The sequence below is a fragment of the Candoia aspera genome, chromosome 6 (genome assembly GCF_035149785.1).
Source record: "Candoia aspera isolate rCanAsp1 chromosome 6, rCanAsp1.hap2, whole genome shotgun sequence".
Classification (NCBI taxonomy): Eukaryota; Metazoa; Chordata; class Lepidosauria; order Squamata; family Boidae; genus Candoia; species Candoia aspera.
This window is the reverse complement of record NC_086158.1, coordinates 32,341,234-32,404,647: the sequence shown is the minus strand read 5'-3', so window position 1 is coordinate 32,404,647 and position 63,414 is coordinate 32,341,234. Positions and strand designations below refer to the sequence as shown.

Sequence of the window (63,414 nt, the reverse complement as noted above, 5' to 3'; positions counted from 1 at the left end):
ACATTGTCAAACCTGAGAACTGTTTGTAATCACCCCTAATTTAAATATTAAGTTGGATCACTGGAACTTTATTGTATTTCTGTTGGTATGTTTTTAATGTAAGGTAGGCATTTAATGAAAACCATTTTGAGGTACAATATACATTTTAAAAAATGCTCCTACCAGAACTTTTCATTTACCTTGCAAACCAGCTGTGGAGTTGAAGAACTGAACTAGGAAAAGATTGCTCCTGAACAGTGCAGGAAAGTGACGTGTTACCGGATGGAGAAAAATATGTTTTTCTTTGCTGACTGAGCAGTTGCATCCATAGCTAACCAGGGAAAGAAGGGAGTGATTTAAAAGTTTTACTGTAGAATGGGATGAGCAAAATTATATACGCCTTTGAAGTTACTGGACAAGCCGTTCCCACATGTTTACTGAGTCAGCCAGGAGCAGGAAGGCCTCTGAACTGTATTTAGTTCTCCCAAGGAAATTTATATACTGGTCTTCCCTCAAGCCCTTTCAGAGGAAAAAAAAACTGTCATTTTAAAATCCAGGCCTCAAAAGGTAGAAGGAGAAAACTCTGGATAAAGAGAAGCAAGATGTTGCTGGATGAGGGGCTGGAAATGAGTGGGGAGATGATAATCTCCTTTCAGCCTCAGAAATAACTTTGGATGTTTCACAGAAGCTAAAATAAAGTAAAAACATTGAATGAGGAAGGGACAACTGTTTCAAATAATTGTTGTTTGTGTAGACATAAGTAAAATGTCAGCTCTCTCCTAAGGATATTTCTGTGTAATTCAAATTAACATTTTTGTTGCTAATTATTGTTGCTAATATTTTCTGTACTCAGTACAAATCCAGTTCTTTTGTGATTGTTCCATCCTGTGATCTTTGAGCAGCAGGCAGGAAAATGGACCAGAGGATCTGCTTCATCCTTTAGGCTCATTTTTGCTGCTACCACCTTTTATTGCTTGTATTGCTATCCTGTTGGAGAAAAAAGTGTTAGGTTCCCTTAACTTTTATTAAGAAAGCAAGATATTATGGTTATATTGTCTGTATTGGTTTTAGCAGGTTAGTATGAAGATGAAAATAATACAGATACGAAGTATCACAGTAATACAAAACTCACACTTTTTTACAATTTAATCTCAGTAACAGTTATGTTAAATTTTGTAGCAATCTTTTCTTCCTACATCTTCATAAAACTAGTATTCCATAAAACAACAAGAAACAGACCAAAAGATTAGCCTTAAAACCCTATCTTTTCCTTCCAGTGTCTACAAAAATATTTGCCTGAGAAAAAGTGCTGCGTAGGAATGTAATTGGTACTGGGTTACACATAGATTAGAGGGGGGGTTTTTTTAATCCAAAAGAAACATCAGCTGTGCAGCTTTGTAGTTCTTCCAGGTGGTGGAAGTAATATAACAATGAGAGAAGCTCAAGGCAACGTACAGCAGGTTCCCAAGAAGTCTTCAATCCAGCATGGCCAAATTTACTTCAGCAAGATTGCTGTATCTAACATTATTGAGACCAGTCATTTGCCAATACAGGAGATTCTTGGCAACATCATTAATAAATGACCATCCCTCTTCTGCTTGTGAAATGTCTAATGAAGGGATAGTTCATTCACTCTCTTTAATCTTCTTGTAATTTACTTCTGGGCCAGAAGTGCTTCATCATGTCTGAGACAGCTGTTCAAATATTTGAAAACTGGTAAATCATACTTTCCTTTAGTTTCCAATTATCATGTTTGCCAATGTTCTCTGAACATAATCACAATACTCCTTGTCCTTAAATGATAGCATTTAGTATTGGATACAATATTTCAGTACTGACATTTTACATTCCCCCTCTATTATAGCAAGCTCAAATAAAATAAACTGTTGATCTTTTTACATGGTCATCAATTGTTTCCCCCCCTCTAATGCTTCTAATGATGTGCAATAAATTCAGTATAGAATATATTGCACTGTAAAGTATAGACATGTTTTTTGTATTGTTATAGTAGCGATCTGTCCACAAGATGGTGCTGAAACCATATTTTGGCAGTACTGTGTGAGAGCAAGTTATTCAAAGCAGTAGAATATCAAGTTGTGCCTCACTGAAGGTATGCATTTTAAAAACTTTATAGGCAGGAGATAACAAAATATGTTAATCATTCCCAAACATATACAATGAACACAGATGATTTTAGAACACCACACTGTAAATTAATAGGCTTGATGCTTGTAAGTCATAGCACTCCTTAAGTAGCTTCTTGTTAAATCCAAATACTGTGAATAGCAGAAACAATTGAAAGGATTGTACAACATTTCAGCATTAATAAATACAACTGTTCCGCCTGCTTGAAGAGAATTTAATTGGTCTTACTGGAATAATGAAACACCATATAAAATCTTTCTGACCAATTTTAGTATTAGATACATTTCTATTTTGACACCTAGCCCATTAATTGCTCAAGACCAGAGCAAACTCAACTCCAGATTCTCCTGAGTCATTATGAAAAAATTGGTGACTCAAGGAGCTAATGCTAATAGAAATTCTTGTGCTGCAGTTGCTAGAACACTGGAATTTGCTAAGATAGCTTGCCTTTAAAAACCTCATATTTAATTAATTGGGCAACAATTTTCTTTCTTTCTCAATTTTTATCTGCAAAATGAAACCAATAGCTTAGGTGCTATAGCTAGTTAACCATAAAATCTTGTAAGTCTCTGTCCTTGATAAGGTTCCTTCTCTGAGGGTGAATACTCTGACTACATAGAGGGAAAATTAATACCAAAAATTACTCACTGCCAGTCTCCAGTGATTGTTTTCTAGGTAACAGAAAAAAGGAGAAAAATGTACAGAAAGCGCCAGAGAATAGGTATACCAGGGCAACTAGGGCTATGGATCACAAGGTTCCAAAGCTATCCCAGCTTTCCATCATGCCCTCAATTTGCAGGACAATTTAGACTGGCCATTGAGCTGATCAAAATAATTTTGTCTCCCATTGACTTGGTTTCCATTTTCACTTCCAAGACTAAAAGCTTTGGCTTAGCAGAGTATGCTATAAGGCAGCCTTTCTCAACCTTTTGACCCTGGACTCTCAAAATATTTTTCAGGCCTCGGGGAACCCATGAACAATTCAGGCTGAAATATAGGTCAGAAGTTACAAAATTATATTTGTTTCATGTGTAGGGCTGTATATATGCATTAACAGTGTTCTTAAACTAAAAATAAAGAATGAAACTTACCTCTTTAATGTGAAGTTGCCTGAATTTGAAATGATTTTTTTAATAAATTGTGATCTCCCAGGGAGCCCCTAGTGACCGCGCAGAATTCTAGGGTTCCACAGAATTCTAGGGTTCCATAGAACCCTGAGAAACCCTGCTCGAAGTTATCACCCGCTTTTGGATACTTTGTTCACAGAATGTAACCAAAGCTTTGTGTGGGTTCTACTGAAGTATAGAGTCTGAGTGAACAAGTAACACCACATTTTGTGTTTGTTTCATTTACTTCATAACAAGGTCATCTAATACAATGTGCCAGTGCAAAAAAATAATTGCCCCCGTAAGATTCAGTAACTAGTTCTAATTTGTAGCTGTGATAACTGTCCCCAAATACTTCCTGTGATTCATTAGTCTCTCATATTGTGTAGGAATTTCAACCTGTTCCTCCATGGCAAACTGCTTTAACATAATCTTAAAAATGCACGAAGAGAGCCAGAGAATGGATATACCGGGGTAACTAGGGCTATGGATCATAAGATTTTGTGGAATCTTCTGTCTATAGTGCATTCCACCAGAAACCTAGAAGATGCCTTTTGGAAAACTTGAGACAGGTATTAATTTTCTTCTTAGGAAGCAATGGCTTCTGTCTTGCTACTCTCCAGTGAATCACATTTTTACCCAGCACTTTTCTGACAGCAGAGATACATTTATTTCAGCCAAGGTGAAAGAGGCCTGAAGATCATTAGAAGTTTTGAGATTCTTGGTGACTTCTGGCCAATTTTATGCTTACTTTTACAGGATAGCCATTTTTTGGACAATTTACTATTGTCCCAAAACTTCTCCATTTCTCTAGGGAACCTTCAGACTTTAGAAATGAGTTTGTAATCTTTTCCAAACAGGCGTGACTTTGGTACAGTACAGAGATCTTTGGAAAATTATTTTCAGTAGGGCATGACATCCTTCCATCATCTGTGATTAGAACTTTACTGTGATGAAAGGAGCCAAAATTTATGAGATGTATGGGGCAGGCAGGGCTGGCCCAAATCAGTACCAAGTGTTTAGTGAAGTACTCATAACTGGCTCTAGTTATTCCCTTTAACTGAAATGGAAGAGTAATTATTTTTTCACTCTGGCATATCACATGTTGGACTTGGTTTATGAAAGACTTGAAAAAACCCCCCACGAAATTGGTGTTCTTTTTTCACATTTCCTTTATATAGCATAGTGGAACCAACATGGACCGCTGGTAAGATTCACTGGCAAAGATATGCAAGCATCTGGAAAATCCAAAAGCAGACTAGTACATTTTCACAATTCCCAAGAATGCAATATTGAGCCTTCCAAGACAAACATTCTGCAACTGTTTAAAGTTCAAATGAACAAAACTACACAGCTTGACATATTTTCTATACTTTTGGAGATTTGTCTCCCAACTAACTAAACTTTAACTTTAATCTACAATTCTCACGTATTTTCAAAAGTAACTGGAATTGTTCTATTTTGCAATTATAACAGCATACAATAACTGTTTGGTTTCCAAGTTCCTTTCCACAAATACTTTTATTACCAAGCCATACCCCAAAGAGTAAATCAACTCCATCAGTTACTACACTCAACACAGACATAAAAATAGGGCCAAGAAAAAGCTTGAAGATAATTATCTAACCAATTCTTTATCATGTGACAATTTGCTAATTAAATTGTATGCCTTCTGATCTAATGTCTGTTGAATGCGTATTAGGAAAAGTGGGAAGTAGTCCTAAGAACAATAAAGTCCATCAGAAGTATATTAATAGGTACATTCATGTAAACGAGCATACGGTAATCTGTACCAGCAACCTGCATCTTTATGGCTGAGGACCTTGATTTCTGCAGGATTGGCTCTTCAGAGTAGAATTGTCCTGCCCTGTGTATGCTCTCAAGGAATGTATGCTTTTGATTCCCTCTCCCCAGATGGTTTAGGATGTAGACAGATTTTTTTCCCTTGGCTGATCTGACCAGAGGTTAGGATTGCTCCCTTGTATTCCAAAACAGGAGAAGAGCATTATCTTTCTTGGGCTTCTGGAAAGTAAATTGATAAGAACCATAGCTGCTGCATTTGGTCCCTAGTGATTATGCTGACTTTTTTAAAGGTGACAGTATTTTTACGATCTGTTGATTATTGTGAGTCATGCAGTCTTGCAATGGAGTGGCACACAGATATAGTTAAATAAAATAAACTTACACTGAACATCCAATTCATTAAAGATAAAGCACAGCAATTTTAACGCAGGAGTTCTAAACTTTTTCAGCTGGCAGAACCTGTTGCTAAGCTCTAGTGATAGAAAATTGGTGAATTTGATTTTTTTTTCATACAGCCCGATCAAGTTCTTGGAGAACCCTAGGGTGGAATGGAATATCTTTCGAAAAAAAAATGGATCTAACATTTAATGCTGCTGTCCATGACATATAAAGTTATTTCTTTCACATTCAGCCTTCTGAAGCATTCATGCCTGACACAAGGGAAAATATGCTTCATGACCATGTGGAACCTTACACTGAATTATACCAAAATTAACTTCAAGAGAAACATATCTGAGGGACACACAAAGCATGTATTCGTTGGAGCAGCTAAAATACTTTCCAATGGATGGAAAAGATGCAACTTTCTTTCCAGGATGTAAAGAAAAGCAGCCAGGGTAATTGTACAGCCAGGGTAATTGTACAATTGTACAGGGGGGGAAAATCTAAATTTTAACATTTTAAAAACAATGTTTTAGTACTATTCCAATCATGTAGTTTCCTCTGTATCTGAAGATACTGGTTGAAATTATTTTTAGCATACAAATATATTTCAGGGATAGTTGACATGACATTATTCTCCAATATGATACAATGAATTACCAACATACAGGCAGCCTGGGACATTTTGAAAATTTACTTAACAGAGGTATTCCAATGTGCAGATCATTCCTTACAGGAATTATTTTATCACATGGAAATTCCGTCTTAGTAACAGTTTACTTTCAACTCTCTGAATTGTGCATAACCATTTCCCTCCAATATCACTTTGACTCTTGCACTATTTTCAACTGTTCATTATGGTTTTATTTTCCTTTGTACAAAAAATATAAAATTTAAATCTATAGAAAGTGTATACTAGCAATGACAAATTTACATTACACCAATGCAAAGGCATTAATTGGGACATTAGTTGTTTAAATCTCAGCAACATGCACAATCTAAAATAAAAATGGCTAAAGCTTTAAATTGATTTCTAATGGCAAATGCCTCATCCAACTACTCAACTGGCAACAGTAGTAGAAGTAGAAAGGCATAAGCAGATCCAACCCAAACCAACATCAGACTTGTCCCTTTAATTCCAACTCAGCTTAAAGACAATATGAGATAGTCAGAACAAATTATTTTCAAAAGTTGTTAGCACAGAGAGCTAATCAGTAGTTTTAAGGAACTTTACAATGTTTTGAAAAAGGCATTTTATTCTTCCATAAAGAATTCCAGCTACTTAAGGTTCTTCTTTCAAAAACTAGATGACCAAGACATCCAAAGCTAGTTCATAGCTGAAGAATAGGGTACAAAAATATTTAAACAGTACAAAGGCATAAATCTTTAGTTTTCTTCAGAAGGAAAATTTCTTTCTGCACTCAAGGTTTGGAGATTTGTCCCATAAACAAAACAGCACCTGAATAAGAAACGTTATTGCAGAAATTGTATTAATTCACAAATACAAAATGTTCTTACAAAACCTCAAGGCAAAGTTTTCATCTAAACAACACTTTCTAAAGTTATTGATTAGTTTATAACTACTAGATGGAAATTAGTAGTTATATTCTCACAAATCTGCAAAACATTTGAAAAGGCATGGGTTATAGGTTTTGCTATAAGCAAATTTATAGACAAATTAATCCATTTGTTAAGTTCATTTCCTTTAAAAAAAATCCTTAAACCATGTAACTGATTTAAGTTTTGGATTAAATGAACAATTTATTTTAAAACTAGAATATCCTAGTAAGAACCATTTTGTTTTAATTAATTTTGCCTATGGCAAAATCGGATACAATTATTTTCACTAAGTACTTTGCAAGGGAATGGAGAAATTCATCAACTTTTTGTGGAGGCTCATCATGGGAAAAAATAAAGACTATTAAGAAAATAGCTAACAAATGAATCTTTTGTTTCTCATAAATGTTTGCAGATGGGAAATCACTACTTCTTACTAAGCTTACATGTTTTTAATAAAGTAAGTTACTAGTAAGTAAGTTACTATCGTGTTGAGTTTGGATGTTACAATATATTTTTAATGTTTAGATTTATTATGTTAACTTTAGTTGCTGAAAATCTCATCAACACTTGGCCAAAACCAATGTATTGAGACACCAATGCTTTCAGTTGTTGCTTATTCGTTCAGTCGCTTCCGACTCTTCGTGACTTCATGGACCAGCCCACGCCAGAGCTTCCTGTCGGTTGTCAACATCCCCAGCTCCCCCAGGGACAAGTCTGTCACCTCTAGAATAGATGATATTCATCTATCCATCTTGCCCTTGGTTTAATCCTTTCAGTAGGTATATTTTAAATAGATGGAACAAAGCTATTATTGAGAATGATCAAATATCCCATTTATGCTAAAATCACTTTGTAGATCACAGTATTGCAGGATTACGGGTAGCATTCACAAATTTTCTGTCATCACTGAATGAGTATATGCCTAATCATAGCATATTTAAAATACTATTTTAAAGCAGATTTTATTTTTATTCTGCCTTTACTGTATATGAATTAGTGGGAGAGGGGAAGAAAGAATGATACAACTGAATGTATTTTTCTTGTTGACATTGTTAAAATGTACCAGTATTTCAATCCTCTTCTGAGTCATATTTGGAGGGGGAAAAGGTAGCTTCCCTAGCAGCTGGCTTATGTTTAGTTTAGAATATCAATGAGAAATGGATCAAAGCTCAGAGATGTGTGTCTGACAATTGGCCACTGTGCATCTTCAGAATTACATAATGTGCCTTTGATGTCCTAAGCTGCCCATATCTGGGAACTGATGCCAGAACTCGGCTCTTCCACACAGTTGGCATTTTATTTCCAAGCATGCATCATAATATGTAGATTAGCTAAGAAATACACTAATGAAACACAGAACCTATTTGTTCCTGGCAACAACTCCTGAGTGTTTAAATCCTGCACAGCTGCAGATTATTCTGTTGCTGTCAAGAGAAGACATTGCTTATTAACAATGAAGAAGGGAGTCTTAGAACCTCATTTTGAAAGACACGGAAGCAAGTCTGAAATGTTTTCCAGCTTCAAATCTGTCTTCGGAGGAATGCTGTCTTCATTTAGCTAATACAAAAAGGGTGACATGGAATTACCTGTAGGATTGTGCCGTATGAAGAATAAAAATGGTCGATCCACTACAAACCAAGGAGGCGATGACCGGGCTGTTACGATTGCAGCTAGACAAAACACAACAAAAGCGTGAATGATTACTCATTCTTTGCTCTGAATCACTACCACCTGAACTGAATTTAATTGTCTTTTTACAAGTTAGAAAAAGTTGGGTCTAGTGATTAAGGAACCAGGCTAGAAACCAGGAGACTGTGAATTCTAGTCCCACCTTAGGCATGAAAGCTGGCTGGGTGACCTTGGGCCAGTCCCTCTCTCTCAGCCCAACTCACCTCACAGGGTTGTTGTTGTGGGGAAAAAAGGAGGAGGAAGGAGTATTATGCATGTCCCCCACCTTGAGTTATTTATAAAAAATAATAAAGGTAGGATAATAAATAAATGATTTATAATTTTTTTTAAATTAACTGAATTTTTCTCAGTTAAAACAAATCTGAAACACATTCAAAGACAAAGAACACTCTCAGTTTCTGTCTTGGAATAAAAACAACACAGAGAATAATGCAAATGGTCTAGTTTTAGCATAAACTTTCCCCCCGATAGCCACATTTGTTTAGTTTTGTACAATGTTCTAAGGGCCATAGGTAAAGGTAAAGGTTTCCCCTGATATTAAGTTCAGTCATGTCCAACTCTAGGGGGCAGTGCTCATCTCTGTTTCAAAGCCGAAGAGCTGGCATTTGTCCGTAGACAGTTCCATCATCATGTGGCCGGCATGACTACACGGAACACCGTTACCTGCCCGCTGAAGTGGTACCTATTAATCTACTCACATTTGCATGTTTTCGAACTACTAGGTTGGCAGGAGCTGGGACTAGCAACAGGAGCTCACCCTGTCACGCGGATTCGAACCGCCAACCTTCTGATCGGCAAGCTCAGCAGCTTAGCGGTTTAACCCGCAGCACCACCGCATCCCTTCTAAGGGCCATACTCGAATTCAAATATAAATATTTAATGTTAAGTGATTAAAATTCATGTATTTCAAAAGGCTGTAAGGAAGAACATGAAAATTTTAACAGGAAAAACAGGACTGTGTCATATGTACTTCTGACAGTAAGCACAGATCTTTTAAGAGTGTATGCACGTACTATAAGTGCAACCAGCATTTCTGCAAGTATGAAACATATATGTAACATTTAAGATCTCAATACAATACACCAGCTGTTGTGTTTGTACATATAATTAAGTTATTCATGCACCTCTGCCAAGCTACACACAGTAAAAATGTTTTCTAAATCAATATACATCATTACTTGGAAAAGTGTTACAAGTACAGATGTTGTGAAATGCAGTAATGAGTTCTAAATTACTGTATTTTAGTGATCAGATCTGCATACATGGTTATATCAGGGCTCTGTGGGAGAACAATTTAAATCACAATTTAAAATAATTTAAATTACTATGACTAAGTCTTGGCCAGGATACAGCAGTGAAAAGTTTCTTCTATTTGCAGAATTAAACACAAAATCCTTAAATTCTATTTTCGTCTGATTGTAAAAATTGGTAAATAATGTGCATTTCAATAGTTTTATTTATTTTTATTCATTTTATATCCCGCCTTTACTATTTTTATAAATAACTGAAGGCGGCAAACATACCTAATACTCCTTCCTCCTCCTATTTTCTCCACAACAACAACCCTGTGAGGTGAGTTGGGCTGAGAGAGAGTGACTGGCCCAAGGTCACCCAGCTGGCTTTTATGCCTCAGGCAGGACTAGAACTTCCAAGTGCCTCTTCATTAGTTTTTGCTTTATACAAGAATAGATTCACCAGGCTTTTAAAAAAAAGGGGGAGGAGGGGGACATTTTTGGAATAGATAAAAAATATAGCTTGATAATGCTATTTCAGTATTCGTAGAGCTTTTTGGTGATTTAGATCAACCAAATACTTACTTGTTGCTGCAGAAGCTTTGGTTCCATCTTCACTTACTTCAATTTTTGCTTTTTCCAAGATCTGAGATACATGAATGCTTTCTGATCCTGAGGGGTCAACCATAACAAACATGTGAATGCATCATTGTTTCATTCCGTCAAAAAGCAAATTCATTTTTAGTTGTAAGAAAGCCCAGAGCAACAGAAGTTAATGAAAATCCTGATTCCATACATGTTCCTGCCATTAGGCCATATCAAAATATTTCACACATGGTCCTGATTTTGTTTATTACAGATACTGTTTCCTCTTATTTAATAAAAAGTTCCAATGATGATATTCATATGATATAAATTAATAAAGAATTAAAACAGTACTATATTTCAGGTCAAGACAAAGCAACTATATAAACAGTGACCAAGACGTGTTAACCACCGTCTGTATTTGTTTAGTCACACACTCCACCCAAAAGAGCCAGAGAAAGGCATGGATCTAAGTTCCAGGCAGAATGAATTATTCTTTCAAAATTATCCAGTATACAAGCTTTATTTTTCATTCTTTTATAAAGAGAAAACCAATGCAAATGAGCATTTTTTAAAACCAAGTACTGTATATGCACAACATAAACAATTTAAAGTTTCAGATGTGCTATTCTGTAGGTTTCTGTGAGGCATATAACTTTCACAGGAAATAGCCTGATTATTTGGCAAGCATTTCTCAAACAATCTAGGTGCAAAGTTTTGTTGACTTACTGAAGAAACTGTTTTCCTAACACCAAAGATTGATGGGGGTATTTACCATTCAGAACTGTCATAATCAATATTCTTTATTGGTACGTGTCTACAATTTTGACATAATTTCATATTCAGAATTAAAGAAATCTATACATGTAGCAGAAACCAGCATCAGCTTTCCAACCATAGCTTATTCAACCCAACTTTCTGAGTTCTCACAATGCTGATAAACATAAACGAACCTCAGGGCTAGACTAGGCTAAAATAGGAATGCTTAATTTATGGTTTCATGAGTCAGGCAAACAAAGCTAGCACATTCTGCTGATTTGCTCTATTCATAATCAGATTTTTCACCTCACTGATGTAAATCAAACATATGATACAGAAAAACAGGCACCTCTGAACATCATACACCAGCCTTACGTAGCCTGATGTTCTTCAGATTGTTGAACTACAATATTTATCAGCTCCAATCGGCACAGCCAATAGTCAGTGAAAATGAGAGCTGTGGTTCAACACATCCAGAGAGCTATTTGCTGGGAAATAATATAACACACTGGGTTTCCTTTTCAAATATATATTCAAGAATAACATGCATAAAGTCAAAGTATCTACTCTCTATCCGTAATTCTAGAAGGCATTAACAAAAGCATTAGATGGTAACTCACTTGTTATTTTTGCGAAGTTTGCCTTTGATTGATCAAACATATCTCGAATGCCAAGCTCCTTGAGAGGTTCTTTTAAATCTGTTTCTGCTTCTGCTGTAAACCTAGGGGAGCCATATAAAATATATATATGAGAATATCTGTGAAAGGTTTGTCAATGGTATTATTTGCATTAAAGTGAGAAAAAATTACATACTTGGGTAAAATGACCTGTACTCTTTTTTGAACCATAGTTGTCATCCAGCTCTGTATAGTTTTTGTGCTAATATGAGGAATAATAGCAGACAAGGGAGTTGAACTTTGTGCAGGCAAAGCAATCAACATGCTGATACTTTCACCATGATATGGCAGTTCTATAATATTGTACCACAAGTCATTAGGAGTGCTTGTTGTGCCTATTAAGACAGGAAGGAAATGAAGAAATAGCTTAAAATACTTAAGCTTTAGGACCATGTAATGTTATTCTCAGGCAGCTCACAGGTACAGAAGGGGGGGGGGAATATAAATAGGTTTTTTTGTACAAAACAGTATTTTTGTATTTTCTCATGTAATAAGACCAAATAGCCATGAAATGCAGGTGGTAATCTAAGAAATGCAAAACTTAAATGCACAAATAGCCATTATCAAAAATCACAGTAACAACATCTGATAATCACCCCAAATTTGTTGTGCTAATTAAAAGCTGTAGTGGACAAGGAAACCATTTTCCTGATGCAGGCCTAACAGACCCTAATCAGGACATTTTAAATCAGCAATGTCAAAATATTTTATTTACTGGTTTCACTACCACACACTAACATGCCAACCCTGCTAATCAAGGCCAATTCACTCTCTCTTCAAATTTCCTACATGATGAGAAACTGAAGCTACCACCAGGAAGAACCTAGATAATCACAGAATTAGACTATAACTATAATATTCAGTATGAGTTTAGTCAAAAGTTCTGACCTACTTTATGTATACACAGCTAATGACCGCACAGTTGGGAAAAGCTTCAGCACTGTCTCCCTTACCCAAAATATAAACCTATACATTTTCCATTCTTCCTTGACAACATTCCAGGAGGCATGCACAGGAAAATTCCAGGGATTGCTGTTAAACTACCTGTTTCACCAGCGAAGCCAGTGAAAGTATCTTCATGTACACGTGAAGTACACAGGTGCTCAGGAGGTAAGAGAAGATCCTAAATGGATGTGCTAAGCTTCAGGATATGTGACTACCTTGCCTTTCTGAGGAGCACTTTCCGGGAGAGCTTTGTGAAGCTCTTTTCCAAATGATCTGCACAGTCCACTGAACATTTTACTTAATCTTAGTCTACAGAATTTTAGAGGAAGAGAAGTTTTGCAATTTTAAAATTTTCTTAAACATACCACATCGGAACACTGACAGCTGAGCCAGCATAGGCACTTGGTAAGCCTTTCCATCACCTCCATTGAATGTTCGCTTTTTTGTGTTTTCTGGTTGAAATCGGGACCTCCATAATCCCTTAAAATATATTGTATTTATCACTACTAGTCTGGTCAGAACACTGTCGATATCATCTGGTGTTAGGACACTGTCCATCATACCTAAACAAACAAACAAAACCCAACCTCAATTCAGCAGTAGAAAGTAAAGGACACTTTACTTTACTATTTTGACACTTAATTGTATTAAGTAAAAACTGAAGCAAGATAAGAGAGACCACATGGTGACTGTATTCTCATGCCAGTATACAATCTGGTTAAAAAAAAAATCATGCCAACTATTCTGTCCTATATGGAGTTCCTATACGCTTTCTCCAGGAAATGCCTGCTCTCCCATGAACCAGGAGAGTACTGGCAAGGGTTTAGGACATCTTGAGCCTCTTCCCCATTGGTCTGGCACACAACAATAAGTGTGGACTGGACAGAACCCCACCCAACCAGCAGTACTCCCAAGTCCCTATCCCAGCATTTCACAATTCCACTCATTCTGGCTGCCTTTCCCTTAATTACCCTCCCTTGCAGCCATTACCCATCTGACTCAGCTCCACCCAACATCCATTTCCCTAATCCCTGCCCAATAATGCCCCTCCCCTTTCCTTCAATGTGGCTGCAGAAGACTAAATATGATCAGCCTCCCACCTCATCAGACCAGCCCTCCTGAATTGGCCCATAAGAAGGAAAACACACACATATTGCTTATGGGACTGTAAGCCTTATAAACCATTAGTGAAGGAGAAAAACAGCAGTAAACAAAACGCCAATTCCCAAACCAAGAATGCTATAAAGAACATGAGGAGGGAGAAAAAATAGGGGCAGATACACACAAGCAACCACTGACATATTCCTGAAACTCTTAACAACCAACCAGGACAAGCAGATATCATCTTATTCCTCCCACATCTATTCCTAGGATACAAGCAGCATTTGGATTATCACTGTTTAGAAACTTTATCATTTATGTGCATTTGAACCTTGTGGGGGTGTGCAAGAATGTTTCCGAGTTTAGGCATGAGAGGATCCACTGCATTATTTCCTCCTTATTTGGAATCATTGCTGTTTGTTTTTGCAAGAAAAGTCTCTGCAAGCAGCTAATGCTGGGGGCCTGGTTGGAACCTGCAGCCAATCAAGTTTAGTGAGAATAGTTCAGTGGCTGCCAGGATTCTGGCAGTGAATGTTATCACAGACATCCTGGCTTTTCTGGTTCTCCCAACTCTTTTCCAGGAGGACTCAGTATGTGGTCTGGACAACCACCCTACTTTCAGATGTGTTACTGATAGCACCCCTGGCTGAGAAAGGGAAGGACATTTTTATGTGTGTATGTGCGAATGTGCCTTTAAGTCAGTGTTGACTCCTGGAGACTGCCTGGAGAAGTCCCTGTACCTTTCTTGGCAAGACTTCAGAATTGGTTTGCCCTTGGTTGCTTCCCAGGGCTGAGAGAGAGTGACCGGCCTAAGGTCACTCAGCTGGCTTTGTGCCTGAGGTAGGACTAAAACTCACGGTCTCCCACTTTCTAGCCCGATGCCTTAACCACTGCACCAAACTGGATCTCACAGGTATAGTACTGTAGGGTGTAGTTTTAACCCAAAACAAATCCTAGCTATTTTGGATTAAAGCTAACCTCCCTAACTGCACAACTGAGCCAGTTTTGGTATTCTTATAATGCACTAATCTCATCCAGAATCCAGTTAAAAGCACTGAGGGAATACAATGTGAATTTCAGTTAGTAGAAATCAAAAGGAAACTTCATCAGAAAGGTCTGGATGCACTGAGTAAGAACTAAGCAGAATATGTATATAAAAATACTAAAGAAGATTACTTTAGAGGCATGTTTATTAACATATAGTCATTATTATAACAAAGCATACTGCAATATTAAACAATTCCCCAAAACGTTGGGCTTTCAAGCAAGATATCAACAATTTCTATGTCTCACTATGCTCATCTAGAATACCTTTTTTTATTTTGGAATTTATAATAAAGAATCATCAAAGTGGTAAATTTAAGAATAGAAGTATTGTAATGATATAATAAGTGGAAGGGGTTAATGGGTTTTTTATGAAAATGGAATTGTTGGCAAAATATAAACTAAAGGGGTAATAAGAACATTACTGCCTCTATGCTCCCACACTGAATGCAATCAAGGGGATATTCTTAGCTTGAAGAAAAATATTTGGAATTAATTGCAACATTACCTGGACTTTATATCCTTAAAGAAATGTGATAGCTCACAAAGCATGTTTCTGAAGCAATCTGAATGCTTCAATTTTTAGCATTTAAATTTTTTTGTCCCTCCATTTAGTAGTGAGTGGGTGGGAAAGGGAACTAGTAGTAGCAAGACAATCAAGATTAAAAATCTTAGGAAGAGATGCTGCCAGATCCAAGACACTTTTATTACTATTCTTCACTATTGATGCTCACAATATCATGCAAAATAACAAACTATATGCAGACCCTCTGTTCCTAATGCTTAAAACCAAAATTTTAGCCAGTGGGATAAAAGAAACAACAAACTAAAGAAGAAAACAAGAAAATAATCACATACCCTCAGTCTTATTTTTGACCCACTGGTTCATAGCCTCAGCAGCAGCATTCGGATCGTTGAAATCTACATTCTTGACAGCACACTGAAACACCTCACGATTTCTAGAAACAAAAGGTGCTTCTAATTTCAGCCCACTGTTTGCAAAGACCACATTTGCAATTGTAACAATATCCTTATTCTTCTGTGAGACAATAGCTTTGTTTATCTTCTTCAATACTTTACCAACTCCTAATTGAAAGACAAGGGAAGAGAGTATACAGACACATATATACAAAGACACTTTAAACAGTTGGAAGCATTCAGTGACTAAAGGGCCTTCTCAATTGTAAATCTCTTGCTTTTAGCCCATCATCATTAGAAGATTATGTGGCACATTCAGCAATTCTATCAAATATTTAGATGCATCTTATCACTTAAGTTTTCACTTCTCTTACATGACATTTTGCTCCTGATCTGTTCTGTTGTACTGATTGTGTTGGTTTTAATTATTTTAACTTCATAAATGAACCAGTTATTATTTAATAAGGGTGGTATATAAAACCAATAAATAATTATAATTATTTGGGATATAGATGCCAGTTAAAGTAACGCTTCAGGCTTGCAGGATCTAATTTGATTTTCTACTAGAATCCTCAAGTCTATCAGTCAGTGCCAGAAGCAAAACAATGAATCAGGAGGAGATCAGCAATGAAGGAACATCTAAGCAAATGATCGAATATGAAATTTATTCTCAGTACCTGGAATGAAATCATAATCCCGACAATGGTAGCTTTCTTCCATATTAAGAAGCTATGAAGGAACTTCCTGAGTTTTGTCAATACTAAAAAAAATCTAGGAAGCAAGAATCCTTTGTGACCTATTATAGCTCATCATCCATCAGTAGATCCCAATCTGCCCCCGTTCACCCCTGAATTTCTAGAGGCAAACCTGCCACTTACAACAAAAACAAAGGTTCTTGTTGCACCCTACAGACTTATTTATTATGACATAAACGTTCATGTTCCACTTTGTTGGAAAACCTTAGGTCATGAACAAAAGCATCTTTACTCAGCTCTAATTATTTCAATGGAATCTACCTCAAATAAGTTTGTTAAAAAAAAATCTTACCCAATTTGTGCCTCCCGCTATATTGAGACTGTACAATCTAGAATTCTTAGGGCCAATGACTATGCTGGCTAGAAATTCTGGAAGTTGTAGTCCTAAAACATCTGAAGATCTATCGTTTCAGGAAGGCTGGTTTAGGAAATTTCTAGGCTGAGGATTAGACATCCTGGAACATACCTAGCAAAAATCTAATACGAATGGGATAACTAAAGCTACAGTCTTTGAGCACTGAAGCCTCTTTTCCAGTATTCAACCACTGTTCCAGGAAAACAGCACAAACAAATACTCTTAACAGATTGGGTCTGCAGGAGAGATGGAGGGAAAGTCACTGTACGTATGTCAGATTATTTAAACCACAGATCTACTCCTCTGGTCACAACACTGCATAGGTAACAAACTCCTGTAGTTTTAGAAGCACATCTCAGAAAAAAACAAAAAGATTGCTGCAGAGTCACAAGTGACTGAAGCAAATCTGTGACAAGTTGCTGATTCTCCTGTTAAGCTAAAATACAAAACATTAAAGGGAAAGTTTCTGGATGGGGAAAACAACAGGGATGTAGGCTGAAAAAAGCACTATGTTGAGCAGAAAAGTAGAACTCTGCAAAGGCTATGCAGTTTGAAATGGCAACAGCATTGAAGGACCCCTAAAGGTAACAAGTTGAACAGGCAGGTTATACTACCAAATTGCCAGTAAACGAAATGATATTTTACAAATATCATGCAAGGCTCACATGGACATGTAAGAATCCTGCATCAGGAGCAAGAGGCAGGTGGCATCTTATGCTTTCTGCACATTTTTGGCAATGAAACTCAATCCTGCTTACTCTGGAACCAAGAAATCAGTTCTTGTTAGATTTACTGTGCTTAGCATTAGTGCCAAACACTGGAGCCAAGAATGCCTTCTGGAATGAGAGATAATGCTTCACTGTCACTTACTTAATATGCATTAGGACAAGATAACTGCTTAATGTACTGAAGCACAGTAACCGCTGTTTTTACTAAAGATTTCTTGGCAGGCTTAGGGAAAAGTTGTGGCACAGGTGAATTTATTTCAGAAATTAATACAAAAAGTCCAAATCTTGAAATAACAGATCAAAACCACTGACCATTTACGCTGTATCTCATCACTGTAGTCAGCTGCTTCTTTGTCTTGCCATCTGCTCCTAGCTGAAGCATCCCAAGCACTGATGCAATTCCATGCGGAGAAACCACAACATTATCACTAGCTCTAGTTTTGACCAGCTGATTGAAAACTTGGATTCCAATGTCTGATCCCAATTCCTCAAGTGACAAAGGATTTTGAGGAAAGCACACACATGTTGAAGTCAAGGCAGCAAAGAGGAGAGGAAAATGCCAATACATGGCTCCAATCTAGAACAACCTGAAAAAGGACAAAAAATGTATACAACATGAAATGGGCAAAAACACATGAGTTCCACCCAGCACTGGTATGTAGATGCTTTTTCTAAAATTCCTAAATACTATGCCCTATAGTGACTTTACCCAGCTTCACAAATTCAAATTTTAAATCAGTACCCTCACTCATATAAACTGCACCTTTCACAAGAGGAAAAGCTGCCAATTATTTGCAGCAAATTGTTAACAGGGACTAAAATAAATCTAGATTCAGTGCATGGGTGATTTATTATGTCTATCTCCACCATACCATGCTATACAATACAGCAGCTTAAATCACAATATATTTTAAAGAATGCTAACTGTTCTTATACTTGCTTATAAGAACATCCTTTTACAGGAGAAGCATTTTTACAATTGCAAAGCACTGCTGAAATCATAATTTGCCTATTCATCTAAACGTACATTAATTCTACTCCTGTTTTGCTCTCTGGAATAAAATTTCAGAAAATCTTATTTCACTCTTGAACCCTAAGTCTTGATACAAAGCCAATCAAATGTTGAAGTTATTATCTTGCACCCTGTTAGCTTGAGTGCCCTGGAAACACTGTGGTTATTTTTAAGGAGTGTTAGTTTTATAACCACTGTACATTCTTTAATCTTCTGTGTTGCTTTGCTAGGCATTGCTTTAAATAAGATTTTGCACCCAATAAGCAACACTGATCAAGGACACACATTCATTATATATTCTGCTCTAGGAATGGGAGACAGTAAGGAATTGAAACAAAATGAATATATTAGCGCAGAAAAAAAAACACATAGTCACAAAAATCTTTTGCTTAAAGACTTTTTTTCAATATTATGCCAATAGCAGGCAGAAACTTCCAATTTCTGCAAGTGTACTAATAGAGATAACACCTTGAGTATTCAGATAGGATAATCCAGGATAATTGAATTGCTGTTCAAAACAAAGCTTTTCTCTCTGAAATATTAGGCAACATCATTTGCTCTGAAACTTATCCCCCGCAGTAATTTGTTTTGCTGGCAGTCACTCTACAGCAGTGTTTTCTCAACCTCAGCAACTTTAAGATGTGTGGACTTCAACTCCCAGAATTCTTGGAAATTTTGCTGCCTGGGGAATTCTGGGAGTTGAAGTCCACACACCTTAAAGTTGCTGAGGTTGAGAAAACACTGCTCTACAGTATTAATTAACCATCCCAATGGTTACAATCTTCTAGAAAGTGAGTAGGGAGGGCACTGTTTGAGTCTTCAGGATAAGCTTGCTCAATAGTACAAAGGCTACCATGGACAAGGCCTACCATCTTGACTAAGTCCCATTAACTGCATAAGGAGGGATTCTAAACAGGAGCTCTCAAGATGATTGGATCAGATGAATGGAGTCAACTTTCACAGGATGGTTCCTGATGTAAGCTAGTTCTGTACTGGGCTTAATGGGCTGTAAAGGGCCAGGACTTTGATTAGGACCTGGAAGCTGATGAGAAATCAGGGCAGTGCCCTCAAACCCAGAATTGTAATGGCAGAGAGAGCTTTTTACACAACTGCACAAGTCTTCCAAGGGACATACTGTAGCTATCTTAATACTTCAAAAACAAATGATTTCCTTGTTTTAACATGTTCCGCAAAGCACCTCTTTCAGCTGTAACATGTACTTTTTCATCCTTATATTTTAACTTTATAAGAATAAAACAACCTAGTAACTAGATACCTAATACATTTGATTAGAAGGGGTTCAATATAGCTGATTAAAAAGTACTTTTTTCAGTAAAAATAGGTATTCAATTCATTGAGAAAATAAATTACAGCTTTCTAATGAACTGGAATAATTAGTCAATTAACCAGTTCACAGTATTTTTAGTAGGACACATACAGTATAATAGGAAGAACTGTGAAGACTTCACAGTTTAGCTCTTGCCTTTCTGCTTTGTTTTTTGCATTTCAGTGAACAATGCTCTACATCTTACATAATACAATTCAAATACAATTATGTATTTAGATTCTTAATTTAACTAAGTTTGCAATAAAACTTATTTCAAAGAAATGAACTGTCTTGTCAGATTTGTCCAAAGAAAGCTCAGGCTATGCTGGTAAAAACATCAATACTTTCTTTTTCAGTGCATATGCTGATGTCTACTTAAAAGGTGGCAGCTGGACATTTCTAAAGCAATATCCAGTTCTAGAAGGGAAAATAAAACAAAATAGGGAAAACATGCAGAGCATGGTTTCCGGAATTCTTTCCAACCTTGTTATCAGTTATGGCTGATCTATCAGTAGAAGGCATCTATCAGTTCTATCACTAGAAGGTATCTGTGTTTTACAGTATTCCATGTAATGAAGCAATGTAGGGGATTGTGCATGCAGTTTCACCCCAGGGTATGCATACATGTTGCCATTGCCTGCATGTATGTATGTGAGGGACTAATCAGGGTAGGTACATATGTGCTGCTGTGTATGTGCATATGTTCCTGCTCTGCCTTTGTGTTGCATCTGTGGGTGTCTGTATATTAAGCATGCATTGGGAAGCACAGGGTGGGCTGTATATGCTTCATTCTGAGTCATGTGACTGAAAAGGGGAGGTTACAGTGGAGATGTTGAAAGCATATGTAGACAGCCAGACAGAGTCCTAATTCCCTTTAGATAATTTCTTTCCAACATTAGATGGTTGGAAATAAACAAGACAGGGAAAGCATGCAGAGCTTGGCTTCTAGAATGCTTTTCAATCCCTTTATCAGCAGTGGCCACAAAAGGAATCTGTATTTATTTCTATGTGAGGAAAAAAATGTGTTGCACCTATGTTTCTGCTTTTCCTTTGTGCTGCGTCCCTGTGTGTTTATGTAATAGTGTGCACTGGGAAGCACAGGGCAGGCTGCATATGCTCTGCTCTGAGTCACATGACTGGGAGATGGGAGGGCTGAGAATGGTGCAAACATTTCAAGCAGCTGTCCAAATGCCTCTTGCAGAGGGATGCGTGGGGGTGTGTGTGGCAATGTTTTTCTTCACGGCCCCCACCCTAATCTGTTCCATTTTCAAACTCTACCTTTCTTTTTCTAGCTTTTCCTGCCTTACCAAAGTTGGTCCATTCTGTTCTTTCAGTTATCCTACTGATAGATAAGACTACTAAGCCCCTTTACATAATTTCTTTTCCACATTCTCTTGTACTGGAAAGAATAAAGTGCTGCATAGCTTATTGATAAAAGATTTCAACATCATTCAGGCTTTCCTAGAATTGTTGCTCAGCTTACAGCTTTTCTTTTAAAAAGGCTAGCTAACAAGGCAGCAACCACCCAGAGTCCCCCCTTTTCGGGGGGAGATGGGCAGTGATAGATATTTGAATAATAAAATAAATAAATAAATAAATAAATTAAAGTCCTACATGCCTTTCATGCACAATTGTGTAAGAGCTAAAAGAAAATATTTGAGGAACCATTTCCTCCTTATTCTAAAATTTTAATATTCTTAATTACTTTTATTTTATTCTTAAAATGTGTATGCTGCCTGCAAAATCAGACTATCCTGGAACAGCCTATAACAGGTTAAAACCACACAAAATATTAAAACAGTTCAAATGTACAATGAAACACCTTCAATCAGCCTGAAATGATAGGAAGTGCAATCCAGCCAATACTGAGGGCACCAGGCTGAGGAAGGTTCTATAATTGGCAGCATATTGTACTATAAATGGATAGCTGCTTTCCAGTACTAGATGACAATGGAACAATTTGTTTCACATAAACACCTAACACCACAGAATCAAGAGTATTTACTCTAAAAGGCATACCTGCCATCTATGAGCAGATTGCCTATAGACATAGACTTTGTATAGACAGTTATAATGAAATATGGGACTCTATTATAAAAAATACAGGAGGTTAGGAAAAAGCACAATAGTTATATAACTATATATATTTATATACTGTGTGTGTGTATACACACACACACACACACTCGCATATTTGCATTAGATATAAATATATAGAATTGAACTATTCACTTTTGTAACAGCTTATTAATACTTTATATTTTTTATTATTTTTTTCTGTTGTATTTTTTCCATTTATTTTTAAGCACTTGTTATGTACTTTTTTATAATGTATGTATCCTTGTGTTTCGTTTTTTTCCTTTTTCTGACATTAAAAAAGTTTAAAAAAAATAAACAATTTAAAAAAAGGTGTGCCTCCACATGATGTATATTTAGTTTGCTCATGTCATTCTTATAAATCAAACAATAATTTTTTAAAAGGCCAGCATGGGTACAGCTATGAAAGATACTACATTCTAAATGAATAATGTATCTGTTTACTGTATAGCTTCCTTGTGCAAGAAACACTTTCAGTTTCCTTATTAGAATTTAAGCATATCTTCTGGGTATGATTTTTTTAAAAAAGTCCTTGTAACACCTTTTCCAATACTTGGAAAGGAGAAACTTGATCCCTCACATTCTTGGGAACCAACTAAACTGTAGCAATTAAAATGTACAGCTACATTTTTTTCGAATTCATTCAATCATGTCCAATTCTCAAGGACTGCCTGGAGAAGTCCCTGCAGTTTTCTTGGCAAGGTTTTTCAGGAGTGGTTTGCCATTGCCTGCTTCCCAGGGCTGAGAAAAAGTGACTGGCCCAAGGTCCCACAGCCGGCTTTGTGCCTAAGGCAGACCAGAACTCAGTCTCTCGGTTTCTACCTGGAGAATCACTGCGCCAAACCACTACACCAAACTGTTTCTCACACGTATCTAGTAATCAGAATGAAAAGTTGCCAGCGTCTTATAAAAAAAAAACCATGGCTTTCTCTAGAATGCTACCTGTTCGATCCTCAGTTTCAATTAAATAGACAGAGCTAAAAATATTTATGTGTGTCTAAGACTATCATACTAAAGCAGAGAAAAGTAAATTTGTGAAACACTGCATTATATTTTAAAGTAATACAGACCTGTACAAAAAGGATGGCTCTACTTGAATTAGGATGAAGTCCACTGGCAATTAAAACCAAAAAGATGGCAGAGCAATTTTCAAATTAATCCTGGTCCAAAATACCTCATACCTAGAAGATACAAATCATTCTAATTGTTAAAATAAAAATAATTTACATCTAGGTAACAAAAAGGTAAGAAAGAATGGCCAATCAAGTATGCCCAGGACTGTAAAGGGAAAGGTATTGGCCAAAATATTGGGAAAGACACAGTATATATAAATGTTAGAAGTCTCCAAAGTTAACGGGAGAATTGGAGTGCTAAGGGCCCTGCTCACAGTCACTCCTGCCCTCATGGCCTCCAGACTGGACTACTGCAATGTACTGTACACGGGGTTGCCCCTGAGGAGTATTTGGAAGCTTCAGCTGGTGCAGAATGTGATGGCATGGGCTTTTAATGGTGCCAGGTATTTGGCGCATGAGACACCACTGCTGCGTGAGTTGCTTTGATGCCCAGTATGCTTCCAGGTACAATTCAAGGTGCTGGTAGTCACCTTTAAAGCCTTTCATGGCTTGGGACCGGATTACCTGTGGGACCGTCTCTCCCAGTTGTTTTTACCCATCCTACCCAATCAGGCAGGGGGCGTGGTGGCTCAGTGGTTAAGATGCCAGGCTTGTCGACTGGAAGACTGCAAGTTCAGCAGTTCAAGACCCGAGCACTGCATGATGGAATGAGCTCCTGCACTCACCCCAGCTTTTGCCAACCTAGCAATTCGAAAGCATGCAAATGCAAGTAGATAAATAGGTACTGCTTCGGCGGGAAGGTAACAGCATTCTGTGACTGTCATGCTGGCCACGTGACCGCGGAGTGTCTTCAGACAATGCTGGCTCTTCGGCCATGAAGCAGAGGTGAGCACCAGCCCTTAGTGTCGGACATGACTAAATGGGAACCTTTACTTTTACCCAATCAGGTAAGAGGGGCATGCTCCGGTTACCACAAGCCTATGTGTTGGCTGGTGGGGCCCAAAAGGAGAGCCTTTTCTGCCAGGGCACCCAGCTTTTGGAACATTATTCCTTTGAAGGTCAGATTGGCCCCAATCCTGCTAGCCTCTTGTAAGGCCCTGAAAACTTGGCTTTGTGTCTGAGCCTGGGGCCCCAGGTGTAGGAGAGAGGCCATCTCCTGGCTTTGTTAATGATAGTTTAATGCTTGGGTGCTATGTGTTTTTATTTTTTATATTGTATATATTTTACTTATTTTTACTGTAAGCCTCCTAGAGTCACATATAGGGCAACTATATAAATTGATTAAATAAACAAAGCTAGAGAACATAAATACAAAAAGCGTAACTAAAAAGAGGTGGAAGGTGAGAACCAGTGCAACCTATAAGCTCTATCACAATGATGTGAAATTGTAGCCCTCCAGTTGTTGCTGAACTAGAACTCCCCTGAACACAGCTGGCTCATAATTTGGGAATCCTCTTGGACTCACAGCTCCTGCGCAAGGAGCAGGTGGCATCTGTGGCTAAGAGGGACTTGGCACAGTTTCATCTTGTGCAGGAACTGTAGCCTTTCCTGGAACTGTCACTTGCTCCTTAGTCCCCAACTGACCATTGCAATGCAGTTTGCATGGAGATGCCCTTGAAAAGCTACAGATGGTCCAAAATGTAGCAACTTGAAATTCTCTCCATTTTCTCCCCTCTTTAGATTTTAACTGTTCCTTGCTCTGACTTCATCTTTTCCTCTCTGTAAATGTCATATGGTACCTTTTTTCATTCTGATTTTTGCAGCAAGCATTCTCTTCTATGCATTTTTATCCAGAGCCACTTTCACTTCATGATTCCACTGCATATTCTTTTTCACACTTCTCATTAGTTTAATTTCTACATCCTCTTTCATTATGTCCACTTTCCTGTCATTCTGTTTGGAAATTACTTTATTTTGTAATACTTTTCATATAGGATTTGCACCCTCTCTTCCTTAAGTCATTCTATTTTCCCAGTCGTTTTTTTCACTACTTTCCATTTCTTCCACATCATTTTTTCCCCAAGACCTACCCTTGGCAATACCAAATAATGGTCTGTCCCATATTCAAACCCCTCATCACCTTTGCATTCTTCATTAACATTTTAAAGATCTTTCATAATAAATAATCAAATAAATCATGCTTATTCGTTTCTTTTCCAGATATACATATAAGTAGGCTCAAATGTAAATCAAGTATGCAAAACAGATCTTTTTCTAAGCAAATGCTCACCAAACAGTTGCCACTGACATTAATTCTTGGGTTTCCAAATGATGCAATCATTTTTTGGTACTTTCTCATCTTGCTTCCACTCATCCATTCAGGTCACCTAACAGAGTATTCTTTTTCTCTGCAGATTGCACTCATTAAGAATTTTGCATATATCTTCTCAAAATTCATCCCTGGATTTTTATCATCATTCACAGGAGCATAGCACACAAGTCTCGCCAATCCGCAGGCTCATAAGGTACTGTATATGACATCAATTCATCTTTTCTGACATAGACTTTTGATACATTTTCTCACATACAGCACATTAAACAAAATTTTCAAGTACTGTATCTTCTTGTTGGAAGACAGCAAGAGGCTTCATAAGCAAAGACTCTATCGTAGGATCAAATATTAGAACAAAAACTGACTATAGAATGTTGGAATTTCTTGAGAGTACTCTCAGAAGATGATGTCTAAGGTAATTTCAATGCCGTACACAATTGCATGGAAAAGGAAATTTAACAGCTCAATTCAATCATGACTCAACTTCACCAATATGTCAAGAACTGTTACCTTCCCAGGCTCAACCTAACACAATATTTATATCTGATTGAGTGATAATAGATCTGATCTTCTTTCTTCTTACTTTATATGCTGTGGGGAATGGAAGTGTGTATTCCCCATTCAGTAAACTGTTAGCTGCAAATACAGACATGCATCTTGTCTCAGGGAGACTACAGACATTTTTAATACACATACCCACAAAAGGCATGTTCTGGGGTACATGCAGAGTCAGATCCTTCCAGCCTCTCCCCTTCTGTAGAGAGAGAAAGTTTCTCATTTCTTAAACACACACAGAATTCCTGGGAGAAATGAAAGCAAAAGCTGTGTGCTGAGGTGGTTGGTGGAGGAGAGAAAGAATTATTTATTATTTCCTACTAGCATTTCTATGACACTCCATTCTAATCGTTTTGAGTGGGAAGCAACATAAAGATGAAAAACCGTAAGGAAAAAAAAAAGAACTATAGCATCAACTATAGTGCCATCCACCCACAAAGATGCCACTAGGATTGCTGTTGTCTTTGAATTTCAGGTTCTTTCTTGTCTCTGATAATGTCCTTAGCCTTTATGTGATTTATGCAGTTTGGCATCTCTTCACATCAGAATATTTTCAGATAAGAGCAAGCCAAATTCTATTTCAGGATTTCCTCAAGGTCTACACTGTATATTGTTCTGAGATGTAGAAGAGTGAACTTACCACCTGGAGTGAGCAAGCATTTCTCCCCTTCTGGATCCAGAGTTTTGGTGCTACCTGGGAAGGAGGGTGAAAACAGCCCCACCCTCTCCTTAATTGGAGAGTTTGTTTTATAAAAAGGGAACTGAAAGCAAGCATGGGTTTGGGTCTGTCAAGAAAGAAGTTACAGGTAGTCCTCGCCTAACAACCATTCCTTTAGTGATGATTTGGACTTGAACGGTGCTGAAAAAAACCACTTATGATTGGTCCTCACACAGCCGTCACAGCATCTCCGCAGTCACATGATCACAATTTAGGCACTTGGCAACCAGTTCGCATTTATGACCATTGCAGTGTCCCATGGTCACGTGATTACCATTTTCCCAGGCCAGCTTCTCGCAAGCAAAATCAATGCGGAACCACGTGATTCACTTAACGACCACACCGTTCATTTAACAGCTGCCACAAAAAAGGTCATAAAACTGGGTCAGATTCACTGAATGACTGCTTCACTTAGCAACCAAAATTCCAGTCCCAATTCTGGTCAATTCTGGGGGAAGAAGTGGCTTGACTAGAGTCTGAAAACCCATGAAAGCCTGCAAACCAAACCAAGCCTGTATTAGCCCAGATGCAGAGCTCTACAAACCTGCTCCAGGAATAGAGGACTGTGAGTGCTGGGGAGGGTGGGGGAGAGAAAAAGCCCATTCACAAGTCTATAAAGGAGTGAAAAGGGTTTTCACATGCAAATGGACTAAGAGTGGCCACAATCGCTGAAGACCTGGGGAAAAGGGGAAGATTTTAAAAAATTAAGAGCTGAGAAATAGTTAAGAAAAACCATTAAGTTTATACACATAGGAATAAGAACACAGAAATAAAACACATGGATAGAAAATGTATAGGTTAAATAAGAATAAAGAGTTAGGTAGAAAATAGACTGATAATAGAATAAGATAGTTTATTTTTTGTAAAATAAAATAGTGTTGTGTCAAAAAACAAAATGCATTCTGTGGTCTGTGCTCTGTACTGTATTAAGAAAAGCCCTAACAGGGAGCTTTTTACAAGGTGCTTGATTTCTACTTTTATCCACAATTAATCATTTTTATATGTTACTTCCTATAATATAAAAGAAGTTTTACATTTCCTCTTCTTTTATTTTTTAATATAGTTGCCTTAACTCTCAAAGATAGGAAGTTGCCTTCCCTAGCTGTACACCTCAAAATTATGAGTGCCAAGGGATGTCCCTATAGATTGTTTAATTTTTATCATCTTTGTCCTTTTATTTGGAAGTAAGGGTATAGGCCAGTGTTTCTCAACCTTGGCTGGTTTAAGATGTGTGGACTTCAACTCCCAGGATGGTATGGCTGGCTGGGTAATTCTGAGAGTTGAAGTCCACACATCTTAAACCGGCCAAGGTTGAGAAACACTGGTATAGGCTATCAGAACTGTCTTACCCATTGGTGTTAAGGGAGAGGATGTCAGATAACGGCATCTCCTTGGAAGATAGGGAATAGCCTATTAATAACCGCTGATAGTATCAATCAGCCTAATGCAAGCTTACCCTGAAATAAAATGAGTACCATTCAGTACAATACAGTAAAGCAGTGGCCACATGATGGCAGAGTTTTATCTCTGCAAATCTATCACTAGTTTACCAGAATGCCCTACCATGGGACACAAATCTATTACAAACAGATATACAGCCTGATTTTAGCTACCTAGGTAAATCTAAAGCCACACTGAGAAAATTGTGGCATCATTAGTAGTCAGGATGAAGCATGAACCATCTTACACATCTTTTTTTAATAATTTGCCTTATCTAATTTTTTTATGGTCAGTTTATAATAAACAATAAAGGCTACTTTTTTCTTTAGGACTACCAGATTTAGGCTGCAAAACCTGAGGTGGTCATTAGTTGGCAGCAAAGTGTATTCTCTATCTCTTTGCTATTTTCTAGTGGTCATCCAGATTTTTGCAAACCAGGGCTGACACATTCTTCCTCTACATTATCAGAAAATTGATAATTCAAAATCTGTTCCCACTTTTTCTCTATGAATATTGAATCCAACATTATTTAAAGAGAGTGAAAAACCTCAGGTGTATCAAACCTTAGCAGGAGGTAATTCTTAAACAGTTTAAATTTATGTGTGAATCAAGGTGAATTATCATTCAAGCTCTGCTGAACAACTCTTTGTGTACAAAGAATTGCATTTTTAAAGTCTCCATTTTAGGTAAGTATGCTTATCATTGTCCTGATGGCAAAAACTGGTAAGTTAAAGAACATCTAAACACTAAATTTAAAACTCATACAAGACTATCACTAACAAATTATTCCCTGATAAATGTTTAGCATTTTGCAAGCCCTACTGGGCAAACCAGATCCAGAAATAGTATAAACTCCATGGAAGACTTAAGACTACTTTTATTTGTACTGGCTATAGGAACATAATCTTGCAAGTCGAATTGTGCTCCTCTTTCTCTCATTTATAACTGTGTGAGGGACATGTCTGTCTGCGACATTCACACACACTTTCTGTAAACTTAATCTATGTTTTCCTTCTCCCCTCTTTAGTAACAGTTCTCCCCTCTCTCCCTCAAGGCCATCCTTTTACTCTCTACACGAGCTTTTCTCAATCTTCTCACTCTGGAGGAACCCTTGAAATATTTTTCAGGCCTTGGGGAACCCCAGGACATTCAGGCTCAAATATAAGCCAGAAGTTACAAAATTGTTATATTTGTTTCATGTGTACGCCTGTATGTATGCATTAACAGTGTTCTTAACACTAAAAATAAAGAATGAAACTTACCTCTTTAATGTGAAGTTGCCTGAAATTGAAATAATTTTTTAATTAAATAACGATCTCCCAGGGAACCCCTAGTGACCTCTCCTGGAACCCTGGTTGAGAAATGCTCTACACATTGTAACTGACCTTTAAATAGACAAAAGTCAGAACAGATCATGCGGAACATAAAATGTGTTCCTTTATTCAATTTATAGACAGCAGAGGGTGCACATACTTGCAGATGAAGACACCTATAAAATATTCAGAATCTTTTAAAATAAAAATTATTGTTTCTCTATTTACTAGAACATGTTCCACTGTTCTGGTTTATGAGTTAGTGATAAATTAGTTTATTCAAAAAGTCCTCATTTACTGTGTACAAAAAAAAAATCCATTCAGTTAAGTCTCTACTACTTTCCAAAAGTGCTGATAAAGACTATCATTATCCGCAGTCAGCATAATCATGGATAACTTGGCCAGCATTGATGCAGCAGGGCATCAGGGTTAATTTGTAGTTACAGGTAGTATCAAAGGCCTCAATGTGTTTTTTAGAAAGAGATGGAAAGGTTACCAGCCGAAGTTGTACTTCACCCCATGCAGCATCACTGTTGCGGCACAAACTCTATCCCTTTTGTATGTGCGTGAAAGGTCATGGTATGCTTATAAAAGGGATGAAGTTTGTATGCAATGGTGTGGTGCTACTTTTGTTATTTGCCACCCCCATCCCCAAACCTTCCTGACAATGCCTCTGCTCCTTGCAAACCCATATAAGAGTGAGTGACTAGTACAAAGGAAGAGTACTGACATATTTGGATAATATAGAGAGGATGCTAATAACGTGTATATTCAAGAGTATCCTGCCTCACAAAGTGAAGAATTGCACAGGATCAAATTGGGAGAATGCAAAGCACACAGATGACGTCTAATAAATCCAACGGCAACACCAAGATTTGGATCATAGATTAAGTTCCTGTGGTTTATAATCCATATAAACCATATTTCCTGGCACAGAGCATACTTTCAGTAAAGGATGATCAACCAAATTATTATTTACCCAGTCTAATTCTACCTAATCCATGGTGTGACCACATCTGGAATATTTTGTGCAGTTCTGTCGCTGCATCTCAAAAAGGAGTTAGAGAAGGTTCAGAGGAGGGCAACTAAGATGATCAAGGGGCTAGAGCAGGCGTGTCCAACCTGCGGCCCATCGGCCGCATGTGGCCCTGAACAGCTAGTAATGCGGCCCCCCAAAATCATAAACTTTTAACATTTTGCAATTTTTTTCATGACTCAATTGCGTGGTGCTTGAGTAGGTAGAAACAACAGAACTATGTGTAGGGGAGGGTGCAGTGCAGTGCTAACGCCGCCACTGCCCGCTACACACGTCAGCTTGTGGCAACTTGGCGTTATATATAATACTTCAACCTACCTACACGTGTTCTGTGATGACAGGCATTTATTGTTATTAAGTAGACATGTAAGCTTTCTTATTTGATTATTAAATTTTGCTTTATTTGCCTACCTAACGATTTACGATGGGCTTGTGTTATTTCTTTAAAAATATATATTTATTCCTAAATAAATTTATTCCAGCATGGCTTCAACATCATTTGAACAGAAAACAGAACCCCCAAAAAACAAAAGAAAATAAGAAAAATCATGGATGAAGGAAGAGTATACAATGAAAAATGGACAGATGAGTACTTTTTTGTCGAGACAAATATGAAGGCACTATGCTGAATTTGAAGGGAAAATGTGTCAGTTTTCAAAGACTACAGTTTGAAAAGGCATTATATGGAAAAACATGCTGCCAAATTCAAAGCTTATCAAGGAATCTGTCGTAAAGACAAATTAGCAGAACTGAAAAAAAGTCTGTTTTCTCAAAAAAAAATTTTTTTTAAAAAAAAGTCACAACTCAAAAGGACTCTATTAAAAAAGCTAGTTATTTGGTAGCAAATCTGATTGCAAAAAAATCAAAACTATTTACCGATGGTCAGTTTATTAAGCAATGTATGGAAAGCGTGGCAGATATAATTTGTCCTGATAAAAAAAGCGACTTTTCTAAAATCAGTTTGTCTCACCAGATTATAGCCAGGCAAATTGAAGAAATAGGAAAATCTATCGAAAGAGGTTTAAGGAGTAAAGCTGCTAATTTCAAATTTATGCTTTGGCGATGGATGAAAGTACTGATGCTACAGATACAGCTCAACTTGCCATTTTTATGAGAGGTATTGGTAACGAATATAATGTCACTGCAGAAATGGCTTCTTTGGTGCCATTAAAAGACACAACTAAATCTCTTGATTTGTACGAAGCAGTAAAAATGACATTAAAGCAATTTTCTTTAAACATAGTCAACATATCTGATATATCTACTGATGGCACCCCGGCGATGGTTGGTAAAAGCAAGGGTCTTATAAAATTGACAAAAGATGATGCAAGTGTCACCGGCAACTCATGTTTGATGAAGTATCACTGCATTCTATATCAAGAAAATTTATGTGTGAAAGCTTTAAAAATGGATAATGTCATGCAAATTGTCATCAAAGCAGTGAATTTCATAAGAGCCAAGGGATTGAATCATCACCAATTTCAGGAGTTCCTTAAAAGTATGGATGCTGATTATGGGGACATCATTTACTTTTCTGAAGTATGGTAGCTAAGTTGCAGTAAAATGCTGAAAAGATTTTATGATTTGCGAAATGAAATCAAGTTGTTTATGGAATCAAAAAGAAAATTTGTGTCAGAACTTGAAGATGAAAAATGACTCACAGATTTAGCATTTTTGGTGGATTTGACAGCTCATTTAAATGAGTTAAACATGCATCTTCAATGTGAAAACCAACTTATCATTGCAATGTTTCAAACCATAACAGCATTTGAAATGAAACTTAAAGTATGACAAGCTCAAGTTATGGAACATTATTTTATACATTTTAAGATGTTGGCTAAACACAATCCTGTGAAAAGCAAGAAATATGCAGCCTTGCTTTTCAGTTTGATACAAAAATTTGAGAACAGATTTCAAGATTTTTGGAAAAATCATCAATATTTTAGTATATTTTTGACTCCATTTTCAGTCGACATAACTACATTACCTCCGAATTTTCAACTGGAATGCAGAGTTGCAATCAGACATTCAACTCAAAGAAAAATTTGATCATGTCTCTCTACTGGACTTTTATAAGACCTATCTTCCCAGAGAAAAATATCCTTTGCTTCACAATCACGCCTTATTCATGACATCGCTTTTTGGCAGCATGTACATTTGTGAGCAACTATTTTCAAGGAGGAAGCACACGAAGAGTAAAATTAGAATTAAAATTTCTGACGAGCACCTTGAGAACTCACTAAGAATTGCAACCACTTTCATCAAACCAGACATTGATGCATTAGTTTTACAAAAACAAGGTCAAATATCCCACTAGTTTTATGTTGCCCTCTTTTTAAAAAATTTATAATAAAAATATAAAAAAATTAATGAAGTTTTATTACTTATATACATTAACTACATTATATATTTATGTGTGGCCCAAGACAACTCCTCTTCACTCAGTGTGGCCCAGGGAAGCCAAAAGGTTGGACACCCGTGGGCTAGAGCAACAAAGGAAAGGTTGTGGCATTTGGGGCTTTGGAATCTGCTACCACAAGACGTGGTGCTGGCTACCAGCTTCCTTGGCTTCAAAACAAGGGCGGGACCAAATATCCAGCTTTCACAGCATTCACTACAAGTGGGAAGATAATCATCAGGACTATAGGTTTATGTTTTATTACACAGTTACCTACAATGTAATATACTTAATTAAATATTAATAAATCCAGAATTTCAGACTGATACTGAAGATACTCTGATTTCATAAAGGTTACATTTTTAGTCCTCAAAGTGTTCCAATTTATTCATATGAGCCTCATTTAAACTAGTGAAGCTTCCAAAACATTCATACAGACTTCTGTGAGGCTACCAAAGTTAATATACAAATCACTGGCCACAAAATATAAGAGGTGTGCCAAAATAGCATGCTGTGAAGCTCAACAAACAAATTTGCTTGAACCGTTATCTTAGAGCCAAAATACACAACCCCAAAAGTTCTGAAAGAATTCTAAATAAATTTTACTCATTTTATTTCATGCCTATCATTTGTTCATATTATCTCCAAATTGTTCAGATGGACTCTAAACCTTTTTTTGGGGAAAGAAATGTTCTGTTTCCAGAGCATGTATTTTGTAGCTGACCTAGTTCTTCACTGAGTAGTTTCTGAAAGGATGTTGTCAGCAACTACACATTAGAGAGCCAAATGCTTTGGCAAGCTTTAACTAGGATAGACATTCCACTTCCATGACTGACTGAACAAAAGGTTCATCCCATTTCCGATTGTTTAAATGCCCTCTGATAGAAAAGTCAATCCACTCAGCACAGGTGAGCAGTCTGAAGAGACCAGTAGAAGCAAAGTGAGTCCATATGGCACAAATCTAATTCCACACAAAATTAAGAGAAGTGCACTCAACCCACATAGATATGTGTCAGCATCTGCTGTGCCTTCAGGATGTTGTTTTCAAGTGTTACATTTTAGGTAAGCTTAAGCTCTTAGCCACAACATAGTTAGCTCATGCTCTTCTGTTTGAGAAGCACAAAAAGATATTATTGGCATGTTCTTTTAGAAAATTAAATATAAATAAATGATATTGTATTTCAGACTTCAGATATTAGTATTCAAGTATTGTCCTCAATTCATTCAAGCTGACTGCTTTCCCAAAATATAGTTAGATACAGTAATATAGTGCTTTGGATTATCAAACTGTTACCAAACACTACATCTAATAAAATTATTTGCAAAAAAAAATATTTCCTAATTACTAAGCATTATATGCAAACGGCCACTTTTTAACATGTCTTTTTACTATTTTTTTAAAAATTGAAAGATGCCTATATTTGGGGATATCAAACAACCATATACAGAGAAGGCTGTATAATTACAATGCATTTTTCATTCTGTCATTAAAGACAACCTTAAGTCTGCAACAGGATTTCCACTAGAAATTGTAGTCATTTTGGGAACTACCACTAAAAACCAGCAAGCAACATGACAGTACCTGAGTCAGGAAGACCGGCTGCAACGTCTATACCTGAATCACAAAGAACTGCTGCAATGCTGAAGATTCACTGTTGCAATAGGAATTGAGACTTTTAAGTTTCCTATAATTAGAACCACTGTACCACAGGTACATACACAGATATTTGATGCCCAGATTATATTTAAATTGTTCCTCACTTAGAGCAAATCATAGGCATCTCCAGATGAGGAGATACACAAAGTCTTGCTACCAGACGAGGATAAGTTCTTCCAAATAGCAGAAACAAAAGAAAAAAGATTATGTAAATATACACTGGAAGTGGGCGTTGCAAACATTCTTGTGGAAAGAAATAATTTGTCTGTATTTATTTTCAAGGGTGTTCTGGCTCTGCAAAGTGAAGAGATGCACAGGATCAAATTGGCAGAATGCAAAGCACAAAGATGACATCTAATAAATCCATTGGCATCACCAAGATTTGGTTCACAGGTTATGGTCCTGTGGTATATAATCCATATAATCATATTTCCTCGCCCAGAACGTACTTTCATGGTGATTAACCAAACTATGGTTCAGCATTACTTGTGACCAGTCTAATTCTACCTAATAAATTGTGTGGCCACAACTAGAATATTGTGTGCAGTCCTCTTGCTGCATCTCAGAAAGGATACAGTGGAGTTAGAGAAAGTTCAGAGGACGGCAACAAAGATGACCAAGGATCTAGAACAACTTCCCTATGAGGAAAGGGTGTGATATTTGAGGCTTTTTAATATAGAAATCAAGTGATGAGAGGGGACATCACTGAGGAGTACAAAATTATGCATGGTGTGGATAAAATAGCCGAGGAGAAGCTATTTTTCCCTTCCCAAAATAATAGAACCAGAGCTCACCCAAAGAACTTGAATCCTGGAAGAATCAGGACAAAACAAATTATTTTTTTACACAACATATAATTAAACTTTGGAATCTGCTATCATGAGATGTGGTGCTACCAGCTTGGCTGGCTTCAAAAAAGGGTTGGAACAATTCCTGGAAGTCATGGGGATCTATGGTTACTAGTCTGAAGGCCTCTGAAGGCCATCAGCTGGGAGATTCATGGAGTTGTGCAGTTAGCTGGCCACTGTGAGGACCGACAGGTAGACTAGATGGGCCAGGGGTCCAATCCAGCATGGCACTACTTATGTTACCTGGAAAGTACAATGGAAGAAAGCAATATATTAACTTTTTTCCCATTTCCCAAATGGAATACATTGACACTGATTATTGGCTCCCGTTCCTCCACTTCTTATTCATCAGTCAAAAGATCCTGTGGGAAACTTCTGTAGACTCTGTTTGCTTCACGTTTTCTCCAGACTGAATCTACCCTTGGTGAATGGCTCAATGCCTACTGACTATCCCACAGAATTCTCTCACAGGGCCGGCACAAGACCTTCCATACTAGATGATACTGGAGTTTCACAAAATACAATACCCTTCATTGAGAGCTTTTCCATACACAGCCAGTCTAACAGTAATCATTTCCCAGGAATTTTAACCTTGCAGGTGCCTGACAAATTGCTTTATGACCTAAGCATTGTAACTATAGGAGAAGATGAACTCTGCCCTACTTGGATTAAATGGTCATGCAACAGGGAGGGACATGTAGTAAAATCCGAAATTCTAAGTCAGCACATCAAATTTATATTACAATAACTAATAGTTTAGATGAGTCATTAACAGCCACTAATCTACTTCAGTTACTCCAACCTGATCCTGTATCATCCTCAGCCTCAAACGCTAGGAACCAGATATTTCAATCAAAACACTGGTTCGATTTAGATTGCCTGGAAGCAAATAAAGGCCTGATTTGGCTTTTTAATAAATACTAGATAACTCTGTGACCCATTGGGTCAGCCTTTGAGAGAAAGGTAGTGCAGTCTGATGTGACCAGGAGAACACCAAATTTTAGGCTGACCATATTTTTTTTTAACCACAATACTGGATGGTCCCATGATCATCTAAGAAGAGTATATATCATACACAGAAAAATAACTGTAGTGGCAAACAAACTTCAATAATAAGTCAATATTTACTTACCTAAACAGATAAACAGAATGACCATGGGTGGGCAAAAAAGCAGTGGGAGCAGGAGTGACTTCCGGCCAGGTCTCCCATTGACTTTGCTTGTGGGAAGCTGGCAGGGAGCATCAGAAATCACGATCATGAGATCACGGGGACGCTGCAATGGCCACATCTTTGCAAATAAAACTGGTCTGAACATTGTGGAAATTTCAATTCCACAGGAGTAATGGGTCTCAGATTTTTTGTGAATTAAGTTAGCGGATTTTAGGTACCTTAATTCAAAAACTATTGTGGTATAATGTACCATTAGGCTAACTTGAAGATACAGACCAACAGATAAACAATGAGAGTTTTAGTAGTATATTGATAAGGAAGATCTGCAGACACGTTCTGTTAACAATGTATATAAGCAATTGCTTTGTGGGAAGAAAAGGGAAGGAGTCAGAAATTCCTAGTAGTAGCTGATAGTAGCCACTTAAGCCAGAAATTCAACTCAATTCTGGCAAGTCATGGTTGTACAATCAATAAATCATCCACTTTGCCCCACTTTTACAATTCCAGTGTTCTTTTAACACACAAGGAAAAAATCAAATTGATTTGAATGTCAATTTACTTCTCTAGTGGCCACTGGTAACAACTTCAGAAATTAAAAATTTAACAACCTAAACCAGGAAACACACCTTGTAATGATACTTGACAGCAGAAATTATCTGCAAGAACTTAGAATGGCGGACCCCAGTGTTAGGCCTCCCTTTTTTCTTTCCAAGGGTTCCAGAAGATTAGGGCACAGAAAAAATAATCTCTATTTATAAAAACAGAAAGAGAGACCTACCACTTAATTATCATCCAATCAGTTTATTCAGTATCATTAGCAAACTGTATGCCAAACATCTAAACACAAAATTGTTGGACTGGCTGGAAATATTTATTGCAAGGATAAAGAATTAGGAGTAGATTATGAAAAAAAAAATGGTCCTGGTATTTGCTAAACATTCCAGAATTCACAGGTGCTTGATAAATGGTCACAAAATTGAGCAAACCAATACTTTCAAATATCTCAGAATCACTTTTCAGGCCTCTGATGAGAGAAGTGCTCACTCAGACCATGCTGTCTAGAATGCTCCCAAATCGGCCTCGGCAGTCAGAACTTTCTGTTGATCAAGTGGTGCCTTATTAATTCTTGCTGCTTTAAAGTTACTCTCTGCCAAAGTGTGCTCTCAGGTCCTGTATGGTGCTCAGCTAGGCTCTATGCTAATTACTCAAAATTAGAAACTACAGTCTAAATTTCTACAAAGCATCTTTCAAGTTCCACACTGTGTCTCAAATGTAGCTCTCCATGAAGCCAGTGTAATTAAGAGTGAAAGAACTATTTGGCTTTTTTTTTTTTAACTTGTTGGTTACAGTTAAAATTTCTGCCCATAGGCTTGACCCCTCTGACACCAGCAGACAATTTCAATGCTAGATGGAGGAGGGATCTACTTGAGAAGCTGCACTTTTATGGATTCTCTGAGAAGTTCTCCTATTCCTAGCGTACAAACAGGCCAAAAAGGTAGTGACACAGAACTCGCTGGATGTAGGAAAACAACTAGATTAGTCTCAACCATCCCAAGAGGCTTTCTTAAGTAGCTGATCTTCCTCACTCAGACCTGTGGGATATTTAAATTTCATTCGAGTTTCCAAGCTGAGAAGGGCTGGAACATTAGCTTGGTTTAATGCTCTGCCATTCACTATACTTGAAGACAGGCATAAAAAATATATCCTATGCTACCTGATTGTGTCCTTGTGACACAGATGCAGTTGGATGCACCACTGGTGTTTTATTACCCCACAACTTCTATGGGGATTCCAGAGCAACTTTTATTTACCCTTGTATAATAAATACCCCAGACAAACAGATTCTTTTTACATGCAAATCCTCCTCTAGGACCAGACTGACTGTACTTCCTTGCTAAATTCTGCCAGACATATTAAAATTAGGCAGGAACTGAATCATCCAAGGATAATATTTTCCAGACTCCTGCCATTTAGCTCTGCTTATGGACACAGTCTTAGTTTTAACCAATACCATGATTTTACTGTCCATTTTTCGGTTATTCTTAGCTCAATTTCTAGGTCCTTTTAGTTTAGTATTAACCAGAGTATGTTAACCCATAGGCAGAAAGTAATCAGAATCGACGACTTCTATAGAATGCTGTGGTTAGCTCGTTTGTTTTGCTTTGCTTTTGTTCTTGCTTTTATGCTGGTCCTTGACCGAAATAAAGAATTGCCTGTTTACTTGATTACTGGCCCCAGACGGGCATCAGAGGAAGGTGAACTGCCTTGTTCGAAAACTGTGCAAATTTAACTATCCAAGTCCGTCAGAAACACGCTTCGCCGCACACAAACTTTTCAACCCCAAGAGTTATTTTCCGCAAGCTCAATCTTGCCCCCACCATTACATTTCAGCCAATTTGCAGACGACCAGTCTGAACGGGCAAAGGGCTGTCACCAGGCATGCATGAATCTGAAAGAGCCTCTCCCATAGTGGGCAGTCGGGGCAGGGAAGAGCGGCGAGTGCGCGCGGGGGGCGTTTGGGAAGACCCCGGGGAGAGGGGGGTGGAAAGGAAGAAAGGGAAAGGAAGCAGGCCAATCACGCCCATATGGAAGCCGGAGGGAGGGGAGAAATCCCATTAAAGCCGGAGAAAGAAACAAAGAATGGGAGAAGAGGAAAAGGGCGCGCACTTTGGGAACTCGCGTCCTCGAAGACTCCTGCCTGGATGCCAAAACACCCTCGCTGGAGACGTACCTCACCTCGAAGCGGCAGGAGTAAAGGCTGCTGCTGCTGCTGCTGCTGCTGCTGCAGCTCCGCGTCCTTCCACCACTCGGCTCAGCGACTAAAGCGAGCCGCCCCGAATCCGGCATTTATCCCGCCGCCGTCGAGAGCGCGCAGAAGCGACCAGGCGGCGCCCACTTCTCTTCCTCTCTCCCTCTCCCTCTCTGCAACCTCCGCCTCCCCTATTCGACTTTCTCCACCATGTTCCAAGGTTTCTCTTTCTTCCTCACAAGATCGCGCCGCAAAAAAGATCTCACTGGTCCTGGTCCCGTTCCAATTCAGCAGCCCTCCCCGTTACGAAACCGCGGCCGCCGCTGGCTCTTTCGCCTCCGCCGCCCCCACTCAACCAAAGAGAAACCAAGAGGGCGGCTTCGGGCGCCGGCGCCAGAGCCAGTTTGCTCTGCTGGTGTGTCTCTGCTGTTTCGTTTGCCAGCGGAACTGTTGCCTCACCGGGTTTTCAGTAAGAGTTTTAAAGATTAGTATAGTTGCTCTCACTGACAGCATTCCATATCCTAAAAGAACACCAAAGGGAGAAAAAAAAGCCTCTAGTGATCCTCTTACAGTGTTTTAAATTAATAGGGTGACAAGTGCCTACAGCAACAAAATATTGCAGTAGATCGTACACCCGCCCAAGATGCAGGCAGTATCTCGGATACACCGTTTCTTCCATCCTCTCCCGATTTCCCTTTTCTCTCGAGCACCATAACATTGCTGGCCAGCCTGCCTAGTCTCCCTAAGTAACTGTTGGAAGATTTTCTGTTTGGTTTGGTTTGGTTCTGTAAATGTAAAAATCCCTAATGAAAGTAGAACTCTGCTTACAACACATAAACTTCCCTTGTGTGCATGAATGATGTCGTTTGAGGGTACAGAGAACAGCTGCAGTCATAACTGGTACTAAGCCAAAATAAAACAAGCCATGCTAAGGTGTGATGCATGCAGCAGGCTACGTCACGTTGACAAAGTTCATGTATATGTCATGCATATGTCATAATACGATATGCAAGCGCAGCTAGAGAAAGGGAATAAGATTGTTGTAGAAGAAATGAGAGATTGTACCCACTTTTGGCTCTAGCCTCATCCACTATAAATTTGAGTCCTACCAAATATTAATAGGTAACCCTCTGAAAAATACTTCCAGGGGAATGTAACTTAACAAAATAAAACATTCTGCACCTCTGTGCAGAATGCATTGCATTGCTGCATGTGTTTGATTTGAAAATTCAGTCCTATCTTCTATCTGCTGGAAGAACCGATCAGGAGTTGTTGCTTCTCACAATAAATATGATGAATAAATATCAAACAAATAAGCAAAAAAATTCCTCATGACTTGAGTTCATTATTGAAAAAATTCAGATCTAAAGTTACAGCTTGAATTTTCATTTGCTATTACTAAACAAAATTTAAAGTCTATTGCTTGAAGCTGGGCCTTTACAGGGACTGACTTGTGTCCAACCAGAAAAGAAAAGTATCTCCTTCTCTGGTATGCAAAACAGAAGAAAGAAGAGCTAACTGCAGGATTCTTAGGCTTGCTGCAACAAGTAACCATAGTTGCTCACTTAATATGAACCAGGGTAATGAAAATGACAGATCTAAGGCCTCTTAAGACCTCCACACCACAGCATTTTTATTCCCTGTACCCATGTTGTGTACATTTCTTCAGACATTTGCAACCTCCAACCCCCACCGCAAAAAATGAAATGGAATGAAATGGAAATAAAAAGTGCTATGAAGGGCTTGCAAGCTGTGACAAATGAAAAAAATAGTAAGTTAGCATTTTGGTAATCAAGCACTTTTCTCAGTATTATAACCATAGGTGCCAGCTGCTATGGCAGCTGGGAAGGAGGATTGAAGGAGGAACAATGCTATCACCAGGCACCAGAAAGAGGGCCCTGACGCCCTATGTTAATGGCTGCGCTGACACTCAGAGACAGCGTGATTCAAGAGTTCCTACCAAGAGGAAAATGAACCACCAACAAGGCCAACAGGATTGCTACACTGTAAAAGAAAAAGAGTTTTGCTCTGGCTTCAAATTAGCCATGCAGAGCCAGAAGAAAGCCAACTCAGCTCTCAAACCCAGTTAATACAGTGCAATCACACAGGTTGGTAGCTGCTTCTGCATTGCTGCGAAGAGGAGCATCTTTTGGTCTGGTTTTATATACTGTTTTGGTATCGTTCCATATTAGGCCTGGGTAAGGTGACTTTGATTTGTCTTGTTGAGATGAAGAGGCTACGTGCCCTTTCTTGAGAAAGGTGCTTTGCAGCCTCCTTATCACGTCCTCCATCATTTGCAAGCCAAATGCTGAAGAAAAGTAAAGCAACCAAAGTGAGGCAATGAATCTGTTTCATTTTGCTGTTGAAAGATTGTTGTTGTTGTTTATTCATTTAGTTGCTTCCGACTCTTCATGACTTCATGGTCCAGCCCACGCCAGAGCTTCCTGTCGGTCGTCAACACCCCCAGCTCCCCCAGGGATGAGTCCGTCACCTCTAGAATATCATCCATCCATCTTGCCTTTGGTCGGCCCCTGTAACGGTTGCCTAATCCCAAATACTCAGTCTCACAAGCTCGGGCTTAAAGATAACTGATTTATTAAAGGAATAGTATGCAAATACAGAGAAAGCTGAGAATGAGCAAAAGCGCGCCAAATACAAACTTAAAAGCCTTGCCTGTAAGCAAGTTCCGCCCCATCCCTCGTCAGGACGCTCCCCCTCCCAGGTGCTAGAAGCCGTTAGACGTGCCTGGGAAAGTAACCTTGAGCAGGAGCGCAAACCCAAACATACATTCCAAGCCCTCAAAACAACGGAGGGTGAAGGAATGGAAAAACCCCGGGTGAAGGAACACGGAACAGAAGAGAACATGTGAAACGTTACAATGTTAACAGCACATTGAAATGAGAACATGACATATTGCCCCTCCCAAAAAAAACTATGGAGCAGGTTTGTCAGGGTAGGCAGAGTGGAATTGGGCTACGAGACGAGGGGAAAGCACGTCCGGAGCAGCAACCCATTCAGGATGAGGGAAATGTTTCCAGCGGACGAGGTATTGTAAAGTGGAGCGCTGGCGTCGGGAGTCGAGGATGGATGTCACCTCGAAGTGTTGCTGGTTGTCGATCATGAGTGGAGGTGGTGGAATGGGTTGTGGATGTCAGCGGTCCGACGACAGGCAGGGTTTGAGTAAACTACAATGGAAAACAGGATGTAAACGTTTAAGGTTGTGAGGCAAATCAAGTTTAAACGTAACAGGGTTGAGTTGAGCAATAATTGGAAAAGGTCCGACAAATTTAGGGCCAAGTTTCTTAGAGGGCTGTGGGGACTTGATAAACTTGGTGGATAAGTAGACTTCATCCCCGACAGCAAAGGATGGTTCTGGGGAACGCTTTGCATCGGCATGGCGTTTATAGGTAGCCTGGGCATGGAGGAGAGCCAGTTGAATATTAGACCATGAGTCTTTTAGAGAGTCCGCCCAGTCAGTAAGGGAGGCTGGTAGCGGTTGAGGATGAGGAAGTTCAGGAATAGGAACAAACTCACGTCCAAAAACTGTTTTAAAAGGAACTTGACCAGTGGTTTGATGAACGGCATTGTTGTAAGCGACCTCAGCAAATGGGAGTAAATCGACCCAATTGTCCTGTTGGTAGTTAACAAAAGCCCTGAGGTACTGTTCCAGTGTGGAATTAACCGCCTCTGTAGATCCGTCCGTTTCCGGATGCCAGGCGGTGGAAAGTGACTGTTTTGTACCCAAAAGTTTTAAAAATGCCCGCCAGAATTGTGACGTAAATTGTGTGCCTCTGTCACTCACCAAACGGGCGGGGATACCGTGGAGGCGGTACACGTGGGTGAGGAAGAGGCGTGCCAGCTGTTGTGCGGTGGGGATAGACGCGCATGGGATAAAGTGGGCTTGTTTGGAGAAAAAGTCTTTGACCACCCAAATGACAGTTTTGCGTTGACTAGGGGGTAGATCAACGATAAAGTCCATGGAAATGTCCTGCCAAGGGACAGATGGGGTGGCAACGGGTTGAAGGAGACCTTGGGGTTTGCCTGGTTTGCGCTTTATCGCAGCACATACAGGGCACGCAGTCACATATGCCTTCAGGTCTTTAAGTAAAGTTGGCCACCAGAATTGCCGGCGAACAAGGTGCAAAGTTTTTACGTAGCCAAAATGTCCAGCCAGCTTGTCATCGTGGCAGCGCTGGAGTATGGTTTTTCGCATAGCATCGGGTACATAAAGGCGATCGTTGCGCCAGGCAAGATCGTCGGTGAAAGTTAAAATGTGTCTATTGGTTTGCAAACAAGTATCTGTTTTAAGGTGGGAAAGCAACTGTTGTTGCAAATCGGAGGGAATTGACAAGTGCGGCGAGCGGCTGGAAGGCAGAGCGGCTGGAGGTTGCGTTGATTGCGCTCGGGTCTGGCTGCGAGTCACTGCTGCCAAACTTAATTGTTTGTCGGTCCAGACGGTGCCTTGGACCGTTGGCCCTGGGCCAGCATCTTGGGGTCTGCGGGAGAGTGCATCAGCTAAAAAGTTTTTCTTGCCTGGTATAAATTTAAGGGTGAAGTCGAAGCGGCTGAAAAACTCAGCCCAGCGCAGCTGTTTGGGACTGAGTTTTCGACTGGTGCTTAGAGCTTCCAGATTTTTATGGTCGGTCCAGACTTCAAAAGGGCTTGAAGTGCCTTCCAATAGGTGTCGCCATGTTTCTAAAGCCGTTTTTACAGCAAAAGCCTCTTTTTCCCAAACGTGCCATCTTCTCTCCGTTTCAGTGAATTTGCGAGAGAGGTAGGCACAGGGTTTTAAGGCGCCAGATTGGTCAGATTGTAACAAAATTGCTCCTATGGAGAAATCAGAAGCATCGACTTGTACAACGAAGGGTTTAGAGGGGTTTGGATGCTGTAAAATTGGTTCTGTGGTAAAGATTTGTTTGAGCGCTTCGAACGCTTGCTGACAGGCAGGAGTCCATTTAAGGAGCGCGCCTGGGTTCTTTGAACGTCGCGTATCCCCCTGTCCTTTAGTTTTTAACAGTTCAGTAAGGGGGAGGGCGATTTCAGCAAAATTTTGGGCGAATGCCCGATAAAAATTAGAGAATCCAAGGAAACTTTGTAATTGTCTCCTGGTACGGGGAGGCTCCCATGCCACAATAGCCTCTACTTTTGCAGGGTCCATTTCAATGCCCTGAGCTGAAATTTGATAGCCTAGGTAATCAATTTGTGACTGATGAAATGCACATTTTGACAGTTTTGCGTACAACTCTGCTTTTTTCAATTTAGCCAGTACCTGACGCACCAAGTGGATATGTTCTGACATGGTTTCAGTATAAATCAATACATCATCCAAATATACCAGTACCCCCTTAAATAGGTGGTCATGCAAGACCTCATTGATTAGTTGCATAAAAACCCCAGGTGCTCCGGATAAACCAAATGGTAAGACTTTGTATTGGAAAGCCCCAAGAGGACAGTTAAATGCTGTTTTCCACTCATCCCCTTCCCTTATGCGAATACGAAAATAAGCTTCTCTCAAATCCAGTTTTGAGAAAATTTTGCCTCTGGCCAGATGTGATAACATATCTTTGATCAGGGGCAAAGGATATTTATTTAATATTGAGACCGCATTGAGCCCGCGGAAATCGGTACAAAGCCTTAATGACCCATCCTTTTTTGGCCTGAATAGGACAGGGGCTCCTACCGGGGAATTAGCCGGCTCAATGAAACCCCTAGCCAGGTTTTTGTCAATGAACTCCCTTAGCGTAGTGAGCTCTTTGGGAGACATGGGGTATATTTTTGGGTGAGGCAATTTTACGTTTGGTAAAAACTCAATGGCACAGTCCGTTTTTCGGTGGGGTGGCAAGCGATCCGCTTCCTTTTCCCCAAATACCTCAGCAAAATCCTGATACTGATTGGGTAGTCCCTCAAGAGGTTGAAGCGTTTGCACAGTAGTATACGCTACCCCTCCACCCTCCATGTCTTCCAGTAGGTCCTTTTCGGGTACTTTGTAAAATCCATCTGCAAAAGTCACAGTTCTATGCAGCCAGTTGATAAAAGGGTTCTGTTGCACAAACCAAGGCATCCCCAAGATTACCAGAGGACCCCCCACTGGAGCTACCACAAATGGCAGCTTTTCTTGGTGGGAGCCCATCTGCAAGGCGACCAGTCCCGTGGAATGATTGACTGCTTTCCCTCCCGCCATAGTTCCATCCAATTGGGTGAAAATCATAGGTCTTGGCAAAGGGAACGTGGGCAGTTCCAGAGCCGCTACGACATCAGGGTGCATAAGGGAACGGGAGCAACCCGAATCTAGCATGGCCCACACTTCCACAGTTTTGGTTTTTGAGCTCAGTTTAACTTTAACAGTCAGTGTGGGGAAATTTCCACTCACCGAATCGTGGTTACACCCGGTTTCTTCCACCTGCCCTAGGGCGCTCTTCAGGGCAGGTGGTAGGCTTTTCCCGCCGGCTGCTCGAATTGCAACTCTTCTTCCTCTTCTCCGAAGGGTAGTTCTGGGGGGTCCAGTTCCGCGACGGCTGCTTTCAGTTTTCGCGGTGGAGCAGGAGCAGGCGACTTTACCGTAGGTTTCGTCTGTCGTTCCTCTGGACGGCGTCTCGGGCACGACGTGGCTCGATGCCCTTCTTTCCCACATCTGAGGCACTGACCCTTGGAGAACCGTCGCTCCCTCTCCTCTTCCCAGGTTTTCGGTTTGGGGCGGCTGGCAAGTCCAGATGTGCGCGCTCCTCTAGCAAGACGCGTTTGTCTAAGCTCTTTGGTATGGGCATAGGTTTGTAGGGCATTTTCTGCGCTGCCCGCCAACTGAATCCACCCATATAGCGTTTTGGGATCATCTCTTCCTAGTGCCCATCGAAGGATTTCGGGTTCTAGCCCCTGTTTGAACAATTCAATTATTGTTGGCTCAGACCAGTCTTCCACTTTTCCTGCCAAAGCTTTAAATTCCAACGCATATTTGGCAACTGAGAGGGACCCTTGGTAGAGTTTCCGCAGGTCATTTTTAGCTGTTTCTTGAGCTAGGGGGTCTTCGAAATGCTGTTTAAGTGCCCACAAAAAGTCATCGAAGTCCTCTAACTCAGTTGCCTCAGCCTGGCATAGTTGCACATACCAATCCGCTGCCCTTCCTCTCAGCTTGTTGGCAATGAAATTGATTTTGCCATGTTCTGACCGAAAGTTCCGACCCCAATCTTCTATATAATGCTTGGCATTAGTGATAAAGAAGGAGAGCGTTGTGGGATCCCCATCGAATTTCACTCCAAATGGTGGGAAGGTTCTTGCCGGCTCAGCTGGCTGTGGCGGTGCCGCGAATGTCAGCGTACGCCGAGCCCCCATGGGTGGTCGATCCCTAGGAGGTCTTGCCTCTCGCTCCCCCCCTTGACGGGCTGATCGAGTCTTGCTTCTCCCCCGGGTTGATAGGGTACTGTGCCTGGGGTACTGTGACGGCTCTTCCTCCCAATCCTCCGGGGTGGGCTCTGCCTCTCTGGGTAGATCCTTAAGGATTGTCACTATTAAATCCATTTTATCCTCTAATGCCCTCATACGGGCTGGAGTGACCGGCTCTTCCGGAGGTTGGTTGGTTACCACCACCCTCGGTGACAAGGGGACTTCGGGCTCCCAGGACAATTGTGGAGACCCCCTCCCCGGTGCTCTTTCCATAACAGTTCTATGTTCACTCCTGAGACTCTCCTGCATGGATATCAGCAGCTCGTCTAATTGGATATCTCGCAACTCCCGACGTGCTGCTCTTTGCGCTCTCGAGGTTAGCGCTGGCCGGATTCTGGCCGCCTCCCGTTCCTCCTCGCTTCCTTCACTTGCGCGAAGCTGAGGTTCTGTCATCGCTAGCGTTCCCTCTTATCCAACGATTGGATGGGGCTAGCGGAAAATGGATGAAATGATTCTCAGCTTTATGTAACGGTTGCCTAATCCCAAATACTCAGTCTCACAAGCTCGGGCTTAAAGATAACTGATTTATTAAAGGAATAGTATGCAAATACAGAGAAAGCTGAGAATGAGCAAAAGCGCGCCAAATACAAACTTAAAAGCCTTGCCTGTAAGCAAGTTCCGCCCCATCCCTCGTCAGGACGCTCCCCCTCCCAGGTGCTAGAAGCCGTTAGACGCGCCTGGGAAAGTAACCTTGAGCAGGAGCGCAAACCCAAACATACATTCCAAGCCCTCAAAACAACGGAGGGTGAAGGAATGGAAAAACCCCGGGTGAAGGAACACGGAACAGAAGAGAACATGTGAAACGTTACAATGTTAACAGCACATTGAAATGAGAACATGACAGCCCCTCTTCCTTTTGCCTTCCACTCTCCCTAGCATCAGCATCTTCTCCAGGCTGTCCTGTCTTCTCATTATGTGGCCAAAGTACTTCAGTTTTGCCTTTAATATCATTCCCTCAAGTGAGCAGTCTGGCTTTATTTCCTGGAGGATGGACTGGTTGGATCTTCTTGCAGTCCAAGGCACTCTCAGAATTTTCCTCCAACACCACAGTTCCAAAGCATCGATCTTCCTTCTCTCAGCCTTCCTTATGGTCCAGCTCTCGCAGCCATATGTTACTACGGGGAACACCATTGCTTTAACTATGCGGACCTTTGTTGTCAGTGTGATGTCTCTGCTCTTAACTATTTTATCGAGATTGGTCATTGCTCTTCTCCCAAGGATTAAGCGTCTTCTGATTTCCTGTTAAAAGATAGGGGCCCAAAATTTGTAAAGCAGCTTTACAAGGATGCTTTGTTCCCTCCTTCGTTGAAGCAAAACACCCCATTGAAGGGCACAGCCCTATTCTATATGCACTCCACCAGTATGTCTTTAAGTTCAAGAAGTGCAGCAATGGGATGGCATTAGCTTAATCTTTTGCTATAAAATGGAACAAGGAAGAAATGAGAGAGAGAGAGAAATTACTATTGGACAAAAATGCTATGGGTGAAAGACCCTGCAATCTTTCATACCTGCATTTACAATCAGCAACAGGAGAGATTTGGTTGACATTTTAAGAGTCAATATCTGGCAAGATGTGATTTTACTCTGTTAAACTGCATTTTACTGAGCAGAAATACAGACTGGATAGTAATTTGCTGTGATGTACTACAGAATTGTTGAGTATATTCTTTTTTTTAATCAAGAACTGAAGTCAATCAATGCCAATTGTTCAGGAACAACTGACATGAAAAACCACAAGGAAATTTGTTCTGATGTGGGAGTAAAGGAACTCTGGGTTGGGAACATACTGAAAGAGTCATTTCAGAATGTTTAGTTACCCTGCTGACAGCATTTACATATTGATTGTGTAAAGCTCTGCTGATTTGTGTTGCTTTGAGATGATATTAAATTATTAGTCATCTCAATTTGATTCAGTATTGCAACATTTAAGCTAATAAATTAAGCTAATAGTTACACTTTTAGAAACATAGGAAACTGTCTTATAACCTGATTGTTAGTTCATTTCAACATTATCTATGTTAACTAGCTCTGACTCTAGAGTTTCAAGTAAGATTTTTTGACAGGCTAGTTGAAGATGCCAGATATTAAATTTAGGACGTTCTGACCACAAGGTGTGTGTTCTACCACATCAAAGCTAAACTCAGGGATTAGCAATGTCAGTCATGCATTAAGGCTGATTCCCTGACAGGAAGCCCATCAGTATTTATCCTCTGAGTCTGCTGCTCCTTTTCATGCCATGAGTATCTCTGGTCATCTGTTTCTTTGTACTTCTTTCCAGCCAACCTTGATTGATCTCAAAACTAATCAGGATTGGATCTGGTTAGTATTTGGATGGCAGACTACTAAGGAATAGTAGGTCTGTAGACTAGATTAGAATGGGGATAGCAAGGCACTGTGCCAATAAAAGTACATGCTCATGCCCATGAAGTCATCAGGAGTCAAGCCTGACTCAGAGGAGACTTTACTTTAAGGTGGTCCTCATTTAGCGACCACAGTTGGTACCAGCAACTTGGTCATTAAGTGAAGCAGTCGTTAAGTGAAACTGTGACCGTGCTTATGATCTTACTTCAGCTTTTCTTTGCTTTACAGCTGTGAAGGTCATAAATGCAGGCATTAGTCACAAAGTTACTTTTTCATCACCATGATAACTGCAAATGGTTGCTAAATAAGGCAGTCGTTAAACAAGGACTGTATTTATTCTTTTTACAAATATTTGGGCAAGTGAAGAGCAACTAAAATGGAAGGAGGACCAACAGCTACCATCTACTTATTCACTTCTCTTTGTCCCAGGCACTATCCCAATTTTGCCCCCAGTTCCATCAAGTCCAACCTCCTTCACAGTGCAGGAATCCAAATGAAAGTATCTCATACATAGATAGTTGTTTATCCGCCACTTGAACTCATCTAATAAAAGGGACCCTGCCACATCTCTGGGTAATTAGTTTCACTGTCGAACTGTTCCTACAGTTAGGAAAATCCTTCTAACATTTAATCACAACCTACCTTCCATTATTGTTCTACATCCTGTACTCTGGAATGACAGATAATAGATCTCAGCTTCTTCTGTTTGACATCTTTTTAGGTGCTGGAAAAGTACTATCATATCCCACCTCAGGCAACTTTTCTCCAGGCTAAATATATATTTGTTTAGTCTTCTTTCATAGGACTTAGTTTCCATTCTTCTGATTATCCCTGTTGTCCTTTTCTGACTGAATTTATCTTGAATTTTTCTTAAAGTGTTAGAACTGGACACAATATTCAAGGTAGAATATTGTGAATAAAGAATAAAAGGGAGCAGTTGCTTCCCTGGATACGGAAGGTATCCCATCCAACTATATATCATCTCCAATTTTGATTAACATTCCCACTACCTCTTCATCCAAGTTATTAAGAGAAGTTATTGAAAGACTGATCCTTGTGGCATCTCATTCAATACTTGTCTTCAATTTGATATAGAATCTTTGATGAGCATCAGTGAGCAAGCATTGATTTTTGATCCAGTTGCATATCCGCTTAATTGTCATGCCATGGCCTATCTTTAACTAGCTTGCTGATCAGCATGTAATACTTTGTCAAACGCTGAAATATGTCTATGGTTATCTCCACAATTTATGTAGGATATTATCCAGTGAAAAAAATGAGATTCTGTAAGATTAGTTTGGAGGATTTGTTCTTTAAAACTCCATGCTGACTTCTGCAATCAATCTCTTTATGATCTGATCTAGAATCTTCCCAGGTATCATTGTTGCACTGGCTGCTCTGTAGTTTGCTGCATCTTCATTTCTCCCCTTTCTGAAAACAGGTTCAACATTTGCTTTCCTCTAATTGTATGGCACTTCCCCAGTTCTCCAGCATTTCTCGAAGATAATATATGTTTGGCCAGATCATCAGCTAGTTCCTTCATTATCCTAGGATGAAATTTAGTTGGTTCAGAAATCTTAAATTTATTTTAAATAAAGAGATGATCCTTGACCATGTTTTGATCAGCATCATGTTTCTTTTGTTATAGTAATTTTGTTAAAAATTACAGTTGCAACAATAAAAACTAATACAAACTAAAAAAAGAAAAGAATAAAAAGAAAAATAGGTGTAGAAAAAAATAGAAAGAAAAATAGAAAAGAAAGAAAAAAGAATATAGTAAAATAAAGAAAAGAAATATATAAAGAAATGACTTCCCCCTTCATCACAACAAATATAAACAGTTTTAGTAACTTATCACCTTCTCTTAAAATACAACAAATGATCTCTTCTTCCCATACCCCATCTCTTATCTATAAAGAAATCCTTAAAGCCTCTATCGTTTCAGTCCTGATGTCAGCAAAAGTCCATTAAGGGTTACCAGAAATAACATATCTATTTTAACCTTGATCAAATAAACCAACTTTATACTCCTTCCTTTTACTTTTAACAATCTTGATCTTCAAATAATGTCCTAGAACTTGATTTCATTTTTTTCTTTGTCCCTTCTCACAAAATTCTTCAAAGCTTTATCAAGCCTCTTACAAAAATCCAATGTAGAAAAATTATCCAGGTCACTCTCTTGGTCTGTTATTTGTATATCCCTTTTAATAATTATGATATCAGCCGGTTTCTTTTGTAAGTCCAGTGTAACATCTTTTCCCATGCCATTCTTTAGCCTCTCATTTTTAAATCCACTTTCTGATCACTTTCTCAATCTTGTCTAGTAAAACTTGTACCTCTTCCATAACATCTTTTAAACACAGTGTATTGATAGAGGCAGACACTCTTAAAATTAACTTCTGGGTCCATTGTTCAAAACTATCCTTCAATATTTTCAGTATCAATGAAGTCCTTAAATGTGTATTTAAAACTTCTTTCACTAAGGATTGAAGGAAATTCACCTGGTGTTTTCAGACTTGTTGATCCAAACAAGTTCCTAATATTGTTCCTAATAGCCAAAAAACAGTTAACAAGCAATTTCCAAAAGTGGTTAGAAAAGGAAGGATGTGAATCCAATGTCCTTTTAAAGGCGCCAACTGTGGTTTGAGCAAGGTGGCCATTCCCACGTCTCCCAGACTCTAAGCCCACCAGAGACTGCTGTCTTGCAGTCTTCTCATGAGGAGCAACTATCTGGAGCACTTGTGGGTGATCTCAAGTCCTCTCCATGGCCAGAGAGGAATTAGGAAGAGCCAGTGTACTCATTGGTTCTTCATTCCGCCGTGGTTGTTGGCTCTTCTTTTAGTGGAGCCATCTTCAGTTCGCCATTTCTTCCCTGGAAGTCTGATCGCAGCATCATGTTTCAAACCTGCCCCTTATCTTTTCCTTTTATTTAAAGAAGTCTTTTTGGTTGTTCTTAACACCCTTAACACCTTCACCAACCTTAGTTCATTCTGACATCCTCTTGACAGTTCCAGGCTCCCCTGACACCAGCTTTAGTGGCTCTTCCTTTGAGTCTGGGCTTCTTATGCCATCTCCCATTTTTTTCTTCTCATTGAAATTGTTTGCAATTGCACTTTTAATATCTCCATATTAGGAATTCCCACCTACTGTGAGGTCCTTTTCCCAATACCTTTTCCTACTGTTATATTCTATTTGCCTTTGTTCCAAGTTCATTAAAATTTCCTCTCTTTTTTTTGACATTATGTTTATGCTTCATTTTAGTTCCCCTTAAAATAAAAAACTCCAGCATTACATGGTCAATTGTCCCCAATGCTCTTGGTATTTCCACTTCCTCTTTTAAGCCTTCCCTATTGATTACTGTCAGTGCAATAATAGGTGATGTATTATGTCTTCCTCTACCATCGGAAAAGAGAAAAGTGCCAGCAAGACAAGTCAGGAATTTCCTGAAAGTATATGTTTGGCAGAGTTGGTCTCCCAGCAGATGTTGAGATAATTAAAGTCTGTCATCACTGTGACTTGAAAGATCTGCAATTTGCTTTTAGGAGTCACTATCCATATCTTCTCCTTGGTTGGGCAAGTAATATTAGACACTAACAGCACCATTGCTTGTATTTGTTCCTCCTTTTGTTTTACTCCAGATGCTTTCCACAGTATTGCCAGGTTCATTAATTGTAATTTTTGAGCAAGAACGGATATTCTTAACATTCAGTATAAGTCTTCCTCTTCTATTTCTATTGCTTTTATTCCTTTGGAACAAACCATGTAGTTTAATTCCTATATTCCAGTGATGGGAATTATTTTACCAGTTCTCTGTTATATTATTAAATTCAAAGTACTGAAGATTAGCTTATTTTTTTTCCCCATACCTTGAGCATTAGTGTACAGAAAGTGAAGACCATAAACTTAATGAGTCAGCGTTCCTCCAGATTTTTCTTTGAGTGTTTAAGAGACTCCATTTTATCAGCCCTCCTATTTGATATAATCCATATCACTGATAACTAGTAACCACTGAAGGCTTTAAATTCTTTTTGTGTCCTGAATCTCTCACCACTGAGCTTCATTAGTTATCCCAGGCTAGTGTTATAAAAAAGACTTATAAAAAAGGGAAAAAGCTTCCGTCCATTTTCCTCATATAATGCAAGGTTTTATAACTCCTTTCATGTCCTTTCTTGCTTGCTTTCATACATTTCATACATTCTTAATTATTTATTTGCTCCTCCTCTCTTAAGACCTAAGCACAAACCAAGATGTTTGTGTTCCAGTTAAAAGTAATTGGTAATCCTAGGCTTGGTCCTGAATCAGAGGGACATTTTCCATTGAATCAGGTGAGTTTTTAGCCAGTTTGGTCTAGCTAATGAGAACCAGTTGTTGTTGTGTTTTTCTAGTATGGGTACCTTTCCATGTGGCTTTCAGCAGGACATGTCAGTGTGCTTAAAAGGGCAAAGGAGTAGCAGTACAGCCCTACTCAAGGCCAGGACAGAAGCACTGGAAACCAAGCATCAGGTAGGGTGCCACCCAAAGAGCTGAGTAGAAGGAGATGTGACACCCCCCTCCCCATTACACTCTCTGAGTGTATTGGTCCCACCAGTCCTATTTAACACCCCTGCATAGAATCATAGAATTGGAAAGGATCACTTAGACCATGGAATACTATCCCTTGGTCCATGCAGGAAGCATCCTCAAGAGATGTCTGTCCAGCCGTTCCTTCAGGCCATGTCTTTTGCAACGTTTTCAGCATTTTTATAGTTTACTGAGTACACATCCAGAAAGTGAGTTCTAACTGAACCTAGAATCTTCACTGATGTCAAGTGCTGAAAAGAACTTGTCCCCTTGTTAAAATTGCCATCACTATATTGTCTGTCACTGGTTGTGTGGATTGGGCCAAGAGATCATAGGGACTCAGGAGGATTTTAAACTCTTTTGACTTCCTGTATCAGTTGTATGTTTGACAGTATCTATATGTCCTTTCATATCAGGATTGCCACCATGAGATACCAAAAAGTCACCAACGTTTCTTTTACAAAAACATGCATGTTTCTTTTTCTAAGTGGCTCTATAAAGCCCCGGTCCTTTGCCGAATATGAGGAATTTAATGTAGTTTCACACTGTATTTGCTTGAATTTCTGTTTGGGTATAGTGGTAAATAACATTTTGAAAGGCCCTTGCCTAGACCCAGTGCTTAAGCCCAACCCAGTTTAACTTTAGGCCAGGCTGTGCTTTCTGATGCACTATGATCAGCAGTTAGTTTCAGTCTCATTCTCTCTTTCTTTCTCAATTAGTCTCTAATACAGTGTTTCTCCAGTGAGGCTGGGGAATTCTGGGAGTTGAAGTCCTGAATCTTAAAGTTGCCAAGATTGAGAAACACTGCCCTAGCACATGCAAGTGCAGCATGCAATTGAGAGAGAAGTCCAGCCGGACTGAGTTCTTCTCCAGCACAAGTTGCAACAGGTACTGCTTTCCTAGTCACAACCAGGATTTCCTCTGATGGAATTTTCCAGGGAGATGACCCTAAATTTGATGGTCCTAGCCAAGCTGAGACAGTTGGTAGGTATGTTAAAACTGAATGTGAGAAAATATGAAATGGTTTAAAATGTAGCTGGAGAATAATCCCATCCATTCTATTCTAAAATATAAATAAAAATAAATAAATGCCCTAGTCCCATCTACTATTTTGGGTGGGTGGGGAGTAGAGCCCCTAGCATACAAATAAGTAAATTGGCTTGCCCCAATATACTAGAACTGTTTCTACAACACAGCCAGGAATAGTGGTTTATTCTTAAAATAGAAATGGAAAAATTAAAAAAGGAAATAAGGAGGTGAAAAGAAAACAACTTAGCAATTTTGCAGCACGTTATTTAAATTAATGACCACACAAAGCAGCCAGAAAACAATTAGGTTTTAATTCTTTACTTGAGAATTGCAAATGCATCTTCCTTTTGTTTTCTTCTTTCCCTCCCTTTCATTTGCTTCAAAACATAACTACTGAGCCAGTGTTAGAATTGTTCACTACCCTAAAATAATAAAAAATAATTAGTGTTACAAAATGTTAGAAGCAAAACGCTATGCAAAATTTATAAAAAAAAATAATAAAGGCGGGATAAAAATTAATTAAATAAATGAATGAATAAAATGAAACAATCATGATCTGGGAAGTGTATTTCTGGACCCTGACATTCTACAATGAAGTGCAGCCTACATATTGCAATGATGCAGAGCCCAAAGCAATGAGGTTTTTATCTAAGTTGGAAAAGAATATTAATGGTTCAAAATGTTTAAATCTGGATCATGCAGTAAATGAAAAAACAAAACAATGTCAGTGAAATATTTATGCCTTCTTTCACACTCAGCACATCATGGGAAAAAAGTAGGACCTAGTAACAGTTCAGTACAGAAATCTAGATTTAATAATTAACAATATAACTATTGATAAAAGATTGCTAAATGTATCCATTGCAAACAGAATTCAGTATGTTAAATGAAGTTTCCTGACTATATATTGCTGCTTATACTCAATAGCTTCCTCCCCCGTAACAACAAAAACATTCATAAGGCTCAGGTGACCTGCATGGCAAACTTCAAACATCCACAAGGAGAACTGGCAGAGATAAAACCAAGATGTTTTGTCTCTCACTCTCATGAGCAATAGTGCATGAGGCCATTGCCATTTTGCATAGAGCATTTTAAGGCAGAAACTCCTAGAACTGAAATTTCTGTACATACACAGTAATCTCCATCATTTCAATCTCTTGCTTGAATCTCATAGAGTATTTCCAAACTGTTTAATAAAGGAGGTAATGACTCAGCCAGACCAATATGCTTACTCAAGGGTTGGTGCTGGTCTTAAACCTGACATAATGTTATCTCTAGAAAAGATGATTTATAAGTTAAAATCTTTTGCTCGGTCACAGTATTTTCTATCCATTCCTGCACAATAGAGGGAAATTAGAACCTTCTGTTACACAAATATTGGGTTCATACATTGCATGCTAAGCCATAATGTGGTTTATTTAATTTGGCTTAGCATATGGCATAAACCATGGTTTGTGTGTTGTACAAATGCAGCCATTTATAAACTGTAGTTTAGTGCAACATGTAACATGGTGACTGAGGTATCTGAAACAACCCCAGGTAACTAATGGAGCTCAAGACCTTACTGGACTATCAAGCAGCATCTCTAAAACCAGATACTTCCCGTTTCTAGTCTAGAGAATCAGTGTCTGCAGAAAGAGGGATTGAGTGTAAAAAATAATAATAATCCAGGGTGGAAGTCGTTTATCCTGAACTTCCTACCTCATATGACATTAGTTCTACAATGTTTCTATCATTATTGCACATTAATTAATGTATCCTGATTCACAGGCAATGTGATGATGTCATAATTAAGTCAAAATATGACTAGCAGTGGAGATGCCAGAAACACTTGAACCATAGTTTTTTTGATTTTGCTGTGTTGCTTCTATGTAACAGGCACTTAGTGTACAGATTATAGCAAAATTTAGCCACTGGAATATAACAATGAGTTATCCTGTTCAACTGTTCCTCACTTCTTGATAAAATATTTAATTAAGAATTACTTTGACTTTGCACAAAATCCTTAACATTCCAGCCGATTCGCTACTTTCAGTTCTAACTCTTGAATTCCATTTATGCTATTATCTGTAGTTAGTGCCCTACTTTTAAACTGTGTTGGCTTTCAATCCTTGTAACTTTTTCAAGGTCACTTTGTTTTTCAGTGTTGTTTTTTTTTAACCTTTGCATCCCTCCCATCATTTTATAGTTTTGCCAGAAGAGTTATGTTCTATCATAAAGTGACTTGTCTTCTTTTAGTGGGAAAAAAAGCTACTTATTTTTTTACTGGGTCTTCTAAAATTCTGTGGTAGCTTTTAGGGGTGAATGTTGTAGGTAACATCATTGGATTAAATACTTTAAAAGGTATGGCAGTAGCATTTACTTATGGGATGTATATGTCACCTTTCTGTTTAAAATGAACACTCAGAGCAGATTATCATTTAAAATTACACAAAAAAGCAGAATGAGAAGAAGATTATTCAACCCAAAACTTGAATAATAAAATCATTGTTATTTAAAGGCTTGGTTAAAGTGATGTTTTTTTAGGTCTTCTAAAGCAGGGTTTCTCAACCTTGGCAACTTTAAGATGCGTGGACTTCAACTCCCAGAATTCCCGGACCAGCCATGCTGGGAGTTGAAGTCCACGCATCTTAAAGTTGCCAAGGTTGAGAAACACTGTTCTAAAGGCAGAGAGAGGCAGGGCCAAACCCAACTCCCAGGGCAGTGCTTTCCATAGCTTGGGAACTATGGAAGTGAAGGTCTTCTCCTTTCTGCCTGAGAGGCAAGTCTGAAAGGAGGGGAATTCTCAGAGAATCAAATCTTAATGGTCAGTGAGTTCTGTAACTGGAAAGGTAGATCCTCTGATAATAAACAATCCAAGTTGTTTCGGGTTTTACAAGTTAAGTCCAATACCTTACATTGTATCTGGAGAACAAGTGGCAGCCTGTGCAGAACTTACAGGGCTGGCATCCTGTAATCTTGATGCACTGCTGAGGTTAACAACCTATATCCTTATTAGAATGTATATCTCTAAGGATCTCTCTACATAGAGCAGGATTTCTCAACCAGGGTTCCATGGAAACCTAGGGTTCCATGAGAGGTCACTAGGGGTTCCCTGGGAGATCACAATTTAAAAAAAAAAATTTCAAATTCGGGCAACTTCACATTAAAGAGGTAAGTATCATTCTTCATTTTTAGCTTAAGAACACTCTTAATGCATACCCGTGAAACAAATATAATAATTTTGTAACTTCTGGCTTATATTTGAGCCTGAATGTGCAGGGGTTCCCTGAGGCCTGAAAAATATTTCAAGGGTTTCTCCAGGGGTAAAAGATTGAGAAAGGCTGACATAGATGGCTGGAGCTGGCAAGGAACCTGGGACCAGACATGACCATTCAGTAAACACAGGCCAGATGCCACCAACTGGCCAGCATAAGAAATGGAATGCAAGCACTCTGTTACAAAAGGGTGAGAGGAAGAAGCTCAGGGTTTAAACCTTGGGGTACAGAGTACATATCTGTAAAACCAGATACATAGCTACTGGGTAGAAGATATGCTCCATTGTCACCAAGTTTGCTTGTGTCTGCAATAAAGTATCTTATCTACTGAAACTGGCTTTTTGTCTTCTCAAGAGAGGGCCAAATTCCCAAGAAAGAATTATTGCAGGGCCCTGGGAGTAACTCCTGAAACAACACGCAGTAATACATGCATTAATCTCTCCTTCATCTCTGATAAACAATTTCTGTAGATTTTTAAAAATGGTATTAAAGCTCTGGAAAAGAGGGGACAAATTCCAGGTGAGCATGTGCCAAATACATTTACCCCAGGTCAAGATGTTTCTGTTATATCATCTTTCAAGCCTCTTAAAAATTAGCTGTCTCAAGATTTCAAGATATATTAACACCGCAGGGCCAGGCAACAATTGAGCTGTTTATCGTAGAGCTGTGCAACTCTTTAGATTTGATCTCTAACAAATGCTTTGTGGCTGGTAGGAACGTAAATATAGAGTCTCCCTGCAGCACCTTGAAACACTGATGCCTGCTCAATTTCATCATATAAATTAATAAAACCATTAAATCCAATCTGCAGGGTCAATGGACATTAAAAAAAATAATCTGCCTGAAAATGTGCATTGAAATATCTGTATTAGTACATTTGCAAAGCAAAAAGTATTGCACTGATTGCTGAAGTCTACTATCTCAACAATAGCTCTGTTCCTGTCCTGCACTTTTGTTGATGGGGAATTAGAGATTAGGTTGCTTCACTTTGAAATGCATCTTGAGTGAAAAATTTGAGCAGCTTCACACAATAGCAAGGATATCACAGAAGTTGCTGAGTTTGTAGTTTGGCCATTTGTTTATGACAGCTCAGCATTGGTAATAAAGTTTGGGCCTGTTGGAATGTAGCCAGTAGATGATTTACAACAGCAGCAGCAACAACGTGAAAATTAGGGGGGTTGTTGTTAGCATGCAAAATCTATAAATAATTACCCAGATTGTAGTATCTCATCCCCATTACATCGACCTGTCCTACCTGTCCGCATGCTACGGACCCCATCCATAAAGGAGTTCCATCTGACAGGGTCCAGGAAGCAGGCCTGCTCTGCAGTAGCTCCCACCCTCTGGAACATTCTTCCCCCAGAGGTGAGACAAGCCCCCTTGCTCCTGCACTTCCACAAAAAGTTAAAAACCTGGTTTCGTGCCTGGAACAGGATGTTCCAGCCATTCGAGGGGATGGCTAGCGCCCTAGGATGATCTTGTATACTCACGGACTAAAACACAACTTTTAGCCATCTGGATTTTATCATATTTTATCATAATTTTATATTTTTATTTTCTATTTATTATTGTATTTATATTGATACTGAATTTTAAATCCTGTTTCTGTAAGCTGCCTAGAATCCCTCCTTTGGGGAGGAGATGGGCAGTAATAAAATTTGACAATAAAATAAATAAATAAATCTAGCAGAAGTCAGGTATATTATCCATTTTGTATGGGAAACTGTTCAAATATCACAAAAGGAAATTCAATTGGTCAGCTTCTAAATAATACAATTAAGCCTTCTCCACCCAATATTTTTGACACACACACACACACACACAAGTTTTGCTCTCATCACACATTCAGAATGGAAAGCTGCAACTGATGTGTGAAAAAAACCAAATGGCACATTAGAGTCATATTTTTATTATTACACTTGGAATACAGTCTGGAGCATCAGGAAAATGCTGTTGTTGGCAAACTGTTATTCAGCAGTTATAGAAATGCTTCCTAAATGGCAATTAAATTCTAAGTAGCATTCCTGATCTTCCTAGGAACTGCTCAATCAGCCAGAAGCCAAGTAGAAGCCATTTTTTTTTTATCAGTGTCAGTATAAATCCTCAGGATGAGATTATTCATTTACAAGTGAATTCACCATATGTTGCTAGGAATTCTAATATACTGGGATTAAATATTATTTTGAGAGATGCAGAAAGCATGATGGGACCATAATGATCTACAGAGCGTCAATAGTACAAAAATCAGGTATTTTCTACTTTTTTACTCCAAGTTATTATTGTTAATTTGATTGTACAGTCACAGACCAAAGCATACAAACCAAAAGAAAAAGAAATGTTCAGATTAAAACAGCCAACGAATAATAAAATGTACTTAAAAGGGCAGATCAACTTAAAAGTAGAAGCAAATTATCAAAATTGCTGGGGCATAAAACATCTAACAGCTGTGGCAATTGCAACAAATTTAATGACCCTTCTGAAGATCTGTCAGCTTGAGTGAGACAAATAATCTCCTGTTCCAAACTGCATGGCTGCAGGAGAAGTAAAGCATTAATTTACTTAACCACACTGTGTAGAAGGAGCACTGCCATAGCAGCATGTGAAAAACTGTTTCTCTTTTTACCAGTGGACAAGGACAAAGTTGATCTTGCACAGGAACATTATGAAATATTTCTTCTCACAGTAAAGATTAAGGACATTGTAGGGGTATAAACTGGATTAGGCAGAGGATATTTAGCCTACGGAGTGGCCCTTTGGTTGAGTTGCGATGGATGTTTGTGTCAACCAGGTTGTCTTGGGGCCGTGCCATCCAAGTGAGCACATCAGGTTCCTCTTGTTAACTAGTACTGTGATCTCTTTTTTTGGACAGCCTATTTCACAATAGACCATATTCAGTCTATTTTGTTCATCTTCTTTACAGTCCCATGTCTACTGGCTGTAATCACACTTTTTTTTTTTTTTTTTAAGAAAACAAGTTTATTTCAAATAGATTAAAAAGGCTAATCCATCTGCTACATATCCTGATCCACTGCATCTTCAAAGGATAACCATCCCTGGTTTTCAAGCAAATTCAGCTTTGTATTCATCCTGATACGTTTAATAACACTTGGAAATAAAAAATTGGCATGTGTCACTATAAATGAAGGAGCATAACTAAGGCATGGGAATTGGGTTGATTTCATATATTACCAGAAATGGAATGGAAGACACAGAAATGGCATTTATGTCTAAAAACATTGCAAATCCTTGATGGAGGATGTCAAAGAGGTGACATCACTCTGGGACTGTAAGGCTTAAAGCCACTCTGTCAAAGCTTGTGAACTTCCTGAATGTATCTAGTTTTGTGACACAGAATGCTAGATTAGATAGGGCATTGGACTAAACCAACAGGACTTACGTTTTAGTGTTGGCAGGCAACGTTTTGCAGGAGGACTTGCTTTAAATTTGTTGGGGGAGGAGGAGCTAAAGAGAGCAACTGTAGGCCATGGGCAGGGCAGTGAAGAAATGTCACAGAAGCCGCTGAGCCAGGAAACTGGAAACTTTCAGGAAACTTTGTTTTGTGATTGTGTCTTTTGGGGGATTGAAAAAAAATATTTCTGAGATATTCTAAATGTATTCAGTGACTTATACAATGTTTTTCTTTCTTTCCTTCTGAAAACAACAGGAAAGTATATTTGGAAGATTGTTGCTAAGTTCCAGGGGTATGATTTCTGAGAGTTCCAGGATCCTTAAAAAAGGGGGGGAGGGGAGGGGAGGGGAGGGGAGGGGAGGATTTAGTGGCTTCATATCACCAGTCTTCTGAGTAGTCAAAAAAACAGACCCAAATGTCAGTAGAAAATAATCTGAACCAGTTGGACTAAAATTCGTAGCAGATGCCATCAAATCAACAAGCTAGGTGCAAGACTGAAATGGTGAGAAATTTGGAACAGTTGATGTGAAAGGACCATGATCAGATCTGGAAGAAAGGACATCAAATAGGTTTTGGAAGATGAGGGCAAAAGCAGAATATTACATATAAAGAAAGCATGTTACATGTAAAAAAACAGCTGAAGAACATAGATAACTTTATTTATTTCTGTAAGTTGCAGTTATCCAATAACATATTCAAGTTCCTTTTTGGGGATCAGTTCTTAGGGAGCATTTCCATTCTATTGCATGAACCTCCTGGAGATTAATGTTTACTGCTGAGAGACCTCACGCACAGTAACTGTGTCACTGAATAATAATCTGCCAGCCCACAGCACTATGAGTTGATGGATTTTCTATTCCCTTCCTCATTTTAATCTAATGTTTTGTCAAAGCTGCTATATACATGCCAATCTCCTCAAACAAGTGTCAGGAACCTGCAGGCAAATGAAGCACTCTCTCTGCATTAAAATTTTTGCCAATATTCACACTGCTCATCCATCATTAAATATTTCCTTCATTTCACCTTAGCTGACTTTTATCGGAGCCAACAACTAAGTTCCTTTAGATGCTTCAGAATACCATTTCAAACTGCCCTGGCCAGCATTGCTGATAAGAGTTGTGCTCTAAAACATTTGGAAGGTACTGAGTTGGGATAGAGAACCAGATTAGTGTAGTGGTTATAGGCACCAGGCTAGAAATCAGGAGGTTGTGGGTTCTACTCCTGCCTTAGGCATGAAACCAGCAGGGTGACTTTATCTGTTTGTTTGTTTGTTTGTTTGATTTATAGGCCTCCCATTTTAAACAACTCTGGGCGGCTCACATCTACAGTAAGTCCAGTAATTATAAACCAATCATAAAACAATAAAACAGTAAAACCATCAAACAAAAACAAAAGCCTGTGCCTTAATCATCCTCTTAGATTCCATGCAGCAAGCTCCAATTACCCTCATTCCATTCTTTCTATTCTATCCCATCCTAGTACCTCGGTAAAAAGCCAGGTATTGATGGCCCTACAGTTTTCTTGGCAAGGTTTTTCAGAAGTGGTTTGACATTGCCTCCTTCCTAGGGCTGAGAGAAAGTGACTGGCCCAAGGTCACCCAGCTAGCTTTGGGGACTAGAACTCACAGTCTCCTGGTTTCTAGCCTGGTGCCTTAACCACTCACCAAACTGGCTCTCTCAGATATTCTTAGGGAGAGGCTAAAAGATTTAAGGCCACTACCTTTCTCTCAGCCCCAGGAAGAAATCAATGGCAAGCCACTTCCCAAAACGTTCCCAAGAAAATGACATGGACAAGACTGACTCAAAGGTGTGCATGCATGTACACACACACACACACACACACACAAATTGGGGATACTGGCCTACACTGTACAGTCACTTACACTGACTGCATAATTGAGAGCGCCGTTTGCCAACCAGTTGTCCATTGTTCT

General features: G+C 39.0%; 1 protein-coding gene across 1 annotated transcript; it reads right to left on the bottom strand.

Moving 5' to 3' along the window:
* Positions 1-6,093: 6,093 nt before the first annotated feature.
* Positions 6,094-18,378, bottom strand: SERPINE2 (serpin family E member 2). The gene is made up of 8 exons (XM_063306690.1): positions 18,075-18,378; positions 15,865-16,092; positions 13,227-13,424; positions 12,053-12,251; positions 11,860-11,960; positions 10,481-10,567; positions 8,561-8,644; positions 6,094-6,873 (listed from the first exon to the last, which is right to left on the bottom strand). Exons 1-8 carry the CDS (start codon positions 18,328-18,330, stop codon positions 6,836-6,838), a joined length of 1,191 nt encoding a protein of 396 aa, XP_063162760.1. The 5' UTR covers positions 18,331-18,378; the 3' UTR covers positions 6,094-6,835.
* Positions 18,379-63,414: the final 45,036 nt, after the last annotated feature.

What these genes read in the sequence shown, in the direction of transcription:
- SERPINE2 (XM_063306690.1), bottom strand. Translation starts at nt 18,330, where the DNA reads ATGTATTGGCATTTTCCTCTCCTCTTTGCTGCCTTGACTTCAACATGT. An exon ending in GGTCAAAAATAAGACTGAGG is followed by an intron (nt 13,425 to 15,864) that starts GTATGTGATTAT and finishes TTGTTTGTTTAG; the next exon opens with GTATGATGGACAGTGTCCTA. An exon ending in GCTGTCAGTGTTCCGATGTG is followed by an intron (nt 12,252 to 13,226) that starts GTATGTTTAAGA and finishes CTGTCTTAATAG; the next exon opens with GCACAACAAGCACTCCTAAT.